Here is a 69763-nt window from a genome sequence, read left to right on the forward strand (position 1 = left end):
TGTAGTCTGGTAATGTGGGCTTCTCCAAGTGTTTAGGAATTTATTTAATGAGAATAGGCCATACTGGACACCGAGCCACCACCTCCAGGCCTAGGACGAATACTGATGGAGAGCATTGGCAGCCAGGGCTGAGTCCCAGCTGGACTCAGAGTATGCGGCAGACAGTTCCTTCCAAGAGCAGGTGTCTGGCTGTGCCTTATGCTTACTGCCAGCAGCCTTTAGTGGTTCTCTGCAGACAGCAGAACCTATGTTAGCTGCAATCACTCTGGCCTCCAGCCAGAGTGCGTGCCCTTGGCATACATCATGGATACAACCTGGGCAGATTGGGCCATTTCAGGACCAGAAGTCATCTCTCTCCAGCCATCCTAGTGGTCCTTGTCTTATCTGAGGTGGAGAACTAGGGAAAGATGGGTCTCTGGGAAAAGAATGATGATACTTGCTCTTACTGGAAGAGGAGCCCCATTTGGAGAAATATTCCTCTTTTTTGTGGGGGGGGACCATTCCTGGCACCACCAAGTAGGGATGGCTAGAAGAGAGGGCTCCATATCTATATTACCATCATGGAAGGGGCTTTGGAGTCCTCCCTCCATTTGCATGTCTCTCAATGTGACCCCTCCACGTGTGCACCCATATCTGTGTGTGACCGAATAATCGTGTATGTGTGTGTGTGTGTGTGTGTGTGTGTGAGAGAGAGAGAGAGAGAGAGAGAGCGCGCACGCGTGCGAGAGAGAGCTCCAAGGGCTAAGGTTCTGTCCGGGATGCTCTGGGTGACTACTTGTATGCAGAGGGCAGGCAACTGGGCAAAAGTGCTGGAGCTCCAGCACTCTTGATCACTGAAGCCAAAGAGGCAACCTTTACTCCCTTCCCTCCTCTTCTCTTTCCCCCTCCTGCACAGGACTGGGATCCCTGAAGAGAAATTAAAAGGTTATTTAAAGCCCCCGCCTCCTCTTTTCTTGTCCCTTTAAATCTAGCCTAAACGGTTTTGCTTTGGCAGAAGGGATCTTTTCTGGAGCATTGGGGTGGGGGTGGGGGATCCTGGTGGAAGAGAGGGTCTAAGCAGCCTAATCCTCTTACACCCCTCCACCTCCTCCCTTCTGAGACCCCTCCCCCCAAGCATCCAGCCTCTAACTCTCTTTTAAAATGGACCCCATCCCTCAAATCTACTAGTGGCCCCTTCTGTTCCACCAAAGCCAAAATTTCCAGCCCACCACCCAGCGGAAGAGGATTCTAAAATCTGCTATCGGCATGGCCAGCAGCCCCTCTCCTCCTCACGCCTTAGCCCCTGAGAAAACAGCCCAGCTCCCAGAAGCTATCATGCAGAGCTTCACTTGTAGATCAGTGGGGAGCCAGAACCAGAGTCCAGCTGCTCTAGTCCCAAGATTTTGTGCTTTTTCTGTCCAGCTACTTGAATTATAACTACTCTTGGGCTGAAAATCACACAAGATCTCTTTACCATGACACAAAGGAAATCCCACAGGTACACATGGACTGGTGGTTGCACCAGCACCCGTCACAAAGGCGCACTCTACTCACAGCTACTGAAGCAAAAGGCAGGTTGCAGAGTCCCAGCCACGCAGAGACACCCCACCCCCTACACCTGTCACTCACTTGGTCAAGAGCTTCTCCAGCTACCTCCACACAGCCACATACCCAGAGCCTCCATACAGCAAATACAACCTCACATCCTTGGTACTGGCTGGTTGTGTGGATACTAACCTGTGCCTCGGATACACCCATTGGAAGGCCAGGTTTCTCCAGGTTCCAAAGGCAGCTCCAGAACCTCCTCCATTGCATCTGAAAGGAGCAGGGCGCTGCCAAGAACCTCAAAACCCTAGCCAGAATTTTTTCCTTTATAAACCAGTTCCCCCCCCCCCTCTCTGTCCCTCCTATCTGCGACAGTTGCTTGTGCTGTGTATGAAGAAGCTGTGAGTCCCATTCGGGCGCAGCCTCTCGGGCACTCCTGCTGCCAGACAGGTGAGCAGCTCCTAGGAGTGTCACCCTGTCTGGGCTGAGCTTGGGCGGCGAGTTCTGAGTGTGGGTTGTGGGGCAGTGTGGTGGCGCCAGAGGTGACTGTTGCAGTGGTGCAGGACGTGTGTGTGTGTGTGTGTGTGTGTGTGTGTACGCTTGCTTTTCCAGCTCGCACCAACCTTGAAGTGACAGCGGGGGTGAGAGTCACTCGGAGCACCCCCATGTCATCACGCTCCAGGGGAGACCTAGGAGGGGGAGTTTTCGCGGGGTCTTTTAATGCCCAAGGAACCGGCCTGTGGCGTCTGTGGGCCTGAAGGAGCCCGAGATCCAGGGACTAGCAGCCGGTGATGACCGACGGAGATTGGGGCAAGTGATGGACGCGGGTGGAGCTTCTAGACCCACCACAGGTCGGACCCTGGCCGCTTAGGCCGAGGGCGAGGCAGCAGCACCGGCGGGGCGGGGCGGGGCAGAGGCGGGAGGGGCGAGTGATTGGCAGCCGCGAGAGCCATTAGGGAGCGCGCAGGCCCGCGCTGGGCGCCCGGGAAACGCGGTTTAAAACTCCAGCCCCCGCCGAGGCGCGCGTAGATGGCAGCGGCGGCGGTGGCGGCGGCGCGGGCCGGGGAAACCAGGTGCGCGCCGGTGGGCCCGAGCCGGGAGGGACTCGGGGACCGTCGGGGTGGAGAAGACGCGGGTGGTCTGCTCCGGGGACCGCCTGCCTCCGGACAGTCCTGCAGTCCCCCGACCCACTTGGGAGGATAGGAAAGTTTGCAGGGGTGAGGGTTAGGGGCTTGGGGACAGACAGACAGACAGACAGACAGACAGACAGACAGACAGACAGACAGACATCCCCAAGCGGAAGGGAAGCCAGAAAGACAGAGTCGGAGGGAAACAGCGGGGGAAGCCGAGCAAGCAACTCTGGGACCGAACACCGAGTTCGAGGAGTCACCTAGGGAGACAGACAGACAGACAGACAGACAGACAGAACCCGAAATGTCCGGGCCGAGCGGAGAGCGAGCAAGTGGTGGGCAGAGAAGCGCCGAGGCAGAGACGGAAGCCTTGGCTCGCGGAGACGCAGGCACCCGCAGAGAACGCTTCGGATCCGTCACGGTTTTGCCTCATTTGGAAGATATTACTTCGCCCTTGAAAAAAAAAATAAATATAAAAAAGGTTTGGATATTAAGCGGAGACAAATCCTTTTCAGTTTGGAAGGGGGCGGCGGCGGAGGGGGAGGCGGCCGGGGGTAATGCGGAGCAGATGCGGCCCCGGGCGTCGCGCAGCCCGCAGCCCGGGGCTGGGGAGGGGGCGCGGCCCTCGGGGCAGGTCCCTGCGCCGGGGGCCGCGGGCTCTCCTGTCCCCTGGGATCTTGGGCCATGGCCTGGGATCCAGCCCTGGTCGTGCCCTCGCGGATCCTGTTTAGACTCCGCCGCCACCGAGGCTGTCTGCTCTTCCCAGGTAGCGAGCGACTGCGCGAATTCTGCGGCCGAGGGGGGCTCTTAAGCCTCTTGCCCTTGCAGACGCGACCTCAGGTTAGGGTCTTCAGGATGGGTTTTGGGGGCGCCACGGGCTGACTTCCCTGGAATTCGTTTTGTGTCCCGCGGCCTTTGCTGGTGTGGGTCGGAGGAGCTCCAGCGGAGCCTGCCGGCTGTGGGAGAGCCCGCTCCCCCTGGCGCTCTTGTGGCGCTCGGGGGGCCCTGAGAGCGGAAGGCTGGGGGGCTGCCAGCGTCTCCAGTCTCTGAGCCCCTCACACCAGTGGCCGTAACCAATGCTGGACGGCAGCAAGCTAGGGGCCCTACAAGGCCGTTCGGGGTCCTGATTGAACTTTTTTCAGAGCACAAGTTTCCAAACTGCGCGCAGGGGCCGCAAAGGCCCTGACGGTGCGTTGAGAGAGCTGGAGACGAACCTCATGTTCCCCAAATTCTCATCAAATTTGCCACACACACCCCCACCGTTTTTCTCAAATTCTGACACAACTCCCAGCAGGGGCCTGTGGGCTTGTTGGTCTGGATCTTGTGACTTGTGGGAGAAGGGAATCCTGGATTGTGGAAGGGTTATATCCAGAGTCCTCAGCCTTTTTCGAAATCTGGAGACACCCCCAAACTGGGAGCCCGCGCGGCCTGCAGCACAGCCTCAGCGCGGGATCTGCTCGCAGTGGTGGAAGGTCTTTTCGTTGTGAGACTAGTCCGCGGAGGCCCGGGGCTCGCCGGCCGAGTGCTGGTTTTCCAGGAGCAGCTCGGGCTTGCGGACGTCGGGGACAGCACAGGGCTTTACTTACGGCCACAGGCCTTGGGGCCAACGAGATCCTGCGCTCGCTCCCGGTTCTCCGACACCGTGAGTGTGGGGTAAACGTCTTTTCCTTCTCTGTGCTCGGCGTCCTGTGCGCTGCAGACGGGTTGGTTCTGTTGACTTGGGAAGTTCTGGAGCCTCTTAGTTTTAGTTGGGTGCGCCCAGCGCCGTTTCCAGTTTTGCGAGGGTTCGCGTTTCACTTTGACACATCCAGTTCTCAGAGGGAGAAAGACACTCTGGCCTAAGGATCGGGAATTTTGTCAATACCCCTCTTCACGAACCAGCTGTGCGTATGTATGTGTGTAGGCGGTCAGGGCAAAAAAAAAAAAAAAAAAAAAAAAATCGAATTTGCTGCCTAGTGAGAGCAAATTATCCAGATAATTGGTTCAAATTCCTCTTCTTTGTGCCTGGGGTAGACACAATCTTTGGACAAGAAGCAAAACGTCGCTACTTAGGAGAGGGGTGAACACATTGCCCCCACGTTCGGACCCGGACTGTGGGGGTAGGACTCCTGCAAGGATGCGGGAACTTGGGTGCTGCTCAGCGGGCACTGTAGACCACGCGTCGGAAGCAGAATGAAGGGCAAAGGTGCGAAGGAACAGAAACCCGCCCCAGGCGAAGGCTCCTGGCCTTGGGATGGGATCTTTCGGGTGGCAAGCCCAAGGGTCAGCTTCACGGGTGACTGGGTGAGTGTTTATAGACCCTTGCTCCTTCTTCCATGTCACTTTTAAAGCATGATCACATTGGATAGCAAAATTGGAGCCTTTTGTACGATCAAAACCAACAAAACTTGCCTTGCGCATCTGGTCTGCACGCTCATGCACACGTTGAGGATTTTGAGTTGGAAGCAGTTTCCATCTGCTGGTGGGGATGTGTGTTGGGTCTGGAGCGGGGAGTTGACCTTGGCTTTCTAGTCAACATCCAGAGGCCAGGTTTCTGCTGTGCAGTTGATAGAGTGAGACTACTGGAGCTCCCTCGGCGGGTTTTGCGTTTTGCGGAAAAGGGGAGAACCAGACCCAAGGATGCAGCCCTCCCTCCTCCTGAGTTTGCAGACTGTGGACCACACCAATAGCCACAAGAATCGCACCCCAAGCTTAGCGTCACCTGGGCCATGGATAACTAGCTCAGACACACTGAAGTGAGAAGTCACACAGGTAGATCTGCCCAACACACACTCAGAATCCCTCTGTTAGACATTGTCACATGCTCACTAGTTAAAATCACCTGGACACTCACACTTATCACACGAAGATACCTCTTAAGGCCACCCTGCGAAATGAGCTACTCCTGCCTTAAGCCCTCTTCCCTCATTTTGGACTCAGAGGGCAACCTGTCTCCCTTTTTGCCCACCCTTTGCCCTCTCATTTCCCTGCATCTTCTGATGGGCTTTGCTCCTCACTTCCCTACAGTCTCTGGTCCCCACAGAGGCCCTACCAACCTCCCTCAAGTTCCCATTCCACCCCCTCGTTCGGCCCCTTCCCCACGGTCCTGCTCGGCCGCTCTGCGGTGCCCATGTAAATGACAGCAATAAATATCTAATCAAGGCCTCGGGCGACGCCACTGCCGCCCGCCAAAGCCCATTACTGAGCGGAGCAGGTCGGCAGGCGAGGTGGGGAGGGGTGCTGTGGGGGTAAGCTCCGGGCTGGGCTCCTTTCTGGCCTGCACATCCATCCTGCACTGACTACTCCACATCACTGACCTTGAGCGAGTCTCAGTTTCCCTTTTTGCGAGGGTGGCCCGGAGCTAAGCTCACCCATGCCCTGTTTGGACCTCCAGCCGTCCTGCCCGCGCTCTTTCGGTTTGGTTATGGGTAGGGTCTTCCCACAACTCGTTTGATTCAGCCCCAGTGCGGCCTGATGGGTGAATGTCCCGTTCACAACCCAATGATTTCAGTTCTGTTGGCTCTGGTAAAAACTATTCTTTGGACTTTCGTTTCCTGAATTTTCTATCTGCGAACTTGGCCTTTCGAAACCAGACGAGATCCCTTGGTCTTTCCCAAATGGGATCACTCCTTTCTGCGGGCCAATTAGATGTACCCCCATCACTGGAGCCAGGTCTGCTGCCCCTTCTAAGCGTCCCTGCTTCAGCTGCCCGGCGGCGTTTGCATCCGACCCAGGCCTCACAAGTCTGTCTGCTAGCGGTGCACGAACAGCGCTCCGAGCCCGCCACCACAGTCCTTTCACCCCATCCCCTTTCAGTTGTCTGCAGTCCCTGACTTGGGCCTGGAACACCTTCTCCACCCAGAACTGCACACCTGCCCACGCGCCTGGGTCTGCAAGAGCCAGAGCACTCCAGTGCATCCTAGCGGGATGCGGGGCTGAACGGGCGCCTCCCCGCAGGCCAGGTCCGGAACACGGGGCGGGGGGTAGGATCCTGCCCTCGGCTCTCCCCCACCAACCACGCCCACATCTCCTCGCTTGTCCTCTCCGGAAGCTGGAAGCGTAGAGTCAAGGAATGACCCCCGACAGCTCTCCTCCTCGTCAATGCGGCCAGCTCTCTGGCCAACCGCTTCACCCCGAGTCCCTCAAAAACCAATGCAGAATTATATTCAAGAAAACAGCTGGCCTCTCCCATCTTTGCTTTCTCCTCCCACCGCCGCATCTCGCTTTTTTAAGCTTCAGCCGCCTGATTTCTCTGCACTTCCAACATTACAAACCTGCGGACTGTAGGCGAAAGGGCCTCCCTCCGTCTCGGACCATTAGCCTACGGGGGGCTAATTACCCCAATTAGCAACTGATTTATAATTAATGACTCGGACCGAGGAGTAATTGGATGTTAATGGATAACCGTGTTTAGGGAACTCTCAGGACTGGGCTTCTCCAGAGGGCAGCAGGCCCCGGGTTCTCTTGAGACCAATCCCTGCCCCTGGAGCTGTTCCTGCACGTTCCTCTATGCCTAAGCCACGGCAGGAGAGGCTATTCTTCCTGCAGTTTGCTGGGTGCCTCTTATGGAGTCAAGTAGGTTTCTACTTCCTCCCCGTAAAGCCATATGCCTCAAGCCACCTGCCTGCACCCTTGGCTCTGACTCCTTTGGACCACTTTGGAGGCTCTCAGTTGTGGGTGATGGAGGTTGACTGAGATTATTCTAGCTCAATTGCTATGGCCAGGGCAGATGTGGTTTGACGATTGGAGGAGACATTGGAGTTCTCTGCTGCGGTAAGGCAGGGCATGCATGGTGGGGAGGAGTTAGGCCATGTAGACTTTGCTCTTCTCACATCAGAGCTGCTTTTCTTCCACCCAGCACAACTGATCATAGGGGAGCTCCCTCTAATTTGAGCCCTTTGAACTGAAACTACCCCAAAGTCCATTGCATGTCAGGCAGTACAGTCTTTATTTGTGAAATCAATGTGTGGTATCGGTGCTGGGCACTGGTATTTATTGAGTAGCTGAGGATCCATAGAAGAGCTTCAGACTGATGCGCTCTGATGGACACACTGAGTTTACACTTTGGAGTCAAACTGCCTGGATTTCATCTTGGCTAAGCTGCTTAGCTGTGTGGTTTTGGGCAAATGACATTATCTCTTTGTGTTTCAACTTCCTTATCATTCAAATGGGAATTATGACATTGCAGTAAAGATTAAGTGAGATACCTGTTAGGCATCTATGAGGATGGCTGGTGAACATTGTTATTATATCTTTGGCCTCTGCCCAGGCAGATGGGTAACTGTAACTTGGTGAAATAATGTTACGACAGGAATTTCAGGGAATCACGTGACCCAACCTCCTGGATCAGGAAAGCTTTCTGGGTAACGGGGATACTACAGCATAGAGTGAGGGATCATGAGTTCTGCAGTGGTGCTGATGGAGGGACACTATTTCCAGAGAAGAAGGCAGTGGCATGGTGGCTTCTCTGGTGTGGCAGTGTGATAGTGCTGTGGATTAGAAGGGAACAGCTAGAGAGGAAGGGAGATGGTGAATTTGAATATGTCTTTCAAGAAAATTTGGGTTAGGCATGGTAGAGCTGCAGAGAGAGCTCTGTGTCAGCCTGTGCTAAAGTGAGAACTTGCCTTGAAAAAAAAGAAAACAAGAAGAAAAAGTGAAAATTTGTCTTTGAAGGTACCAGAGATAACAGAGATGTGTTCATTTGCTTCAAATGGGGCACTAGAAAAAGGTTTAAACATATACTAAGGGTAATAGGGCAAAGGTTGGCAACACAGGGGAGAGTATCTGAAGGAGGTGGTTATGACCCAGACTCCCCAATTCTTTTTTTTCTTTTTTGGCTTTCCATGTAGGGTCTTGCTCTAGCCCAGGCTAACCTGGAATTTACTATGTAGTCTCAGGGTGGCCTCGAACTCACAGAGGTCCTCCTACCTCTGTCTCCCAAGTGCTGGGATTAAAGGCATGTACCATCACACCCAGCTTTTCCCCCCTCTTTTTAGACTGTCTCCTTGGCTATTCCGTGTGTTCTTACTGACCACATGGAATCATGAGTTGTTGGTGCCCCACAATTCCAGGGAGAAGGCATAACTGGAAAGAATCTAGCACCTGGCAAGGGGAGGAAGAGGCTGGTTCCAGGACTTTCTCCACCTTTGAATCAGACTGTAAATTCAGGGAGTTTGAAAGGTTCAGCAGTAACCTGGGAACAAATCTGGGGCTCACAGAACCCCTGTGAAACAAACAGTATCTGAGGAGTACCTGGAATGTCTGTATGCCAAGCCTGCATTCAGGCAGAGTGGGTCAGGACAGGGGGCTCCACATCCTGTGCATCACATGCTCATTGCTGATTCCTAGCACTGAGAACTAGGACAGTTGTGGGAATAGGAGCACTTATTAGGGTCAAGCTCAGCCTTTCCAGTTCCTTGTTATGCCAAGGTGACTTTCAAGCCTCAATTTCTCATCTGTTAAGTGGAGGTAGTAAAAGTGCCTGCCAAGACAATTGTCTGGAATGAGCAAGGCAGAGCTTCTCTGAAAATCCTGGGCTGAGTGGCTTAGCAGGAAGACCTTTTTTAGGCCATCTTGTGTAGCTATCCCCCAGTGCACATTCACTTGGTCACACACATGAAGGAATTCTTCTTTGGCCTCCCTCAGAGATGGCTGTCCAGCTCTCAGCAACATGATTTTCTTTCAGTCCTACTTCAGCCTCTCAAGTTCTGGTTTTATAGGCATGGCTACCATGCCTGGCTAGTTATACAGTCTCATGACAAAGCTCTCTCTCTCTTCTCCTAGGGTAGTGCAGTGAGTCAATGTCATAACAACACAGATTACAGCAGGTAGGACTGGAGCCAAGGTCACTTTACAGCCTGGAGTTGGAGCAGGAGCCCTGGCCTGGTGTTCCTGGATGCATGTATTTATGTTTTTTACCCATGTGAGTAAAAATTATTTGGGATTCAAGTTCCTAGATAGAAAGGACAGTGATAGCAGCCTCTCCTCTGAAAGGGTTGCTAAGAACTTCCAGGGTTAATAGGATAGCAGCATTTCTCAGGGAAGGAAGTCCCCTACAAGAGCCTCAACCTTTCCCACTGTCATTGATGCTCAGGGTTAGTCCTCACTAGGGCCTAACTCTTGGCTACCTGCTGGAAACAGTGCCACACAGATCCTCAGTCCCTGGTTCCCATTTCGCTTCTACCTCTTGCTAGCTGTGGAACATTGGGCAGCAAACTTTATCTTGCAGAGGCTCTGTATTCTCTTTGATGTAATGGGGATAGTCATATCTTCTGAGCAGGGTTGAATTGAAGCTTCTTCAGGGAGATACCTAGGATAGGTAGAACAGGATGTGGATCAGGATCAAGTCCAAGGCATTAGGTAACCATCATTGCTAGTGAGGCAGTGTGCTTCATGGTGTCTACAACCAGCGGAGGGAGAGATGCTCAGAGAATGATGGTTTCCTCACTTCTTGCTTCCTTCCCTTTATGCAGAGTTGCCCTGCCTGGTTCCCACTGTGTGTGGAGATGAGAAGAAACTGAGGGAGAACTAAAAGTTCACAAGAGTGGGAAAGACAAAGAGTGATAGGGTGGCCTGTTGGGGAGGCTGAGCCAGGTGTGACCAAAAAGAAAAAGACCACTTTCCTTTTAATCAGAGATGCTTTGTATGTGATTTTCTGGCAGTGCCACTGTTAATTTATAAAAAATGCCCCCTAATAAAATTCTGCTTGATTCTTCGATTGGCTGGGCATTAGGCCGCAGCCAGCAGCAACGCGGGGACATAACGGATGCATTTGCAGATTTGGAAAATTAAAGCCATCTATATGGTGCCTGTGGCGGGAGATCCGCCGATCTGCTTGCTTAATGAAATATAAAGATTCTTTTAACCAATGTAAGCACAATTCGACAGCTTGTGAAACGCGGCCGCGCCATGATGGATGGCTCTCCTGGCTCTCCAGGAATTGCAGGGCGGCACCTTTTAAATATATAATTGATTCTGTTTGGAGTGTGCAGTGGGCTGAGCACATGCAGGGCCCTGTCTGAGGCCAGGAGTGCAGGGTCCAGCTTAAGAGATTCCCACAGGCCCCGCAGAGCTTCCACCTGGATGCCTTTCGGAGGTGAGAGGCGTGCCAGCACTCAGGACTGGATGTGAATAGGGTTCCAGCTGCTGAGCCTGGCTGAAGACTCTAGGTCCAGGCTGCTTTGCTGGGAAAGGGCTCACCTAGCAGGATCCTTGTGTACAGAACTGTGTTCCTGGGGATAGAGGAGGTGGTAGGGCTGAGACTCTGGGTCTCCATTCCTCCCATGGACCAGACTAGGCTGTGGTGGTTTGCTTCCCTCACCTCCACTTGATCTAAAACTCTTTCCATCCATTATATATGATTTATCAAGCACTAAGTATCCACCAGGCTCTGTGTTAGTTGTTGCAGAAACAAAAATGGGTAAGGTGCTAAAGATGTCCCTCCACTGTCACAGTGCTTGTTTAGCATGCACAAAGCCTTGAGGTTGGTCCTCAGCACTGCATAAACCAGGGGCAGTGTCACATGCCTGTAATCCTGGCACTTGGGAGACGGAGGCAAGAGGGTCAGAAGTTTAAGGTCATCAGCCATGTAGTGAGTTTTAGGCCCTCCTGGGCCTCAAATAAAAGGGAAGACAAATCTACTTAATTTTCCTGTTCAGGGATGGAAGATCTGTAATACTCTGGCCCAGCAGCAGGAGATGGGGTCCACATGACTTCCTAGGGTATCATTTAGTGCCCATTCCTCTACACACACACATGCATGCACAGTTGCACACATGCACGCACATGCACACACACACACACACACACACACACTCACATACACACATGGCAATTCTGAGCATGTGTGCTGGGTAAAGAATGATATATATTTTTATTTTTTAAAAATTTTATCTTTATTTGAGACAGGGAGAGAGAAAGAGAGAGGGAGGGAGTGGGAGAGAATGGACACTCTAGGACTTCAGCCACTGCAAATGGACTCCAGATGCATGTGCCACCTTGTACATCTGGCTTATGTGGGACCTGGAGAATAGAACCTGGGCCCTTAGGCTTTGCAGGCACCTTAACAGCTAAGCCATCTCTCCAGCCCAGGAATGATATTTTTTTAAAAGCAGAGCTGGAAATTTGATTAGATATATTTTGATGTAGATTTTAAGTATGAAGGTTAAGAGAAAGGAATGAGGATTTTCTACACACACACACACACACACACACACACACACACATCTGTGGGACTTAATAAATAGTTATTATTATGAATTCATCAGATCCTCATCTCCTGAGTCTTGCTTTTGTAACAGACCCTGTATTCTGGGCTGTGGTGTCCAGAAATGCACAAGTTACAGTTTCTGCTTTCAAGGAGCTTTGTCTAATGGCGAAGCTAGAATTGACTTCACAGTACTCTGATCTAGGTGCTTGAATTCAGAAAATCCAAGTAGGTTGGGATTGTGCAGCTCATAGAAAGTGAAAAAAGGGTTTGGAGAGATGGGTTCAGTGGTTAAGGTGCTTGCCTGCAAAACCTAATAACTCTAATCCCAGCACTTGGGAGGCAGAGGTAGGAGGATCATCATGAGTTTGAGACCACCCTGAGACTATATAGTGAATTCCAGGTCAGCCTAGGCCAGAGTGAGACCCTACCTCAAAAAACCAAAAACAAACAAACAAACAAACAAAAAACCCAAACAACAACAACAAGAAGAAAACCCCTAATAACCCAAGTTCGATTCCCGAATGCCCATGTAGAGCCAGATGCACAAGGTGGTACATGCATCCGGAGTTTGTTTGCAGTGGGTAGAGGCCCTGGTGGGCCTATCCTTTCTCTCTGCCTCTCTCTCTCTAGCTCTCTGACCTTGCAAATAAATAAACAAATAAAAAGTGGGGAAAAAAAATCCAGAGCCAGGCGTGGTGGTGCACGTCTTTAATCCCAGCACTTGGGAGGCAGAGGTAGGAGGATCACTGTGAGTTCAAGGCCATCCTGAGACTAGAGAGTGAATTCCCAGTCAGCCTGAGCTAGAGTGAGACCCTATCTCAAAAAACCAAAAAAAGAAAAAAAAAAAGAAAAAAGAAATCCAGGGTTTGGGAGATGACTCAGTTGTTAAAGGCACTTCATTACAAGTCTGTTTGATTCCCCAGCACCCACATCAATCCTGATACAAAGTGGTGTGCATGTCTGTGATCCCAGTGTACCTATAACAATGAGAGATGGAGCCAGGAGAACCCCAAACCTTTTGGGCTAGCTAGATCATGAACATGCAGCAGCAACAATGAGGGTGGGGGCTAGAGAGATGACTTAGTGGTTAAGGCACTTTCCTGCAAAGCCTGAGGACCCAGATTTGATTCCCAGTACCCATGTAAGCCAGATGCACATGGTAGTGCATGTATCTGGAGTTCATTTGCAGTAAATAGAGGCCCTGGTGTGCCCATTCTTTCTCTCTCTTCTCTGTGTAATAAATTAAAAAAAAAAAAAAAAAGAGGGCAACACTTTATCACCTAGAAGGTGGAAGGAGAAGCCAAACATCTTGAGGTTGTCTTCTGACCTTCACACACATGCCATATGCACACCCTTACACATACTCACATACTTACACATAAAAAGTCCATGTCTTAAAGCCGGGTGTGGTGTTGCATGCCTTTAATCCTAGCACTTGGGAGGCAGAGGTAGGATCGCTGTCAGTTCGAGGCCACCCTGAGACTACATAGTGAATTCCAGTTCAGCCTGGACTAGAGTGAGATTCTACCTCAAAATCCACAAAAAGAGGATATGGATGCATGCATACATTGATCCCATCTCTCCAGCCCATGTTATTATTGTTGTTTTTGCTGGCCATGGTGGCACACACCTTTATATGAAAGAGAGAGAGAGAGAATTAGTGAGCTAGGGCCTCCAGCCACTGCAGTTGAACTCCAGATGCATGCACCCCCGTTATGCACATGTGTGCGTCTGAGAGTTGAACATGGGTCCTTAGACTTCACAGGCAAGTGCCTTAACCACTAAGTCATCTCTCCAGCCCTAACAATATGTTTTAAAGCAATAAAGCCACGAGTTTGGTAGGGGAGAGGCATTATAGCCACAGGGATGGGGTAAGGGATGAATAAAATTTCAAATTCTGTTCTATCTCATGTAGAGTTTGTGACACTTTTTGGAACCTAGCTCCATTTCTGCACCAGTTGGAACATATAGATAACCCTCTGCCTCCCTTCACGGACCCCTCCAAAAAGAAAGATTATGAATATGTAAATGTGAAAATTACCTGTAATCCCATTTACTACTTCCCACAGATAACCTCTGCCAACATTTTCATGGCATACCCGTGCTGACTTCTTATGCATATTTATTCATACATTATAAAGATGGGATCATGTTGCACATCATGTTTTGCTACCTATTTTTTCCACTCAATAATATATTGTAAGCATCAGCACAAACAGATACATATCATTGTTTTAAATGATGCACTGTCTTTCATTGTGGGCCATGACTGTCCCCTCATTTACTGAACTAATCCTCTCTCGATGGCCATCATCAGCAGTGATGTGATAAATATTCCTACACATTTGTCTCTGAATACTTGAGAGATAAATTTCTAGAATTGAATTGTTGAGTGAAAGATGATATGCTCTCTGAGGGCCTTTGATACAGGAAATAAAGAGCATTTTTATCAGCAAGGTAGGAAGACCATTTCCTACTTCCCTGCATAATAACTTTGTGTAATAATTGTTCTCCATATTTGCGAATCTAATTGGCAAAAAGTATCTTATCCTTTCTATTTTTCTTCCTGAGGTTATAAGTAAAGCCGAGGGTTTTCTCATATGTCAGTTATCGTTCATGGTTTTTTTTTTTTCTTTATGAGATGTCTCTTCATTTATTTAACCTGTATTTTCTTAAGGTCTTTTTACTTCTATATTAACACTTTATACATCAAGAATATTCTTTTTTTGGGCTGAAGAGATGGCTTGGTGGTTAAGCACTTGCCTGTGAAGCCTAAGGACCCTGGTTCGAGGCTCAGTTCTCCAGGTCCCACGTTAGCCAGATGCATAAGGGGGCGCATGCATCTGGAGTTTGTTTGCAGTGGCTGGAAGCCCTGGCATGTCCATTCTCTCTCTCTCTATCTGCCTCTTTCCTTCGCTGTTACTCTCAAATAAATAAATAAAAATGAACAAAAATTAAAAAAAAAATATTCTTCTTAATTCTTTTTGTTTTTCAAGGTAAGGTCTCACTCTAGCCCAGGCTGACCTGGAATTTACTACAAAATTTCAGGGTGGCCTCAAACTCACAGCGATTCTCCTACCTCTGCCTCCCCAGTGCTGAGATTAAAGGCGTGCACCACCACGGCTTCTTTTAAATTTTTGTTATACTTCTTTTTTTTTAACCCAATTTTGCTATGTCATCAACATGGTAAATTTTTTCCAGGTTTGTTATTTGCCTTTGAATTTGAAGGTGTATCTTGTCATCCTCAAGTTTAAATACTTTATATCAGCATGCCTGTCCATTTCTCTTAGATTTCTGCCTCGGGGCATTGTTTGTGGTGCAACTAGACTTCTGTAAGTGGATGTAATTGGCATGTGTCAGTGCTGAATGCTGGCTCAGAGATCTGCAAATGTAGCCACCAGCTCCTGATGTCTATATCCAGCTACCAATGCCCTCTTACCTGGAAGATGAAGTTGGCGTACCCCTCCCCCACCAACCTTTCCCCTGGAGGTAGGGTTTCACTTTAGCTCAGGCTGACCTGGAACTCATTCAGTAGTCCCAGGCTGGCCTCAAACTCACAGTGATCCTTCTACCTTTGCCTCCTGAGTGCTGGGATTAAAGGCATGTGCCACCGTGCCTGGTTCCACCAACTTTTCTTCTCTCCTTCTTCAGACAATCTCCTTCCTCAGTGCTCCTGATTCTGAAAAAGACCAGCTTCACTCAGTTGCTGGAGTTATTCTATTTGTCCTCTTTTTCCTGTATCTTTTAACTAACCTATCAACAATTAAGTCAGTGCTACTTCCAAACTGTGTCTAGAAGCTGACCTTGTTACCAACTGCCACCCCAGTGAAGGCAGTGTGGGGCACTACCCTGGACTTGGAGTAGCCTACTGGCCTTGCATTCTTCTCTTTCCCCTTTAGCCTGTTCTGCACACAGTAGCATAAGTGAGCTTTTAAAAGAAAATTAGGAAAAAAGGACTTCCATCAAGAGTGGCACACATAGGGCAGTTCAGTTGCTCTGTGTGCGGAATTGACATCAAGAGATTTCAGGGGAGCCGGGCATGGTGGCGCATGCCTTTAATCCCAGCACTCGGGAGGCAGAGGTAAGAGGATCACTGTGAGTTCGAGGCCACCCTGAGACTACATAGTGAATTCCAGGTCAGCCTGAGCTAGAGTGAGACCCTACCTTGAAAAACCAAAAAGAAAAAGGAGAGATTTTGGGGGGCTGGGGAGATGGCTTAGCAGTTAAGGCACTTGCCTGCAAAGCCAAAGGACCAGGTTTGATCCCTCAGTACCCACAGTAGCCAGATGTACAAGGTGCAACATGTGTCTAGCGTTTGTCTGCAGTGGCTAGAGGTCATGGGGCACCCATTATCTCTCTCTCTCTCTCTCTCTCTCTCTCTCTCTCTCTCTCTCTCGCAAATAAATAAATAAATAAATAAATAAATAAATAAATAAATAAAAAAAATATTTAAAATAAGATTTCAGAAGCATAATTTTTTGGTACATGGGGAGCTAGTGATTGTTGGTCCTGGTGCCTTACTTTGTAAATTTAAAAAAGGAGGAACATTGCTGGGGGTGGTAACAAATGCCTTTAATCCCAGCACTTGAGAGGCAGAGGTAAGAGGATCACCGTGAGTTCAAGGCCACCCTGAGACTACATAGTGAATTCCAGGTCAGCCTGGCCTAGAGTGAGATCATACCTTGAATAAACAAACAAGCAAAAAATCAGGGCTGCAGAGATGACTTAGTGGTTAAGGTGCTTGCTTGTGAAGCCTAAGGACTCATGTTTGACCCTCCAGGTTCCATGTAAGACACACAATGATGCAAGCATGCAATACCTCACATGCACACAAGGGGTACATGCACCTGGAGTTCAATTGCAGAGGCTGGAGGCCTTGGTGCACCAATTCTCTCCCCCTCACATAAAATTACAGCCAGTTCTTTTGGGCTTGCCTCCAAAAATAATAGCAACAACAAAAACCCCAAACAACAACAACAACGACGAAACAACTCCCACAAATCATAGCATATGACTTCCCTGCTCAGGGCCCTCCAGGGGTTCCCATGATACTCAAGGTAAAACTCCAAACTCCTGGGCTGGTGGTGCGGCGCAGCTGGCAGAGTGTTGCCTAGCATGCACGAAGCTCCGGGTTCATCCCCAGCACTGCATAATCCAGGAGTGGTGGTGCATACCTATAATCCCAGCACTTGGGAGGTGGAGGCAGGAAGATCCAAAGTTTAAGGTCATCCTTGGCTACATAGTAAGGTTAAGCCTGGCCTGGGATACATGAGCCCCTATCTTGAAAGCAAGCAAGTAAAATACACAAATGAAAACCAGAACTTATGCCGGGCCGCGAGGCCTCCAGCAGCAGCATCTCCCCAGCCTCACTCTCTCCACTTGCCTTCTCCTCCCAGGGCTCCCACCACCTGGTGTTCTTGCTGTTTCATGACCTCAGTCTTGTTCACACTTCAGGGGCTTTGTCCTCGCTGTTCCTTCAGCTTGGAAGGCCTCTCCACAAGCTTCACATGACTTACTTCAAGTTTCTGTCATGAGAGCGTTTTTCTGATCACTTGTTCTGAAATAATCTCCTCTTTCTCTCATGTCATGCTTCTCTCCTGCCTTATCCTTCTACAGAGCATTTATTCCTTGTTTCATATTTTCCAGAGTATTTATTCCTGTCTGACAATATTACATATCTTTTCTTTTCTAAAAATATTTTATTTTTATTTATTTATTTGTCAGAGAAAGAGAGAGAGAGAGAGAGAGCGAGTGAGCGAGAGTGAGTGCACCAGGGCCTCTAGCCACTGCAAACAAACTCGAGATGCATGTGCCACCTTGTGCATCTGGCTTACGTGGGTCCTGGGGAATCGAACCTGGGTCCTTTGGATTTGCAGACAAACGCCTTCACCACTAAGCCATCCCTTCCGCCACTTTTTATTTTATTTTAACACACACACACATACACACGCACACACACACACACACACACACACACACACACACACACTCTATGTCACTGTACTAGGGATTGATCCAAAGGTTTTGTTCATGGTAGATTAGTTCTCTACTACTGAACTATATTCTAGCCTTTTTTGTACTTTTAACTTTATTTTTAATGTTTTAATTGACAACTTCCATAATTATATACAATAAACCACAATAATTCCCTGCCCACCTCCACATTTCCCCTCACAAATCCACCTTCCATCATATCTCTTCCCCCCTCAATTAGTCTCTATTTTATTTTGATGTCATAATTTTTCCTCCTATTAAAAAGCTCTGTACTTTTTATGTTGAGACAAGGTGTCACTAAATTGCCCAGCCTGGCCTTGTGCTTGCTATCCTTCTGCCTCAGACTCCAGGGTAGCTACGCTGACAGGCCTGTGACAGGCCCAGCACATTTACCTAGGCTTTAATTTTTATTTCTTTGAGAGAGAGAAAAAAAAAAAGAGGGAGAGAGAGAGAGAGAAAAGAGTCAGAGAGAGAGAGAGAGAGAGAGAATGGGTGTACCAGAGCCTTCAGCCATTGCAAACAAACTCCAGATGCATGTGTCACCTTGTGCATCTGGTTTTCGTGGGTTCTGGGGAATCAAACCTGAGTCCTTTGGCTTTTCAGGCAAGTGGTTTAACTGCCACACCATTCCTCAAGCCCCCTACTTTTACTTTTATTTTTGTGTTTTTTCGAGGTATGGTCTCACTCTAGCTGACTCTGAGCTAGAACTCACATTATAGTCTCAAATTGGCCTTGAACTCACAGTGATCCTCCTACCACTGCCTCCCAAGTGCTGGGATTAAAGGCGTGTGCCACAATGCCTGGCTATTTTTTATTTTCTTTCCTCCTCTGTAATATAAATTACATGGAGTGAGGTACTTTAGCACTTGGTAGGTGAGTGCTTAATATAGTTATCGAATGTGATTGGAACATATGAATGTGTATGGTGCTATGACTATGTGTAAATGCATCTGTATCATGAATAGATATTTATGAGAATATCTATGTGGAGCTGTGGGGATAATGGCATTGAATTTTGCTTGAGTAAATAGGTTGGCATCTGTAAATGCCTTGCCAACAGTGTCTGTGAAGGAAATGCATTTGTGCTTGTGTGTGACTATGTGTGTTTGTGTACATGCTATGGATGTTGGGTTAGTATACCTGTATCTATTTCAGTGACAGTGGGAAGCTGAAACACCTGACCCTTTATCAGACGGAGCTGCCATTCCCTTAGCTTTCCCCTGATACTTCCCATACCCAGGAAACATTGGTGTACCTTTGAGTGATTGCAGACATGGAGTCATATTCCAAAAGTGACATTTCAGGTCGATGTATTCTAACTGCTCAGCTGAGGACTGCAAGGGTCCAGATGAGACCTGGGGCTGATGAGGCCTGAGGAGCTTTTTGCTGATCAAAGACATCTCAGTAGGAAAGATGTGTTCTTTGGTGACATGATTTTCTTGGCACAACTGGCCACAAAACAAAAAATAAAACAAAACAAACCAGACCTTAGCAACATGTGGAAGAGAATGGCTTGGACTGGCTGTGTGGCCAAAGCATATCACTATTCTCTCTCTAAGCCTCAGTAGACTCAACTGCAAATAGGGTTTGAGGTTCCTGACCTGCTTGCTTTTTAAATTTTTTTATAAGAATAAAGGAGGCAATAACAGTGAATGTATAAAAACAAAAGTATCCTTATGTCTTTGAAACATGTTAGGGTGGTTTTTTTGCATGCATGTGAGCATGCGTGTGTGTTTCTGTGGGTGAGAGGGCTCCAGTATGTGTGTGCAGTGTATGTGCAGGCATGTGTGGGGCCTGAAGGTCAACATTGGGTGTCTTCCCTAATTGCTTTGCACTTGAATCTCTCACTGAACACAGAGATGACATATTCAGCTAGTCTAGAGCAAGCCAGGCTGCCTTGGGGATTTTCTTGTCTCTGCCAAGTGCTGGGATTATAGATGTGTGCCACCATACCCAGTGGGTACTAGGACTTCAGTCTCAGGTACTCATGTTTGGTGGCAAGTGCTTTTTGGACTGATTCATCTCCCCACTCCTACATGTTATTTGAACTTTAGCTCACTATCTCATCAGAGTGAATGTCTTGGTGGGGAATCTACCCTGGACCTGGTTCCAGGGAGCCTCAATGAGTGCTGGTTGAATAAATACATGTGTGAGTAAGTCAATAAATGTACATGAGTAAGTGGTTAAGGAATTTAATGAAGAAAGTTGTATAAAACAGATAATGCCTTTAATTCCAGCACTTAGGAGGCAGAGGTAGGAGGATCGCTTTGAGTTCGAGGCCACCCTGGGACTCCATAGTGAATTCCAGGTCAGCCTGAGCTAGAGTGAGACCCTACCTCAAAAAACAAAACAAAACAACAACAACAAAAAAAGTGTTAATCTTAGCATGGTGGCACAGCCCTTGGAAGGTGGAGTCAGGAAGATCAGGAATTCAAGATCATCCTTAGCTACAGAGCAAATTTGAAGCCAGCCTGGGCTACATGCAAGCCTAGCCCCCCACTAAAAAAAAAGAAAGGAAATAAATTAAGTCTTTGTGATTACCCAGTCTGTTATCTGGCTTTTTTGGGGGGGAAGGGGGTGTTGAGGTAGGGTCTCAGTCTAGATAAGCTGACCAAGAATTCACTCTGTAGTCTCAGAGTGGCCTCGAACTCTCAGCGATCCTCCTACCTCTGCCTCCCTAGTGCTGGGATTAAAGGTGTGCGCCACCACGCCCGTCTTTAAGATTAACACTTTTGAACACATAATACAACAGGGCCTATTGAAAAGGCTTTTTTTTCTCTCTCTCTCTCTCTCTCTCTCTCTCTTTTTTTTTTTTTTTTGTGGTTTTTCGAGGTAGGGTCTCACTGTGGTCCAGGCTGACCTGGAATTAACTCTGCCATCTCAGGGTGGCCTTGAGCTCATGGCGATCCTCCTACCTCTGCCTCCTGAGTGCTGGGATTAAAGGCGTGTGCCACCACGTCCAGCTGAAAAGGCTTCTCTTAAGCCTGGCATGGTGGTACATGCCTTTAATCTCAGCACTTGGTAGGCAGAGGTAGGAGGATCGCTGCAAATTCAATGAGTTCAAGGCCACTCTGAGATTACATAATCCAAGTCAGCCTGAGCTAGAGTGAAACCCTACCTTGAAAAACCAAAAAAAAGAGAAAAAAAAAAAAAAAAAAAGGAAGCTTCTCTTAATCCTTGTAGCAACTCTAGGAGATCAGTAGATCAGTACTACTTTTGGTATCATTTTCTTCTCTTTTCCTTTGCTTTTTAAACTTATTTAATTTATTTTTTTTAAAAGAGAAAGAGAGAGAGAAAGAGGCAGATAAAGAGAGAAAGAGAATGGGCATGCCAGGGCCTCTAGTCACTGCAAATGAACTCTAGATGCATGTGCCACCTTGCGTATCTGGTTTACATGGGTACTGGGGAACCGAACCTGGGTGCTTAGGCTTTGCAGGCAAGCACCTTAACCGCTAAGCCATCTCTCCAGCCCCCATTTTTAATTTTCTTTGTTTATGTGTGATATGTTTGTATGTGTGGTGTGGTGTGTGTAGTGTAGTGTGTGCATGTGCACAGAAGCACATGTCTCATGTGTACAGAGAGAGGCCAAAGGAGAATGCTGGGCTTTGGTTCCTTGAGACAGTCTCTCACTGAGCCCCAAGTTGCCATTTTGGGTTGGAATGACTGAGCACCAGCGATTTTTAATTTTTAAGTTATTATTATTATTATTATTATTAATTTTTTTTGTTTTTTTGAGGTTAGGGTCTCACTCTAGCCCAGGCTGACCTGGATTTCACTATATAGGCCTTGAATTCATGACAATCCTCCTACCTCTGCCTCCTAAGTGCTGGGATTAAAGGTGTGCACCACCACGCCCAGCTTTTTTTTTTTTTAAGTTTTTAAAAATCTGTTTTATTTATTTGAGAGAAAGAGACATATATATATATATATATATATATATATATATATATATAGAGAGAGAGAGAGAGAGAGAGAGAGAGAGAGAGAAAGAGAATGGGTGCACCAGGGCCTTCAACCACTGCAAATGGACTCCAGACAAATGCACTACTTTGTGCATCTGGTTTATGTGGTTCCTGGGGAATTGAACCTGGGTTATTTGGCTTTGCAGGCAAGTGCCTTAACTGCTCAGCCATCTCTCCCGTCCCCCAGCCATTCTCTGATCTCTGATCCCCTCAGGTCTGAGGTTAGAGGCCTCCACTCTCCACAGGCCTGGGATTACAGGCTTGTGTGACCATTCCCATCTTTTTACTTGAGTGCTGGTGATCAAACTCAAGGTCAAGCAGGCCCTCATACTTGTGAGGAAAGAGATCTTACCTGCTGAGCTAACCCTGCTTGTGTCATATTCTAGATGAAAAACTTAAGTGCCAGAAAAGTTAGGTGAGTCACCCAGAACCACAAAGTTTCCAAGGAGCCAAGTTGAGACTCCAGCCCAGGCCATCTGATTCTGCAACACAGGGAACCCTACTCTAGACCTGCAAAGTGAGCCACTGCATGGGCAAGTGCAGGAACATTTTGTGAGCAAGACAGGCCACTTTCTGGGGGAATACAAGCTCCTGGGGATAAGGAGGTATCCAGGCTCTTGACTGAGTCAAAGTCTCGCCTAGTCTGTCCAATAGACCTAACTCACAATCTTTCTTCCCCTTCCTTGTCTGCAGGCGCATGCCGCCATGCAACACTACGGGGTGAACGGCTACTCGCTGCATGCCATGAACTCGCTCAGCGCCATGTACAACCTGCACCAGCAGGCAGCCCAGCAGGCCCAGCACGCGCCCGACTACAGGCCATCAGTACATGCGCTTACGTTGGCTGAGCGCCTGGCTGGTAAGAGCCTTGGAGACTGGGCCATGGGGGAAGAACCCCGGGAGCTGGAAGACAAGGCTCCAGATGGCAAAGAGGGGAGGGGAAGCTGGGCAGTTGGTTATAGATGTTTTAGAAACCCTGGGTCATTAGTAGCACAGAGAAATGACAATTCAAAACCCGTGTGTTGTGCTTGCTTTGGCAGCACTTAGACAAGACCTTTCCAGGTTCATCCAGAACGCCCCTTGCTTGCCAGCATCATGCCTCAGCCTTCCCATAACAAGCCTGCTCACAGATGAAGAGGCAGCAGGGTATGCAACTAGCCCAGAGGACTTTAGCTGGAAATGATCTGGAAGCGGGCTGGAGTACCCTGGGAGGAGACTGGGGGCAAAGGAAGACATAACTGATAATGGCTCTCGTGGTCTAAATGTTAGCTGAGTGCCGTGTCACTATGTGGGTTGTTAGTCTCTGTCTCTCTCACTCTCTGTCTTTCCATTCAACTCTCATGAAAAGAGGCAATTATCTCCATGTTATTTATGGATAAGGAAACTGATGTTCAGAAAGATTAAGTAAGTATAGGTGAGGTGGGGATGGAACATGATATTGTGGCTAAAAACTGTGGAGTTAACAGACTTGTCGTCAGCACAAAGTCTGCCACTTACATCTCTTCTCTGAGCACGAGTTTCTCTTAGGACAAAAACCATGCCCATCCTACAGGATGGCTGGCTGTTTTCCAAAGTGGTCAGAGGAGCCAGGTGTGCTGGCACACAATGATCGTTTGCTAGTGCCACCAGCTGGGGACCAAGTCTTTTCTAAATTATTTAATTAATTTATGAGAAAGAGAGAGGCAAGAAGAGTGTGTGTGTGTGTGTGTGTGTGTGTGTGTGTGAGAGAGAGAGAGAGAGAGAGAGAGAGAGAGAGAAAGAGAGAGAGAGAGAGAGAGATTGAAAATTGGCACACCAGGGTGTCTAGCTACTGCAAACAAACTCCAGATACATGTGCCACCTTGTGCATCTGGCTTTATGTGGGTACTGGGGAATCAAACCTGAGCCCTAAGGCTTTGCAGGTAAGTGCCTTAACCACTAAGCAATCTCTCTGACCCCTGGAGACCAAGTCTTTAACAAAGGTTCCCTTGGGGCCATTTTGTGTCCAAATAATAGCAGTGGATGTGAGGATTCAGTGACATAAGCTATAGGTTTGATTCATAGGGAAGTGATTTCAGCCACCTCATGCTGTCCCAGGCCCACCCTATCTTGTTGAATGTGAGCCCAGGCCTGTACCAGCTCATACTCCAGGACTTCAGGGAACTCCTTGAGAGACCATTGTACGCAGACCATGAGAGGGCACAGCAACAGGAATGCAACCACATCCAATGCGGGTAGATCAATGTAGTCGGAAGGGCTTTCTGCAGGTCACGAGGCAGGAACCATGATCTTAAAAGGCACTTCAAGGAAGAAGGGCTGGAAGGATCCAAGGCACAGGAATTCTGAGGCCTCTGTTTGCATTTGGGCACCAGCCTGGCAGGGAGGATATATTGCCAAACCTACTCCTTTACAGCCTCTTGGTCCTCTGAGCATGACGTAGGGGATAAACAGTCGTGGTCATCTTTCCTAAATTAGTGTAGGGTATAGTGTCCAGTGTGGGGGGTGGGTACAGTTCTGCTCCAGCTCCAGCTACTTCTTTGGCTTGTGGTTGCCCAATGTGGTGGTGACATCAGCTCCTGACCATGTTCTAAGACCCAAGCAGCAGCGCACAGAAAGGAGTTAGGACAGGAGCTCATGTCTACCAATAGAGGCAAAGGAACTGGGATATTTTGCTCAGTCCCAGTTCTCCAACTCTTAAGAAGCCCGGCTTGAGTTTTACCTTCCATGGGAAATTCTGCACATGACAGAAAGCCTGGTGTTCCCAGGAATGGTCCCACACCTTGCAGTCCCTAGAGTCAGTAGTAGGATGCTAAGAGATTAAGTATGCGAGAAGTTGGGATTAGAGCATGACATTATGGCTAAACTATGGAGCCTCAAACTTGAACCGGAGCTCCTTCCTTTGCCCTAGATTGGCTTTCATGACCTCAGGGCTATGTCTGGGCTAGGATCAGGACCAGTGTGTGAGGAGTTCAAGGACTCCATTCTTTTTTCAAATATTTATTTATCTGCCCGTGTGTGTGTGTGTGTGTGTGTGTGTGGGTGTGTGTGTGTATCTGTGTATGGGTACACCAGGATCTTTTGCCACTGCAAAGGAAAGACAGATAGCTTCACCAATTTAAAAAAATATATTTTATTTTTATTTATTTATTTGAGAGAGAGAGAAGAGAGGGAGAGAGAATGGGTGCACAGGGCTGCCAGCCACTGTAAACAAACTCCAAATGCATGTGCCACCTTGTGCATTTGGCTTATGTGGGTCCTGGGGAATCAAACCTGGGTCCTTTGGCTTTGCAGACAAGCACCTTAACTGCTAGGCCATTTCTCCAGCCTGCGCCAATTTTATTTATTTATTTATTTATTTTGAGGCTGACCTCGAATTTGCTATGGAGTCTCAGGTAGCCTTGAACTTATGTTGACCTTCCCACTTCTGCCTCCTGGGTGTTAGGATTAAAGGCATGCGCTACCATGCCTGGCTCTTTTTTTTTTTTTTCAAGGTAGGGTCTCACTCTAGTCCAGGCTGACCTGGAACTCACTATGTAATCTTAGGGTGGCCTTGAACTCATAGCGATCCACCTACCTCTGCCTCCCAAGTGCTGGGATTAAAGGAGTGTGCCACCATGCCTGGCTTCAATTTTTAAAATATATTTATTTATGACAGAGAAAGAGAGAGAGAGAGAAAGAAGGAAGGAAGGAAGGAAGGAAGAAAGGAAGGAAGGAAGGAAGGAAGGGCATACTTTGGCCTTTAGCCACTGCAAAACAGCTCTAGACACATGTGCCACCTTGTGCATCTGGCTTTACATGGGTACTGGGGAATCGAACCTGGGTCCTTAGGCTTTTCAGGTAAACACCTTAACCACTGAGCAGTCTTTCTGGTCCTGTATCAATTTTTTTTTTTTTTTTGGTTTTTTGAGGTAGGGTCTCACTCTGGTCCAGGGTGACCTGGAATTAACTCTGTAGTTTCAGAGTGGCCTTGAACTCATGGCGATCCTCCTACCTCTGCCTCCCGAGTGCTGGGATTAAAGGCGTGTGCCACCATGCCCGGCAATTTTTTAAAACTTTTTCTTTTTTTGTTTTTTTGAGGTAGGGTCCCACTCTAGCTCAGGCTAACCTGGAATTCACTATGTAGTCTCAAGGTGGCCTTGAACTCACGGCGATCCTCCTACCTCTGCCTCCTGAGTGCTGGGATTAAAGGCATGTGCCACCATGCGAGGCTCTTTAAACTCATTATTGACAGCTTCCATAATCATAGACAATAAACCATGATAATTCCCTCTCTCACCCCTATTCTCCTCTCAAATCCACTCTTCTGCAAATCCCTCCCCCTTTCAATTAGTCTCTCTTTTATTTTGATGTCATCATCTTTACCTCCTACTATGAAGGTCTTGTGTAGGTAGTGTCAGGCACTGCAAGGTCATTAATATCAAGGCCATTCTATGTCTGGAAGATTGAATTGTAAGCCATCCTACCCTTCCTTTGGTTCTTACATTCTTTTTTTTTTTTTCAAGGTAGGGTCTCACTGTAGTCCAGGCTGACCTGGAATTCACTATGTAGTCTTAGGCTGGTCTTGAACTCAAAGTGATCCTTTTACCTCTCCTTCCCAAGTGCTGGGATAAAGGGCGTGCACCACCAAGTCCAGCCACCTCTTACATTCTTTCCACCACCTCTTCCACAATTGACCCTGAGCCTTGGAAGATGTAATAGAAATGTCTCAGTGCTGAGCACTCCACTTCTCAGCACTATGGTGCCTTTACAATTTTTTTCTTTAAAGAGGGAGAGAGAGAAAGAAAGAGGGAAAGAGAGAGAATGGGTGAGCCAGGGTCTCTAGAGACTGCAAACAAGCTCTAGACACATGTACTACCTTGTGCAGCTGGCTTACATGGGACCTGGAGAATTGAACCTGGGTCCTTAGGCTTCACAGGCAAGCATCTTAACTGCTAAGCCCTCTCTTCCAGCCCACTATGGTGCCATTTGAGTCATCCCAGTGGTCACTACCATCTGAAAAGAGAAGCTTCTCTAACCAAAAGTGAGAGTATCATTAAAATATGGGTATAAACATTAAAAAAAAAGCTGCATCAATTTTTGAGTCTGGCTTTACATAGTTGTTGAGAAATCAAACCCAGACCATTAGACTTTGTTAGCATGTACCTTTACCCACTGAGTCACATTCCCACCCATCCCCCCAAAAGGATTTCCTACTTTAAACTGAAGAAGCATTCCAAAGTCTGGGGTTTCCTGTATACCCAATTGCTTCCATTCCACTTAGGTATTGTGGACGACTTCCCTGGTATGCAAGGGGAGGACTCTGTAGCTCTGTGTAGAGACTGAGACAACTCAAATTCCCCGTAGCATTGATAGCATCCATACATGAGGTAGAAGGCAGTGGAGGGAGGTGACAGCCCAGCCTCCAGGCACCAGTTAGGAAAAAAGGCTGGGGGCTGGGTATCAATTCTAAAGAGATACCAACCTGGCTGGTTTTCACATGACCAGACATGTAGGCAGAACTGTAGAATCAGTGATTCACTGTTTCTGTTCCTGCTCCAACCTTGCAGCATGGAGGCCTGTCCTCTTTGTCTTTCTGTCTTTGGGGAAGCATCCAGAGGGTCAATAAGCTGTAATGAGCCTTTTCTTCACATTGAGGGCCCTACCTGACTTTCTGTTAAAAAAACACAAGGCCAGGGAACCTCATGTTCTACCATAAGAGATACATAGGCCAACTGGGAGGATGAGATATAATGCAAAAGACAGAGAAACAGTCTTCCCAGTCAAACTTCCCTTCATTATCCTGTAGCCTGGCTTCTTATGGTCAAAGGCCAGTGTCCTGATACTAAGGAAGCCTTGACGGCTACAATCTAAGGACCACAGGGTAGCAGAATCTTTGAGACAGTTTTTTTAGGTTATTGGCATCATGTCATCTCAGAATATTATACTTATAATATCTTGTGACTTTTAACTTATTTATTATATATTTGAGAGAGAGAGACAGAATGAGGCCACCAGGGCCTCCAGCCACTCCAAACAAACTCCAGATGTACACACCACTTTGCGCATCTGGCTTCATGTTGGTACTGGGGAATTGAGCCCAGGTCCTTAGGCTTTGCAAGCAAGCACCTGAACTGCTAAGTCATCTCGCCACCCCCTTTTTCTCTAAAAAAAAAAATATTTATTTTTATTTATTTGATCGAGAAAGAGAGAGAGAGGGAGAATGGGCACACCAGTGAAAGCATCATTAAAATACGGGCATAAACGTTAAAAAAAAAAAAGCTGCATCAATTTTTGAGTCTGGTTTTACATAGTTGTTAAGAAATCAAACCCAGGCCATCAGGCTTTGTTAGCATGTACCTTTAACCACTGAGTCACATTCCCACCCATCCCCCCAAAAGTGAACGCCAGACACGTGTGCCCCCTTGTGCATCTGGCTACCGTTGGTATTGAACCTGGGTCCTTTGGCTTTGCAGGCAAAAGCCTTAACCACTAAGCCATCCCTACAGCCGCACCCCCCCCCCCGTTTTTTCTTTTTGAGACAGTCTTACTGTATAGCTCAAGCTGGTCTTGAACTTGCAATCCTCTATCTCAACCTCCTTAGTGATAGGCATATGTAACATCATATCTCATCTAATGTTGAAACTTTCAAGGATATTAAGGCATTCCCAATCTACTACCTATCCCTAATGCCAACCACATCAGTTTCCCCTCCCATTAATCACATGTGTGACAACCAATCTTGGAGCTGAGTTAGACCTCTGTGGGTTCTGTGGGTCAGATGTGATGACAAGGTGGAGAGATTTTGAATACCAGCCAGTATGGAGGGTATGGGTGAGTTCCAAGTGCAAAGGTCTGGGGGCTAGGTCTGGAAGCTGCTTGGGTTTCCAAAGTGGGTCAGAACAAGATAAGATTCAAAACTTATTTCCCATAATTAAATGGGCCCCCTCTCTTTGCCCTCCAACGGCTGTACATTTCAAGACATCATCTTAGAGGCCCGATATGGCTCCCAGCACCGCAAACAGCGTCGCAGCCGCACAGCATTCACAGCCCAGCAGCTTGAGGCCCTGGAAAAGACCTTCCAGAAGACTCACTACCCAGATGTAGTGATGCGGGAGAGGCTGGCCATGTGCACCAATCTGCCTGAGGCCCGAGTGCAGGTAGGGTCCTGCTCTCCTGACCACACTTTGAAGATGAGTATCAGCTCGCCTGTCTGGCTCCCGGTTGTTAAGAACCAGTGTTTGCTTGGGTCGTACAGGGGTCATCAGGGGTACCTGATTAGAAAGGGTGGACGGGGATGGGGATTGCATGAACACCTACTCCCTCCCCTAGACTACCCTGTGCCTTCAAAACCCCACTTCCAGCCGGGCAAGTGGCGCACGCCTTTAGTCCCAGCACTCGGGAGGCAGAGGTAGGAGAATTGCCATGAGTTCAAGGCCACCCTGAGAGTACATAGTGAATTCCAGGTCAGCCTGGGCTAGACTGAAACCCTACCTTGGAAAACAAAACAAAACAAAAACACTTCTTTCCTCCTCACCTCTCACTGCTCCTCTCCCTGGACCCAGGTGTGGTTCAAGAACCGCAGGGCCAAGTTTCGGAAGAAGCAGCGCAGCCTACAGAAAGAACAGCTTCAGAAGCAGAAGGAGGCTGAGTGCTCCCACGGAGAAGGCAAGATTGAGGCTCCAACCTCAGATACCCAGCTGGAAGCAGACCAGCCTTCCAGTCTGCCCAGTGGCGACCCTCCTGCTGAGCTTCAGCTGAGCCTGTCAGAGCAGTCAGCCAGTGAGTCAGCCCCTGAGGATCAGCCAGACCGTGAGGAGGACTCCCGGGCTGCGGCTGAGGATTCCAAAGCGGAGAAGAGCCCCGGGTCTGAGAGCAAGGGGCAGGGCTGCAAGAGGGGCAGCCCCAAGGCAGGTGAGCCTCGGCTGGTGCTAGGCAGGGTGGGTTGCAGCTCATGAAGAGTAGACAAGTCCAGATGACAGGGCCTTGCATACATGACGCGGGTCAGAGCGGGCTAGTCGGCCACCGGCGCTCAGACATGATCAGAGAGGAGGAACTAGCCATCGCAGGCCTGTGCCTGGTGGTCACCTGTACTTGCTGAGTCATGGGAGGGAGGGACTCTAGAGGGTCATAAAGGAAGGACTAGACGACAGGGAGACTGAATGGGGAGGAAGTGAGAAGCTGGCTAGATCATCTTGACCATTTATCAAGTATTTGAAGTATTTCAAAGTTTTAGCAAATGCTGCAAATATACCAGTAGATGCTAGATGAACACCATGCTGGGACCTGAGATTCACACAAGCAGCAGACTGCTCTCTGGTTCCTGCTTTTCTTTATAGGCCTTAACCCATTGTTATTATTATTAAAAATTTTATTTATTTATTTATTTGAGAGAGAGATACAGAAATAGGCAGGTGGGGAGAGAGAGAGAATGGGCATGCCAGGGTCTCCAGCCACTACAAACGAGCCCCCATGCATGCACCCCTGGTCATCTGGCTTACGTGGGTCCTGGGGAGTCGAACCTGGGTCCTTTGGCTTTGCAGGCAAGCGTCTTAACGGCTAAGCCATCTCTCCAGCTCTATTATTATTAATGTTAATTATTAGCATTATTTTAGCTCAAGGGTCTGGTTTCTACTAGTCCTTGTAGAAGGAGAACCTACTAAGAGGGCCTTGACTTGCAGTGGTATCTGGTCTTCTGACATTGTGACATGATGTTGTCATCTATGACTGTGTTGACCACATCCATAGTTATCTGCAGCCTTTGGCTGGACATGCATTCTTTTAGAGCTGGGTATGTCTTTTCTTCCTCACAAAGCTGCCTGGTCTGGAGCCCCCATTCCTAGCCATGTTTATGAAGGAATAAAGTTCTGACATAAGGCAGATTTCAGATGCAAACCCCAAAGCTAGGCAGGGAAGGAATAGGGGCTGAGATGAGAGCTGGAGGGAATGGAAGGAAACCCTGGATATTCCTTGAAAAGATAAAGGGGAGCAGGGATGGTGGTGCACCCCTTTAATCCCAGTACTAGGGAGGCAGAGGTAGGAGGATTGCTGTGAGTTGGAGGCCATCCTGAGACTACATAGTGAGTTCCAGGTCAGCCTGAGCTAGAGTGAGACCCTACCTCGAAAAAAAAGGGGGGGCTCCCTAAGGACTCAGACATGGGTGCCCAGGCAGGGTGCCTGAAGCTTCCTCAGGTCTCTCCAGCCTAGGTTCATGTCCTGACATAGGATGAAAATGGGTTTAGCCAAAGCCTGTGGTCTCCAGGACCAAGGGGATGGGAAGCCGAGGGAACCCCTCATCACAAGCCAGTTCTCTGATCCTGCGTACTCGGTTCTTGTTCTCTGCTTGCAGATTCCCCGGGGAGCCTGACCATAGCTCCTGCAGCCCCGGGGGGCGGCCTTCTGGGCCCCTCCCACTCCTACTCCTCGTCCCCACTCAGCCTTTTCCGGCTGCAGGAGCAGTTCCGCCAGCACATGGCGGCCACCAACAACCTGGTGCACTACTCGTCCTTTGAAGTGGGGGGGCCGGCCCCTGCTGCAGCTGCGGTGCCCTACCTGGGTGTCAACATGGCCCCGCTGAGTTCGCTGCACTGCCAGTCCTACTACCAGTCCCTGTCAGCAGCTGCCGCTGCCCACCAGGGTGTGTGGGGGTCCCCACTGCTGCCTGCACCCCCCGCAGGCCTGGCACCTGCTTCAGCTGCCCTGAACAGTAAAACCACGAGCATCGAAAACCTTCGGCTCCGGGCCAAGCAACACGCAGCCTCCCTGGGACTCGATACGCTCCCCAACTGACTGACTGGCCTCTAAGCCAACTATGGTCTTGGGTGCCCCTCTTCCAGCTCCAGGGTGGTCCCCAAAAGGCTCTCAAGGAGTTAACCTTGGAAGCCCAGGGACGCTGGGGTCTGAAGTCCTCTCCCTGTCCCCCTCCTCAGAAGCCCCAGTCCCAGGAGAAACCCACACTCCCTCTGCATGGCCCCTGCTTGGACCCCATGGAGGCTGGATGGGGAAGAGGTGAGCAGCTGGCTAGAACCCCTCCTCGGCATGGCCTCCTCCCTCCCCTCTCTCCCCCTAGTAAGTTGATGTGTGGAATGTGAGATATAAATATAAATATATAAAGCTATATTTTCAGGCGTTGCCTGTCCCAGGCCCCTGCCCTGCTCCCATCACATCTCCACTGCCACTCTTGCCTCCAGTGTTCACTCCAGATTTTCTCTCTCTCCCCTTCCTTTCTCCCCCCTCTGTCCTGATCCCTGCCCCCCATCTTCTTCACCCTGATATCACTGCTACCCCTTCCCTTCGTGCCCCCCTCCTTCCTTTGGTGCTGGCTATATTCGTATAATGTATTCCAAAGCTGTGTTTTTAGTAAATTTGCTTCTTCCTGTTTCTCTTTTCCTTCCCTGCCTGCCTGTTTCCTCCCCCACCTGTACCCTTTCTAGACAGCTATTCCACTTCATGCCCCAAATCCTGCAAGGTCCTACATGGGGACCCTGGAGCAACAGGCAGGAGGTGGTCCTGGCTCCACAGCCTCTCCAAAACTTAGCAACTGGAGGGGTTCACAAGTCACTTTCTGTCCTCTTTCCTTAGCTTGGAAGGTGTAGTGGGGGCAAGTCAGTCTGGTGCAGGCAGGAGAATGACCAGCCTTCAGGCCTTCAAGTCCTCCAAGGCTAGAGATGCACCAGTGTTCACCCAGGACTGACTAGGGCTCTCAAGCTGTTGATCACACTGTGTGCAAACCACACAGCCACACGTGGGCTTAGGCTTCCTTCTGTTGGGTTTCTGTCCCAAAGTCAGCTGTGGAAGTCGGAGCTTCTGCCCACTGTGCACTGGCACAGAAATGTGTCCTTCTGTTATGGCCAGGCGACCTTGCTCCTCAGTCTGTCTTTCTTGGCAGGGTAACCTTGGGCAAACCCAGAGTCCCTTTGAGATTTCCCTGTCTGGATGAAATATAAGATGCTGTCCCTCTTCAACATCCCACATTCTTTGTTCACAACCTGTACTTAAACTTAACAATAATAAGGACATCACAGAACTTTTCAGAAACATAATGTGTGAATTAGAATGTCACTGTTGCTCTTCTGGGGAACAATGAATCTTGTACACGAGAGTCTCTCTGTGGACACTGCCTCAGTTTCCCAGTAAGTGTAATGGCCACTTTCTAGGTCAAACAATCTGAATTTGATTCTATTTTTCTTGAGATCCAGTGCTATCCTTGCAGGGTGGAGTGTGTGTGGGGGGGGAGGTGGGTTACTCCATTTCCATGCTCATAGTCAGGGGGAGCAGGATGGCTTGGGCAGATTCCTGGTTATGATCCCGAACCATTTGACTCACCAGTGAATCCTTAACCCTGTGCTTAGAGAGACTAAAGCCAGGACCAAATTCCTAAGGCTTGTCTCCCTTCCCAGTGGGTAGCTTGGCAGGACTGCCCAGCAGAGAGGGCAGTGCTCCTTGCCCTTGGTAGGTCAGTGTGGATTGCAGTGGATGGAGAAGGCTTTGGATAGGAAAAAGTGAGGAGGGTGTTGACCCGGGCCAGAAAAACTATGTAAGTAAAGCAGGAGAGGTGAGACTAAGTAGAGCCTGGGGCAGGAGGTGAGGGCTCTGTGAGAGGTGGGGCATTAGGCCTGGAATCCAGCTTAGCAGTTCCTGCTTTCGTGCAGCACTCACCAAGGCAGGCACTTGAGTGTTTCAGAACAAGGGCTGTCTTGCTGGGATCTGGAATCTGGAAAGTGAGTCACAAGCCATTGAAACACCAGAAAGGGAACACTTAGGCAGGGGGTTCAGAGGTTGGCAAAGACTTTGGGAGTCAGAATGGTCTTGGGGTTGGGGAGGGGTTCTGAGGACCATGGCTCACTGATTGTGGTTAGTTTCAGGAACTTATGTTTCTGAAACAACAAAAAAACTCATCTGGAACTAGACACAAGGTTGAAACTTTTTGACAGTCCCTGGGTGCAACTAACTGTCCCTGGGTCTTGGAATCCAACACAATAAGCTTCCCCCGACTTGCTAAGGGGCAAGGCCACCTGAGATCATGTTCTGTTTGGCATGGCAGAACTGCGGTTCATCCTAGGCTTCTCATATTTGGCTGACCCAAATCCACAGGGCCAGAGAAGGCAGGGAAGGGCCCTGCCCTTGGGGATATCAGGGTGGTTCTAAGATATTGAAAGCAGCTGGAGAATAAAAGAATGGTATCCCTGGAGGTGGTAACCATTCCCTCTTGGGGTAAGGGATATTTTGGAGGTATTAGAGGACATGGGCCTGGGTGGCCCCATCTGCCAGGCACCGATGGTGGGATCTTTCCTGGGCCTGCTGGAACACCCTGAGGACTGAGAGCCTAAGGCTCAAACCCTGACTGACCTTTCCCGGAAACCTTGTGCCTCTCTGCTCCCTCTTGTCTGAGGTCTCCCCCTAATTCCTTACTTCCCCAGAGCATGGTCCAGGGGCCTGGGTCCCCACTAGACTATGAAGTTGGCAGGCTATACAACCTGCTTTCCAAACCAGCTGTTTTGTGACCATTTGTGCTTAGAGGTTATGCCAGCCTGTGGCAAAAACCACTGTGTATTGTATTTATTTATTCTGTTATTTGAAGAAACAAGACTCAAGCCACCCCTTTCCCCCTTCCCTGCCCACTGTGTAGTGCAGCATGATGCTGTGTCCTCTGTATCTGTCAGCCTATCTTTTCCTGTGATGTTGTGACCTGTTCTTTGTCCTAACTGGCTAATAAAAGAGAACCTGGCAGCATAGCCCTTGACCCATGTTCATTCCCAAAGATGCCTGCAGTTGGCTGAGCAAGCAGTATCTCAGAGTCTCACCATGGTTGATGCAATGTGAGACAGACCTGTCTTGTGACAGCTGTCTTCTACTGCACTGGCCTTGCAACAGCCTCCATCTCTTCCCAACCTGCAGCTGATGTGCCACTTGGGAGGGTCAAGGGGAGCAGAGGGTAGGAGAGAGTTCTGTCTTCTCTGGGCTGTTTAGGGAGTCACCCAAGCATAGGTGGCAGGTTGCCTATACCTGAGGATATTCAGATACCTGGGAGATGGTTCTCCAGAATGGAGAGAGCATGTGGGGAACAACAAGTAAGCTAAGGCCCAAGCCAAAGGACACGGAGGCACAGCTGAACCTAAAGCCAGAGCTTGTACAGGCATGGTGACGTTTGCTTAGAATCCCAGCACTCGGGAGGCTGAGGCATGAAGAGCAGGAATTTGAGGCCATTCTCAGTTACACAGTGAGTTTGGTGCCAGCCACATGAGCTACATGAGACTGTATCTCAAAACACCAGGGCAAGAGAGCCAGTGCTGTTCTCCAGTGGCACAGGCAGGCACCAGAGGAAGTGTCCTTTTAGTTCTCAGGGCCCAGAAACCAGGGGAGATGACATTGTAGCAGAGGTAAGGTACATGTGTGTATGTGTGGCTGGAAATCCATGTGTAGGTATGAGAACCTGTGCCATGAGCTCCTAAGTGCCTGCTGGCATTTGGGTGTGTTGGTGCTCCTGCATAAGTCAGAGAGAGTGATGGCCTGGGAATGCATGGCTGATGACTGCAGGAAAGGCCACAGTTCAGGGGCTGGGGAGATAGCCCAGTCAGTAAAGTGCATGCCATGCAAGAATTAGGACCTGAGTTTGATGTCCAGGACACGTGGAAATGCTAGGTGTGGAGGTGTGCACCTCAATTCTCATGCTGGGAAGGTGGAGACAGGTAGATCCCTGGGGCTTGCTGGCCAGCCAGTCTAACTGGAATGCTCTAGGCCATCGAGAAACCCTGTTTCAAAAGAACAAACAAAAAACAAAACAAAAACGAGGATGTCGTTTGGCTCCCATATGCGTGGACGCATGTGCGCACACACACACAGGCACATAGATGCGTGCACACATACATGCATCAAAAAAGAGCATGACTCAGCAGTTCTCCATGTAAGCTGGGCATGGGGGCTCATACCTATAATAATTCTAGCACTCAGAAGGCTGTGGTAGGAGGACCACCTTGAGTTCAAGGCCAGCCTGAGGCTACAGAGTAAGTTTCAGGTCAGTCATGCTAGAGTAAGATCTTGCCTCAAATAACTAAAATAAATAAATGCCAAATCAAAACAAAAATGTTCTTATTATAAAATCTTGGTTCTCCCTGCTGCCACTGAAGAAAAAGAGAACCATAGATCTTCACTACCTGGCCCTTCCCATTCTGGCCGACTTTCCTTCCCTGAGTTCCACATTATGCACTGGACCCCTCACTGGAAGAGTTGTGCTGGGCCTTAGGGTATTAAGAGTCTCTCAGGGACTGGAGAGATGGCTTAGCGGTTAAGTGCTTGCCTGTGAAGCCTAAGGACCCAGGTTCGAGGCTCGATTCCCCAGGACCCACGTTAGCCAGATGCACAAGGGGGCGCACGCATCTGGAGTTTGTTTGCAGTGGCTGGAGGCCCTGGTATGCCCATTCTCTCTCTCTCTCTCTGCCTCTCTCTGTTGCTTTCAAATAAATAAATAAAAATAACCAAAAAAATTTTTTAAAAAAAGAGTCTCTCAGTATGAGGCCTTCCTGGTAGGAGAACCCTAACACACCAGAAGAATATGCAGGGGGGCTGTCTTCTGCACTTCCCAGACAGACCCCGACTGTCCCACTTTCAAAGTCTTTGTGACCTCAGGAGCTGCTGCATTCCTCTCAGTAGTGGGGCTGAGGATTAGGGCAGGGAGCACCCCCTTCACCTCTCTCCAGGCCTCCGGGGAGGAGCTGACAGATCAAATGTCAGTACCAAATCCCACTGCTCCATCCTGGGGCCTTAGCTACCCAGTGTCTCCTACATACCTCAGTTTTGAGGGACACACCTTCCCGGGTACAGAGGATACCTGTGTAGTTCTAATAACTCACCATTGACTGAGCCCCTGCTATATGTCCAGAACCATGCTGGATGCTGGGTGTGTGAAAATAAGAAAAACACGCCCTAATAAGTCTAATAATTGACTTAAGGTTCAAAAATAGGAAACTGCGGAACAGAGAAAAGGGTTCTTAGTTCAGTCTGGAGAGTCAGAAAGGCTGTTTAAGAGGGAAAGTTGGGACCTGAGTCCCATTAAGCCCAGTGTTCCTTAGCAGGGCAAGAGGGAAGAATCCTGGGAGAGGCACAGCCCATCCAAGCTACAGGACTGAGCTCCTGAGTCCTAGAAGAGCAAGGGGCTTGTCTAGGTGGGCCTCTGGAACAGTGGGGTAACATCTATGGATGAGGGCAGAAAGGGAAACTGAAAAATCTGCATGTGAGGGCTCACACCTATAATTTCAGCACTTGGGAGGCTGAGGCAGGAGGATCCTGAGTTGGAGGCTAGCCTGGGCTACGTAGTGAGTTCCAGGCAGCCTGTGCAATCCTGTGAGACCTGTCTTAAAACAAAAACAAGAGAATAAAGAAAAAAACCCCAGCAAACTCATTGCTCAGAGTCAAGCTCTGGGGCTAGTACACCTAGGCATTGGAAGCTATAGAGGAGTTGAATGATTGGATTTGTACTATATTTAAATATTTTATTTATTTATTTACAAACACAGAGAGAGAGAGAGACAAAGAGAGTGCAAGAGTGTATGTATGAGCACACCAGGCCTCTAGCCACTGCAAACAAACTCCAGATGCATGTGTCACTTTGTGTGTCTGTGTTATGTGGGCAATGGGAAATCAAACCCAGGTCATTAGGCTTTACAGGCAAGTGCCTTAACTGCTAAGCCATCTCTCCAGCCCATGGACTTGTGTTTTAGAAACCACATTCACCCCTCCCCTCACATTCTGTTTGTTGCATAGTAGTTCATGAGAAGACTAGAGAAGAGGGGGTTGTCAAGTCTTGATGAGACTACAGTAGCATTTAGTCTATATTGGGGGGAGGGTTGGGAGAGAGAGGGATCAACTGATGAGAGATTTAGGAGGAGAAGTCACCATGGTAACTTTGGGATGGTTGTGCCCAAGAGCACTCCCAGGTGTTTAGCCAAGGTACAGGGTGGACAGATGGGGTACCTACTCTGTCAGTGCTGGGGTGTTGGGGGATCACTGGAGCTTAGTTCTGTTGGCTGTGTTTAAAGAACCTTCCATTTAGTCAAGACTCTGCTGTTGGCATGAACTTGATTCAACAAAGAGGTAGCGTTTTCTCTTTGCTTGACATCTTATCTACAAGCCATTTATTTCATCCTCATGCAGCTCTCTGAGGTAGGTACCATCATCAACCCCATTTGATAGGTGGAGAAACGGAGGAGCAGAATGGCTAAACCACATGTCCCAGACCACAAGTGAGTAACGGGTCAGCTCAGGTAGGGAGCCAGCTGACCTGGGAATCTGTGCTCTTAACTTGGTTATCAATAGGGAGATCGCTATGGAAGTCATATGACTTAATGAGATAACAGAAGCTTGAGATCAGGCAACAAGGGTGACAGTCAGGACAAGCCAATCTCAATTTGCTGTTTACTGTGGTCCCCTCCCTAGTCATCAGTTTCTTCTTCATTGACCATGTCCAGACCACTTCTCAGATGAGGTAAAGAGGAGAAGGTACTGGGAGAAGTCAAGAAGCTAGCGGTGATGTGCCTGGCACACAATATGCATGGGAGAGACTAGAAAAGACAGGATGATTTCCCAGAGGTTGCCCTGGGATCCTCCCCTTTTCTTAGGCCTTGGCCCATGTTGCTTTAGCTCAGGGTTTTGGTTTCTTAGGAGCCCTAGTGGAAGGGACACCTGAGAGTCCCTGGAGATGGACCCCTTTAGGGATAGGTACCCCCTCCACATCTCTTTCCCACAGAACTGCCCTGGACTAGAGTCCCCAACCCCTAATCTTTCATTCTCCTTTTGCTTCTGGGAAAGCCGATTAGGAGGCGGCCTCCTGCCCGCCCCCCTGACAAGTTTGTCTGAACTTCCAACAAAGGCCCTCAGAGGGCTGAAGAGGGAGGGCTGGGGCACCGGGAACCTGACACCACTGGCCCAGGATCACCCCAGCAGCCTAGGAGGCAGCCCTGTGGCTCTGCCCACCCTGTGGTGAACAGGAATGTGCCTCAAAAGGGACATGGCCTCACAAAGCCTGGGGCCGGGGTGGGTGGGTGCGGGGCTCTCACCTGGGAGTGCCTCCTCACTGGGAAGGCAACAGCTTAGCATGTAGGTGGGCGGGCAGGGAGTGCATGCGGTCTCCTATACCGACATGCGCACACCCTCCCCACATACACTCAAGCATTCTCTCACATCCTCACTTCTGCACTGAACACAGATCCCTGAATGTATGTCTTCCCTGATGCTCATGCTCACTGACAACCCTCCCCCAAAATGTCAGGCACAGTGCCTCTGCTGCCTCGATGCTCCCCACACACCTGGTCCACCCTCTGAGATGCATTATTGCTGGCTTACACCCAGCCAGCCCACGGAATGCTCAGAGCGCATTCTAAGTCTTCATCTAGTCAGGCCTCTTGAGAGACAGGCCAGCTTGGGTCTGACAGATCCTTGGCGAATGTTGCTTTGCACTTGTGGAGATACACCCCAGTGACCCCGTAAGGTCCTATGTGGCCCTGATGCTACTATATACCCACACCACTCCCATACATGCATCCTAATGGGCTGCCCTGAGCCCAGCCCTGGGTATAGCCCCTTCCAGCCCATAGAGTCACGCAGGACCATGTAATGTTTGGATAATGGCTCTCTTGAAAAAAACATTTTTTTTTTTTTCATGTGTGTGCATGCTTAGGCTAGAGGAGAATGTCAAATGTCTTTCTTCTATCACTGTTCTACTTTGTTTCCTTGAGAGAGAATCCTTCACTGAACCTGGTGCTGCTGTTTTTGGTCAGACTGGTTGACCAGCAAGCCCCAGCTATTCTCTGGTCTCTAATCCCAACAGGACTGGGGTTACAGACTTGTGTGGCCATGCCCAGCTTTTTTTTTTTTTTTTTTCCTGAGGTAGGGTCTCATTCTCACCCAGGCTGACCTGGAATTCACTCTGTAGTCTCAGGTTGGCCTTGGAGTCACAGCGATCCTCCTACCTCAGCCTCCCAAGTGCTGGAATTAAAGGTGTGCACCACCATGCCCAGCTAATTTTTGTTGTTTGTTTTCTTAGTTTATGCCCAGTTTTTTACATGGATGCTGAGTATCAAACTTGGAATGAATCAGGCCCTAATGCTTGTGTAGCAAGTACTTACCCACTAAGTGCCATCTCCTCAGTGCCCCTCTCTCCCTCTCTCTCTCAACAGGGGCTCTCTGTTTCTTCATTTTGCATGGGGCCCCGTGGATTATGTAGCTGGCCTCACTCTCTCATCACAGTCTCCCTCAGCTTACTCACTAGGCCATTCTATGGTTTTGAGAGCCTTTTGAGACTCCTCCCTGCTACCCAAAATGCCTCCATTTCCCTTTTTAACTGGGGCTTCCTTCTTCATTCCACCCTTCACTAGTCAACTGAAGGTGATCAGAAGGGAACCCCTCAGAGCATACTATATGTCTACACACCTCCTCCTAGAGTTGCTTTGGGACTCAGTATCCCCATCTGTAAAATGAGCATCATCATAACATCTGCTAAACAGCACATGTTTGGCATGTAGTAACTACTCAATGAATGTTGCTGTTGCTGTTATCATACTCTAGGAAGTGCTGACAAGCAAAAACAGACTCACCCCTGCATTTATTCTAGGGTAAAAAGGAATACTGAACAAATTGTATATATATATGTGTGTGTGTGTGTGTGTGTGTGTGTGTGTGTGTGTGTGTGTGTATAAAGTGACAGGGCTTACAGAAGACTGGAGAGGCAATCTGAGACTTAAGATCAGGAATCAATCTAGGGCAAGTCACAGCTCTATCAGAGGTCAGAGTTAGAGCTCAGGAAGGGTTCTGAATAGGACTTAATTTGGGTCAGGAATGAGCTCTACCTATTGAAGTCCATTTCATTTCTAGCAGATTCACTTTGGACCATTTAATATTTTGTTAGAGAGAGAGAGAGGGAGGGAGGGAGGGAGAGAGAGCACACTAGGGCCTCTAGTCACTGCAAAGGAACTTCAGAGCAGGCACCACCTTGTGCATCTGGTTTACATGGGGAGTGGGGAATCGAACCTGGGTCTTTAGGCTTCTCAGGCAAGTGCCTTAACCAGTAAGCAATCTTTCCAGCCCACTTTGGACCATTTAATAAGCTGTCAGGCTTCTCTGAACCTGTTTCCTTGTGTGTAAAATGGGGACATCCCTACCAACCCCCTGGCTTGTGGGAATCCAGAGTGCTAATCATGAAAATAAAGAATTAAGCTGCCTGCTGCCACTAATAACTCCAAGCTTGGGCCCCAGGAATCCTCTTCCTTTTAGGCCAGGGAGGTAGCCCTCTACCCTGCCTCCTGCTGCGGGAAACTGCCACCTCAGCTGGGATCCTTTCCAAGAGAAGTCTGGAGATTTCACAGAGTCCTTTGAACAGCAAAGGCCAGGGGAGCTGGATTTCCTCCTGGGGGCTGAACGCTCAGTGGTTCCTTTATCTTGGCAAGCAGGCTGAAGAACTGTTCTTGGAAAGAGCTTGTGTGGGGCGTGTGTGGGTGTATGTGAGTGTGAGCGTGTACACACAAAGCTACTCATTGTTGCTGTCCCTATCCGAGCAGGCTGATAGACCTGTAGACCTGGGTCCTTCATAGGTCACCCTGTCCATCCACACAGCATGTTCCTGGCAGCCAGGAGGTGAGGAGTGTTCCTTTTTCACCCAAGATTCTCTGAAGGAGGGGAGACCTTCCAGAATCAGGATGTTTCAGAAAGAATTCAGGTCAGCTGAGGTAGATGTTCGATGACAGGAAGAGATGAAGGGCAGAGGCCATTCTGGCAGCTCCCCAGCACACACAGACTCTGGAGTAGGCCCATGAACAAGACTGAAAGACTCATCCAGCTTTGCCCGGGTCCACCCTAGTAAAAGACCGCAGCAGGGAAGCCTGTCCTGGCTCTTCGACTATGGGCTACTGGGAAAGCCTCTCTCTGAGCTTTGTGCCTATTGTAAGCCAGGCTTGGTCTTGAACAGCTTCTGACCCTGGTCCGAGTCTTCTGGGCTGGGTTGGATGCAAACTGAACACATTCAGGCAGGACTTTGCGTGACTGGAACTCTACAAGCATTTTTGCTCTCCCTGCCTCTTATCTCTTGCCCTACGCCAGCCAACCAGGAGATGGACAAGGTGGGTCAGGGGTTGCGTACTGGAAGATCAGGCCTATTGGTAGCCTGGGGATCAGATCCTCAGAACAGACATCGTCAGCACTCTCTAGGTCAGTCCCATTCGAGGCAGGAGTTACCTACATGCAGTGCCTACCCACAAGCATGAAGGGGAGGGGTGCCCACTGCCTTCCATGTCTGACGATTGGGAAATTCTTCCTTATATTGAGCTGAAACACATACCCACCTCCTTATCAGGTTTGGTCTGGTCCAGAGGTCACAGGTCTATGTACACTATACTACCAGACTGGACTAAGCTGTGTCTCACATAGTTATTGCATCCTTTCCCATCTGCTTTTGCTCCTACTGATCCCTCCTCCCAGAAAAGCCTATTCATTCTTCAGAACCTGTGCAGAAGCCACCTGCTGTCGGAAGCTTTGCCTGCTAATCTGTCCTCTGGTGGAGTGTTCCCTCACTTTTTGTCCCCTGTGGACTACCATATGCAGTTCACATCCACTACCAGGAGCAAGGCTTGGTCTGGTATAGAGTCTGGCACAGTGATAGGATTCCATCAGTACCCACCTTGTTCATTTAAATTGGAATAACCACATGAGGGACCAGCTCTGTCCAGGCCCTTGCCACTTGTCCTACCTGGCCTGCCTTCTTCTGGATCTGCAAGACAGTTTTGGTCAAACCCTGAGTTTTCATGGGCCTCTGTTTTGTAGGTAGAGGCTGCATAGAGTGGTCAATGCCTATCTGGACAGCCTTGATTTCTGAGTGACTTGTTGGTTTCTATGCCATGTGATAATCACTTCCAGTTTCCTTAACTCTTAACTCAGCACATTTCGTTAAGCCACTGCTGGGCTTCTGCCTTGTGTGTGCCTCTAAACTCCATTTACACCCACAGCTAGGAGTACCCAGCATGGGAAGAGATGCTGGAAGGGTCTCCCAGAATGGCATCCAAGGATGACTGAGTCTTCCTGTTTTAAAGGTGTCTCCCTTTTCTGGCCTTCCTTTACTGATAGTGTTTTGAAGAGATGAGCCTGCAGCAGAGGTCACGCCATAGCATCCTGTCTCTTAGTGAGGACATGGCTCTGTCCTAGCATAGGCGTTAGCTTTCTCTTTTTAGGCCTGAGCATCAGTGTATAGTTTAGGGACCATACCACCAGTCTGTGAGGTAGATGGGAGGGGCTTACCAAATGAACATTTACTGAACACCATCTCTGTGTCTGATGTACCCTAGGCCCTGGAGAGTGAGTGCTGAACAGGATAGGGCTGTTACTCATAATATGTGTATATGCGAGAGGGGAGACAGACAACAAATAGATGAGCAGTGAAAGGCATACATTTGGGATATGATTAAAAGTTAGAAGAGGGAGCTGGAGAGATGGCTTAGCATTTAAGGTGCTTACCCACAAAGCCTAAAGATGCAGGTTCAACTCCCCAGAACGCACGTAAGCCAGATACAAGAGGAGAAGAACACAAGGTCATGCATGTACACAAAGTGGCGCACAGGTCTGAGTTCAGTCTCATTGGCTAGAGGTCCTCCCTGGGATGCCAATTCTCTCTCTATCTCATAAAAAAAAAGTTAGAAGAAGCTGGGTGCGGTGGCACACCAGCACTCGGGAGGCAGAGGTAGGAGGATCACCGTGAGTTCAAGGCCACCCTGAGACTACATAGTGAATTCCAGGTCACCCTAGGCTTGAGTGAGACCCCACTTTGAAAAACTAAGAAAAAAAAAGGAGAGAGGCTGGAGTGATGGCTTAGCGGTTAATGTGTTTGCCTATGAAGGCTAAAGTCCCAGGTTCAATTCCCCAGATGCACATGCATCTGGAGTTTTTTGTTTGCAATGGCTGGAGGCCCTGGTGTGCCATTCTCTCTATCTGCCTCCTTTTCTCTCTCTAAATAAATAAGTAAATAAATAAATTAATTAATTAAATAATATAATATAATATAATGTCTTTTGTTAAAAAAAATTGCCAGGTGTGGTGGCCCATGCTTTTAGTCTCAGCACTTGGGAGGCAGAGATAGGAGGATTGCCAAGAGTTTGTGGTCACCCTGAGACTACAGAGTGAATTCCAGGTCAGCCTGAGCTAGACTGAGACCCTACCTCAAAAAAAAAAAAAAAAAAAAAAAAAGAAATTAGAAAGGCCCATCCTGGTCCTTGCCCTTCTTTCCCCCTAGGGGAGTTGAAGTTAGTGGGAGAAGGATGCAAGGGCCTAAGGAGAGACTACTTCCTGTAAGATCCTTAACTAGAGACAGAGAGAGGAGGGCATGAGCAAAAGCGCATGGATGCAGGGACTGACTGTATGACCTATCCAGTCTTGGAATGGCCCACTGGGAAGTGGGTGGCAGGTATCTGCTCAATGTGAGGAACAATTTCCCAACAGTCAGACCTGGGTAGTGAGCTCCCTGCCTCAAGATTTGTGGGAGACAGAGAAAGGAGAACTGTGACTTTGGGTTCAGTGTGGGCTGCATGCAGAGACCTTGTCTCAAAGGGAAAATACAAAGATATAAAGAAACTAAAACAGCACATGAGGTCAGGTCTCAGCCTAGAAGACAGATGGAATGACTAGACCAAGAGTGAGGCCAGAGAGGGACACAGATCAAAAGCCAGGTAGATAGCTGGTGAGGAAAGAGGCTGGCCCAGCCCTGTAGGGAGGACTGAGGCTCCAGGGGCAGATAGCATGGGGAGGCCATGCAGGATCTATTAAGCTGATGACTCCAGGCCCTAATCCTATGCCAGGCCCAGGCGGGTAGTCTGGGGGAGGGGAGCACCCCCTGCTGAGGTGTAATTTCACGCTGAAGGGCCTGATGGGACATCCCAGGGACTGATCCTTTCTGGATCAGAAAACCCACTTCCCTTTGTCGCATGCAGGGTGATTAGCTCTTTAACTCTTTGTAGGCTGGCTCAGGGCCAGTTCTGCCCCACCTCACCCCCAGCACCTTTGGATCTAGCCCAGAGCTCTGCTTTGCCTCCCGCCTAGTCAACTCCGAGACCTGGTCCTGTGTGTGTGTGTGTGTACGCGCGCGCACACACACACTTTGATTGAATAAATCCAGGGGATGGATTCTAAAACAGCTCCTGTCCATGTCAGTGTTTCCTGGTACTCACCTTTTCCTGGTTCCTGCCAGTACCCCCCAGCCCCCGTCAAAAGCAGTGAGCTGCCACCCATCTCCACATTCCTCTTATAGTTCAGCCCCAGTCTCAATTCACTGAGGAAGCCCAAAGTCTAGTCTCATCCACTGTCTTGCTCAAAGGTTGGGGATGCCAATTCCAGCCTTCCCGTGTGCCTTGCAATGGAGCTTACTACCTCCCTGACAATGAAGCCAGAATCTTATGTTCCCCCAGAAGCTCTCACTGACCCCTTCTGAATACTCACAGGCCATGCCTCAGTGGCATCCCGTAGACTTTCCCGGCCATTCTGTCCAGTGGTGGCATTCCAGAACTGAGTACGTGTGTTGTCTTTTGTTCATATCCTACTCTCTGTATCTCTGTTCAAAGGCCCTCAGGAAGTGGCCTTACCTTTGGCTCCAAGTACCCTTGCATCCTCCTCAGGCTAACTTCAGCGCATTCAAGGGTTGCTCCCCTAGGGTGAGGGAGAAAGGTAGGGAGCAGGCTGGGCCTCCTCTAAGCTCCCTGGGTCTCTAAAACCCCAGCCCCATTAAAAGAAAGCCCCTAAATGTTATTTACACTTCGGAGTCTTAAAAACCATTAACAAAAGCCACTTAATTCAATTATCTTCCCGGCTGGCTCGGTTCTCAGCACTGAGCACAGGCCTCCCCTTGCTACCCCCTCCCCACTCCCCCCACTGTCATTGTGTCGGGCTAATGAGGTAAACTGAAGCGAGCCCTGTCCCCCCTGACAGGTTTATGAGAATTTAATAAAGCGTGGCCGGGACCAAATGAGTTGCCTCAGCCTTGGAGAGCTCATTGTCTTCAGCGTCAGCGTTTTTTGACTCGAAGCACCCCTCCCCCGCCCCAGCTCCTGTCTTGCTTGGCCCCGACTCCCCTCCCGGCCTCAGTGTCTCCCTAGGTGAACCTGGAGTCCCCTAAGCCTGGCAGAGGCCAGTGCAGCCCGGCCCGCTGGCTCCAGCATCCATATCAACCCCTGGGAAGGACAGTAACTAAATCCACTGGAGTGGCCTTGCAAGGTGCCCCCTCAGGGACCTCCCACCCCCTCACATGCCTCAGACCCCAGGAATACAGAGAACTTAGCAGTAGGCTTCCACGCTGTGTCCCACGCTCAAGTGTCACAGCCCCTACCAACCTGGGGGCAATTTGGATATGTCTCACTTTTTCCTTGTCTCTTTGGCATAGCCAGCCAAAGGGAGCTTCCAGAATGAGAGGGCTTCTCGTCCCACCAGAGCACAGGGTGGGGACACGGGGCCTCGTTATGACTGATCTCACTGTTTACCAGGAGTGTCATACCCCACATTGCCATCAAAGCTAGCAGGGGCGAAGCTGAGCAAGTAGCAGGGACTTGCCCAATGTTCCAGAGCGGTTGGAAATGTATACGGAAGAAGCCCCCAAGTTGACTCTCCAGCTAGACACATCCTTGGAGCTGCCTGTCTTCTCTCATGATCTGGACAGCCAAGAACCAGCTTTCTCTGCTTATCCCATCAAGTCTAAAAACCAGAAGGTTCTGTACCATTCAGAGACCTAGAATTCATTCTGTCCCCTACAGAAGCTGCTATAGGTGTTACTTTTTAATTTTTTAAAATTTATTTATAAGGAGAGAGAGAGAGAGAGAGAATGGGGTGGGCCATTCCAAATACATGCTCCACTGCATCTGGTTTTACATGGGTACTGGGGACTCAAACCTCGGTCCTTTGGCTTTGCAGGTAAGCACCCTACCCACTAAGCAATCTCTCCAGCCCAGGTGTTACTTCTTTGTGGCAAAAAGCTTGACCTGATCCTATGTCAATGGAGTATTGAGAGAGCAAGACTTAGTGATAAAGACTGATTGGAACCATGATAAAAGTTCAGTCATTTACAAGGGTCAGAGTTCAGGCTAGGACTACATTAGGATTCTATGACCAGTCAGGTTTGGGGTATTATCAATGTATGAACCAGGATCAGGGCTGTCTGTTCCCAAGACTAGAGCTCAGTGTATGATCAGAACAAAAGCTAATGTGTGCCTATGATTAAGGCTCAGTCTGTGTCCTGATCTGGGTTCAATATATAGTAAACATTAGGGTTTAGTTTCAGGACCAGGGGTAGAGAAGTCAGATATAAAAGTCAGGTTCAAGGGTATGGACAAGGCAGGATCAGGGCTCAGAGTGTAACCAGTTTCAAGTTCAATCTATGATCAATGTCAGGATTCAATATGGACTGGGGTGAGGGATCAGTCTAAGACCAGGGCCAGAGTTCAATCTATGACCATACTCAGGATTTATCTGTGATCTTGATCAAGGCTAAGTCTATTTCCAGGTCAAGACCTCCTTAGTAATGTCAGATTTCAGGAGTGAATAATTTACTTAGTAAATGTGAATGATTACCCCCCACCCCCCCTGACTCGCTGCCCTCCTCATTCCCAGGGTGATCACCTTCGAAGGAGGTAACAGAAAACTTGCATTCTGACTGGCTGAGCTACTGCTATCTCCTGTCATGTGCCCAGGGTGCCCTCTGGTGGAAGTCTCTAGCAGTGTTTATTTCCTCAAGCGTGCTCCATCTGGTTGATCCCCTACTTCATGGAGCCTGGCCCTTAGGCCTGTGTTTGGAAGCTCATCTGGCCATCTGTATGTCCTCCTATCTCTTCAACCTCAACAGAGAAGGAGACAACCAAGGAATCAGCCAGTTGATTCCTCACAGACAAGGAGCTTTTTTCCCTTTTCTATTAAGCGAGGCATTTTGATAAATCCCTGTTACCAGTGACCTGAGAGTGGGGGTGGGGATCTCAGCCAGGCTGAGATTCATGCTTTTAAAAAATATTTTAAGCTGGGCCTGGTGGTGCACGCCTTTAATCCCAGCACTTGCCAGGCAGAGGTAGAAGAATTGCTGTGAGTTTGAGGCTACCCTGAAACTACATAGTGAATTCCAGGTCAGCCTGGACTAGAATGAGACCCTACCTCGAAAAACAAACAAACAGACTATATAGATATATGGCTTATTTGTTTACTTTAGAGAGAGAAAGAAAGAAAGAATGGGTATTCCAGGGCTTCTAGCCACTGCAAACGCATGTGCTACTTTGTGCATCTGGCTTACAAGGGTACTGGGTCCTTTGGCTTTGCAGGCAAGCATCTTAACCATTAAGCCATCTCTTCAGTCCAATATTCATGCATTTGATAGACATTATGGGGCACATAGTGTCAGATATAGTGGTAAACGAGATCGAGGTCCCCACTTTTTAAAAAAGTTTATTTATTTGTGAGCAGAGATAAAGAGACGAGAGATGGACAGAGAGAGAATGAGTGCACCAGGGCCTCTAGCCACTGCAAATGATGCCTGTACCACTTTGTACGTCTGGATTTATGTGGGTACTGGGGAATGCCATCTCTCCAACCCAGTTTCTCTCTCTCTCTCTCCTTTTCTGTTTTGTTGAGGTAGGGTCTCACTCTAGCCTAGGATGATCTGGAATTCACTATCTATAATGTTAGCTGGTCTCAAACTCAGAGTAACCCTCCTACCTCTGCCTTCTGAGTGCTGGGATAAAGGGTGTGCACCACCACACCCGCAGGGACATCCCAAGTTTGGAGCTCACACTCTGCACCCCACTGCTGCCTAGCCCACTGCCTCATGGAAGGCCTCAGGCATTAGCACACTGGGGAGAGGTCAGAGCTGGGCATCTTGGGTCCTTTCTTCTCCGAGGTTAGACTAGCCTAGGTTTAGGGTTCTCTCTTTTCACTTCTTCTCACCACCCCCCCCCCGCCCCGCAGCCGGAGGCTCCTAAGTCTATGCCCCAGGGTCCTCTTCTCCTTCTAGGACCCAGGGCTGTTGGCTCCAGCACCTTAAAGCAGCTCTCCTGGGCTGACAGTCCCTCAGGTGTCCTCCAAAACCTGATCTTCCATGCTACACTCAAGGTGCCCAAGACAAAAATTATAGCACTTTCTTTCAGGTTCTTGTCTTTTCCTCCCACAGGAAATCCAACAGGGTGACCTGCTTCATTACCTTAGAAACAGGCAAGGTTGCTCCACAGTGACCACTCCAATTCCATCCAATTCCATCCCAGTGCAGCTCTCTGCAGTAACCCTTTCTGTAGTAACCAGCCCTCTTGTTTTCCCTACTTGCCCCTCCACACTGTATTTTCCACACAGCAGGCAGAGCAAGCTCTACAATCATAAATCAGATCATGTCATCTCCCTGCTTAGAACCCTCCAGTGGCTCTCATCTCACTGAGAATACAATTCCAGCTCCTCACCCAGCTTCCTCAGCTGGCGGCGGCTGAGGCGCACTCCCCTCCCCAGCTCTCCAGCGTTACCCCTCCCGTCTTAGCAGCCCTTCTCTCTTGTTCTGACACACAGAGGCCAAGTTCATGCTCACCTTGGGTCTTTTTTTTTTCTTCTTCTTCCACTGACCATTCTTGAGCTTGAAATGTTCTTGTTTAGACTTCAGCATGACTGACTTGTACTCAGCTCAAATATCACCTCCTCGTGAAGACCTCCCTAAGCACATAGATCCTTCCTTCACAGCTTCCTATTGTGATTTCATCCCCAGTGCAGTTTACTAACTAATGTCTTTTAGTCTTGTCTGCTTACTTCTTTATTCTCTGTCTCCCCAAGTAGAAGGTGTGCTTCAGGAGAGTGTATTCACTATATCACCAGTGCTGAGCACATAGTAGGGCTCAGGAATTATCTAGTATGTTTATTGATAAAAACTGATTCTAGGGATGCCTTGGTAGTAAAAATTGCTTCCCTCATAAGCATGAAGGCCTGAGTCCAATCTCCAGTACCCACATCAAATGCTGGGTGTGGGGCTAGAGAGATGGCTTAGCAATGGTTAAGGCACTTGCCTAAAAGTCTAACAACCCAAGTGGTACATGTATCTGGAGTTTTATGGAGTGGCTAGATGCCCTGGTGCACCCATTCTGTCTTTCTCTCTGTGTATTTCTCTGCTTGCAATTAATTAATTAATTAAATCTGGTGTGGTGGCATACACCTTTAATACACCAGCACTTGGGAGGCAGAGATAGGAGGATCACCTTGAATTCAAGGCCACCCTGAGATTACATAGAGAATTAATTAAGTAAAATATTATTTTCAATGCTGGTGTGGTAGCATTCCTATAATCCCAGCACTGAAGAGGTGGAGATGGGCAGATCCCTGAAGTTTGCTGGTCAAAGTTAGTCTAGCCAATAAGGGAGCTTCAGGCTAATGAGAGACCATGTCTCAAAGGAAGTGAACAGTACTCCTGAGATGTTACCTGAGATTGTCTTATTGTCCTGTGGCCTTCACACACACACATGAGCGTGCATGCTCAACCCAAAATACAATAAAGAAAATTTCGAAAAGGTTGCCTTCATCCTTTCTAGTGATAATACAGGAAAAGCACCCCAGTTCCTGGCCTCTTAGATAGGTTCCTTGATTCAGGATAGCAATAGTTCCTTCTTGGAAGTACACTATTATGGCAAGCCCTAGGGAGTACCATCTTTTCAGGTCTTTCCTTGCAACTCTTTTTTGCAATTAGAAAAATTTAAATTTACTTATTTTGAGAGAGAGAGAACTGGCATACCAGGGCCTCCAGCTACTGCAATTGAACTCCAGACACGTGTGCCACTTTGTGTGCATGTGCAACTTTGTGCCATTGCATCACCTTTTGCAACTGGCTTATTTGGAGCCTGGAGAGTTGAGCATGGGTCCTTTGGCTTTGCAGGCAAACACCTTAGCCAGTAAACCATCTCTCCAGCCCTCACTCTTGACCCTTAGGGACAGGCCTTGCTGGGACTCCAGGGCCAGGGTGGGAGTGGAAAGCTGAGTCCTCTGTAGTGACTCCTGTGGATGTCATCAGGCCCTGCTCATATTCCTCAGGGTCAGGGATGTTCCTGCCCCTGTTTCTGTCTGAATTGTGTCCTTACCTCAACAGAAACACCCTCAGAAACAGACAAGGTGGCTTCACAGTGACCACTCCAATCTCAGCTCCCAGCACAGCTCTCTGCAGTTACCTCATTTTTTTCCCAAGGTAGAGTCTTGCTGTAGCCCAGGCTGACCTGGAATTCACTATGTAGACTCAGGGTGGCCTTGAACTCTTGGTGATCCTCCTACCTCTGCCTCCCCAGTGCTGGGATTAAAGGTGTGCGCCACCATGCCCGGCTGAAGTTACCTCTTAACTTATTCCTGTTTTCCCTGCTTGCCTTTCACACTCTACTTTTCACACAACAGCGGCAGAGTGAGGTGTGGGGACAGAGTGTGTCATCCAAAGTGTGTGTGGAGAGTGAGGCTGGCCCAGGTCCTCACAAGGCCTGTCCCTTAGCTCTCACTGGGGAAGGTCTGTGAAGGGAGGAGGGACCCTAGTATAGGAAGCCTGGAAATGTGGGGTGCTTTGTTGGACTTGATTGGGAAGTGGTTTCTTGGTCTACTGGGTAGAAACTCTCTTGGGTGCCTAAGGAGAAGGATGGGACACAGAATGATCATCTTCAGCTGAGGATGACTGGAAGGGATGCCAATGAGCACATACCCTCATCCTATAGTCTCCCCATTCCACTCACGCAGCTGATTCTTGATTGTTGATTCATTGGCCCACTGACCCGAATCTTTATCTGAAGCCTTAAGTGTACTCTTCCTATATAGCAGTTAACTTGAGAGCAAGATCAGAAGTCTTGTGGAGTAGGGGATCTGGGGATGGGGGCAACAGGGAAAAGATGGATCCCTGAGAATGCAATTCCAGATATCTGTTGCAGATGGGAGAGAGGTTAGGGCTGGGCTTAGTGTTGCAAGCCTAAATGTGAGCTGTCTCCCCTTAAGGAGGTGTTGGGAGCAGGGTGGTCCAGACTGCATCCTAGGCAGTGGCAGTGCGGGATCCTCTCTTTGGCTACTCTTAAGACAGCAGGTGGTGTCTGGGAAATCAGATCCATGATCCAGAAGAGAAGACAAGTCTGCGGAGATGGACACACACACACTCAGTAGGGGTGAGGAGACCTTTGCGAAGAGGCCATTGGCTCCAGGGGCTGGGTATTTCAAAGGGTAGGAACTATGCTGACCCATAAGATCTAATGGGGTTGATCTACTCATAACATTTGATGACAGATTTGCTTCCCTTAGGTCCCTGGGAGGGGGAGACTGCAGAAGAGGAGGAAGGAAGATAGAGCCCCAGAGCTCACCGGAAGTGCCCGGGCATGGAAGAAGAGGGATGCTGCTGAAGCCCAGGTGCCTAGGCATGGAGTGTCTCTGCAGGGAGAGGAAGGACAGGCTCAGAGTTACAGGCTCTTCTCCCAGTACTCTGTTCCTTAGTTCTTCCCACAAGGCAGGCCCCACTCCTGTGAAGCTCTGACTCGCCTGAACAGACCACAGGCTAGGCCCAAGCTCCGCAAGCCCAGCCATCCCGGGGCAGCATTCTCCTCTCACCATTCTTGCTGCCCATGCCCTCAACTGCCCCCCTCACGCTCCTGCACATGTGCGACGCCAGCAGTCATCCAGACACTGTCAGTCGTCTCTCACGGGAGCAGGCGCGTGCACCCACAGCCACCCCTACCTTCACCCAGCCCCTCATCTGACACAGCTGTTCCCACAGACATCCTGGCACAGCCTCAGTGTCTGGCGCAGTCACACTCCTCCCCTAGGGCTGCCCATTAGGTCTCCAAGGAGAGCTGGTGTGAGATGCTGAAGTGGTTAGCCACAGACTGGCAAGACCCAGGGCCCAGGTGTGAGAAGCCCCCAGTCAGCCCCTCCCTCCATCTGCACACCACAGATAACTGACTCGGAAGGTGCTTTATTGAGGAACGAGGCACAGTGGGAACGCGCGGTGTGGCACAGTCACAGTCACAGTGGCTGCTGGTGTTGGCAGTGAAAAATCACGTTGGGGCGTTCAGCGTTAGAAAGCCTCCTCACCGCCGAGGCCCAGCCTTAGCTCCCCTGTCCCTATTCACACTGGCAGGGTGGTGCACACGCAGCCTGGGGACCATCCTGGCTGAAGTCAGAACTTTTGCTTCCTAATTAAACCCAAAGGACCTGTTGGGGTAGAGACAAGGAGGAAGAGGAGGGACAAGAAAGAGGGGAGGGAGCTAACAGCCTTTTACAGCCAACAAGGAGCAAACAGCAGCCCGCGCAGGCTGCCCTTCCTGTCTCCCCCAGGTTCAAATGTCGGGGTGGGCTGGACACAGTTTCATCAAGGTGGGAGAGGGTCCGTGAGGCAAAGCCCAGAGACAGCAGCTCATTTAGGTCTCACCTAAGAGCCAAGGCTCGGCTCCCTTCTTTGGGATGAGAACCACAATACACTACACTCTCCCCTCCAGATGAGGCCACCTGTGTCCATGACTCAATCTTTTTTCATTTTCTGGTTTTGGCTTAAATGGCACTAGCCGGAGGTAACCTGGACGGGGGAGGCGGTCGGCGGGGGTGGGGGCAGGCTCGCTAGGAGGCAGCCCTCTCCCTGGGCAGGTTGAGTTGGGTCCCTACGGTTGTGGGCACGTAGCTGGCTGCAGAGGCGGGGGCGGCGGCCGTATCCAGGGAGAAGAGGCCGGGCCCGGGGCTAGAGCGGCCGGAGGATGCCGGCGAGACGGCCGGGCTGAGCTGCACCGCCGTGGTGTCCTGCGCCGTGCGCTCGCTGCTCTCCATCTCCAGCGCCACGCGCCCCGCGCGCCCGCCGCCCCGGCCCGCAGTGGCCGCGGAGCGCGCCCGGGCCGCCGAGCCCCGTCGGCTGCACACGCAGCAGGCGGCGAAGAAGCCCAGCGCCAGCGCCAGCAGCACCGGCCCCACGATCAGCGGCACGTTGTGCCCCGGCAGGAAGGAGGCGAAGGCGCCCACCAGAGTCACGTTCACGCCGGCCAGCAGCACACACAGGCCGCAGGCGCAGCACAGCGCGGGCGACGGTAGACCGGGCAGCCGGCCAGGGGCAGGTCCAGCGGGCGCCGCAGAGGCCAGGGGCCCCTTGCTCTTCTTGGCCGGCGGCATCAGCACGCCTCAAACTCCCTTAACAGTCCACATATCAGGAGCGGATCCTGCAGGTACACAGCAAAAACACGGTTCAGCGGGGCGGGCATATCAGCTTCCCACCTGGGCTCAGCTCTCCAGATACAGTCAGTGCCCGCAAGTGAGGTGTCATCTCGAGTAGAACATCCCTGCTTCGCCCTCCCAACTCCTTCCCCACCTCTGGAAAACAAGATTCCTCTGTTGCTTCTCTCTTGCAGTCCCTGGAGTCCCTCCACCTCCTCTCCACTAGGAAGACCTCCTGCGCTGAGAGTAAATGGTTGAAAAGTGCTCAGCAGGCTACACATTAAAAGATCCGCCTCTTCCTCAGTAGTCCTAGTGACAACAGGTGTCACTTTTTGGGGCTTAGATCCATCATCACCCCAAGACCCTTCCGCCAAGTGAAAGAGGGATCCTCTATCTGGTTTAGGTGCTCCTTGCTCAGATAAAGAAACTGAAGCTCAGAGAAGTCGAGCAGTTTAATCAAGACCCAGGACCAAGGACCTAAATGAGCTGCTGTCTGCCACACTGGGCTCTGCTAAGCACAGGCAGTGACGTTAACTGTCATCAGAGAGGTTCTGGTGTGAGTGTCCCCGTGAGAGTGATGAGCTACTGATGTTTCAGATATGGGGGGGGGGGGCGGGGAGAGAGAGAGAGAGAGAGAGAGAGCGAGCCTCATATGAGCTGGGATCCTGGGCCCTTTCTAGACTGAGCATTCTGTTGGTTCCAGGCCTAACTCCATCTCACCATCCAGGATTCTGCAACTGGGCCTGGTTTAAAAAACCCTGACCCATGGATGCTCACGTGACTTTCTAAGAAGCTCTAGGTGTATCTAGTTCTGGGAACTATCACTGGTTGCTAGAATGCTGGAAGTCCATGCAAAAGCAAGAGTAATATAATCAAAGTCTCAAAATTTATGACTTCTATTTGAGAATTCTGCCCTAAATGTAGATCATAGGTACCAAGGCCCTGAAAAGATGAAATCATAGTTTGTGAGCTGTGTTGGAATTGTGAAACAATGCTAGAAAACAAAGTTCTAGGTAGAGCCGGGTGTGGTGGTGCACACCTTTAATCCCAGCTCTTGGGAGGCCGAGGTAGGAGGATCACCATGAGTTCGAGGCTACCCTGAGACTACATAGTGAGTTTCAGGTCAGTCTGGGCTAGATGAAGACCCGACCTCACAAGACTAAAACACCCCCCAAAAGTCCTAGGTAGAGGAGGAGTAATCACATGTACCACAGGTGGCAGCTGAGCATTTAGAGTGAGGAACAGGGATGGTAACCCAGACAAATAAATGGTCTAATGCTCCATGCTCACCTGTAATGTAGGGCTAATAATAAAATCAGTCACAAAGGGTATCATGATAATTGAATACCTTAATCTTTAAAAAGTACTTTCAACAGTGAGTAGGAAATATTAACCATGTCCTTGCATTAGCTGACAAAGGGAGCTATGAAATCTCAGATCAGGTCTGGGTGTGGAGAGCCACCCTGGCTTGTCCAGATCTGGAGATTCCAAGGCTCTCTCTTCTGGTGTCATGCCAGTAGGTGGCAGTTCTTCTGGGACTCACTCTAGTCAGAACCATCTTGTTGCCATACCAAGTTGGCAGAATCCCAAACTCCTGGCAAAGAAAGCAGATGTTGACTTATAAGGGCATCTACAGCCACAGCTGTCTCTAGAATCTCCCTGCTGCATGAACCAACCAGCTGCTGATAGTTCTTCCAGGCAGCCATGAAGCAGCCATGCAGCTATTATAGTTTGCAAGGCACTTTCTTATCCACAGTATCAATGAGGCCCTGCTGCTACTAGACACTTTAAAAAATATTTATTTATGCGAAAGAGAGACAAAGAGAATAAGGCAGACTGAGATAGTGAGTATGGGCACACCAGGGCTTCTTGCCACCGCAAAAGACCTCCAGATGCATGCACTAATTAAATACACCTGGCTTTACATGGGTACTGGGGAATCAAATGCCCTCAGGCTTTGCAAGCAAGTGCCTTAACCGCTAAGCCATCTCTCCAGTACCACTTTTTTTTTTTTTTTTGAGACTGAGTGGCCCTAAACTCACTCTGTAGCAATGGAGCATGATCCTTCTGCCTCCACCTCCAATGTGTTGGGATTACAGGTGTGTACCACCACACCCAATTCATGTAGTACTGTGGACCCATGCTGGGGTCTCATGCATGTTTGTTTGTTTGTTTTTTGAGGTAGGGTCTCACTCTAGCCCAGGCTGACCTGGAATTCCCTGTGTAGTCTCAGGGTGGCCTTGAACTCATGGTGATCCTCCTACCTCTACCTCCTGAGTGCTGGGATTAAATGTGTATGCGACCATGCCAGGCCTTTTTGAGGTTTTTTAATAGTTGCATTTTACAAGTAAAGGAATTGAGGCTCTGACAAGGAAGTGGGGTTTCCATACACTTGGGGTCTCCACCCTCCTATAAGTAAACCCTCACTCATGTTCTATAAGAAAGCTCAATAAACTCATTGGTTTGCCAAGGTGAAGTCTGGTGGAATCAGGGATGCTCTGCCTGGGGTAGCAAATACTCCTCAGCTTCTCCCCAGAAAAGCAAACTTGCAACACTTGGCTCTGGTGGCTGGGCTAAAAAGAAGGAAAGATAACCCAAGACCAGAGTCAGAGAGCAGATACGTAAGTGCACACTGCACACAACCTTGCTATATTTCAAAGAGAAGTGTTTAATCCTCAGGAGGGCTTTGGGATTTCCAGATCTTCTCTCAAATCCCTGCCTGATCCCCACCCCAGACCCACTTGATCAATAGCTGACATTATCTGGCAAAGGTGGGGTTGTCTTTCTTCCCACAGTGAAAGATCAGAGAGGATCTGGTCCTTTATCTCATTTTACTCCATGTTTGAAAACTGAAATTGGACAAGGGAGGGCCTTGGGAGGTTGGAGGGCCCAAGGATCTCTTCCCCTGACCTCACACTTGGGCTTCTTTACCCACATTAATCTATTCTTCTACTTACATATATACAATACCATCCTATTAAGTCCTTCCCCTGCCCCCGGCCTTTCCTTTCTATTCCCTTTATATCTCCTTTCTAGCTAACTGGCCTCTGATACTGAGTTTTCTTCCTACTCACACAGAAGTCCAATCATCTGTAGCTAGGATCCACATATGAGACAGAACATGCGATGCTTGGCTTTCTGGGCCTGGGTTACCCCACTTAGTATAATCCTTTCCAGATCCATCCATTTTCCTGAAAATTTCATAACTTCATTTTTCTTTACCACTCATCAGTTGAGGGACATCTAGGCTGGTTCCATTTCCCAGCTATTGTGAATTGAGCAGCAATAAACATGTTTGAGCAAGTATCTCTCAGGTAATAAGATGAGTCCTTAGGATATATGTCTAGGAGTGCTATAGCTGGGTCATATGGTAGATCGATTTTTAGCTGTCTTAGGAACCTCCACACTGATTTCCACAGTGGCTAGACCAGATTAAGCAGCTATTCTTATATAAGGGAAATGTGGACTTTTCAATCTAGTTGAACATGTTCAAACCCTTACTGTCCCCATTACAGCTGAGTAAAAAAAGGAAATGTTGTTTTGCCCCTTTGAGCCTCAGTGTCTTCACTATGACTTGGCTCAGAACTACAAAAGCTCGCAGGGATGTGGTGCAGATCAAATGTATTAACTACCATAGGGAAGGTGCTTAGCATAGAGTCCCTCCTCAGTGTTTGTGCTCCACCCCACAATCAGAACCCCAGTCAGAAAAATAAACAGGGAGCTAGAGAGATGGTTTTAGCAGTTAAAGTGCAAAGCTAAGGACACAGGTTCAATTCCCCAGTACCCACATAAGCCAGTCACACAGGGTGGTGCATGCATCAGGAGTTCGTTTGCAGTAGCTGGAGGCCCTGGTACATCCATTCTCTCTCACACACACTTTCTTTCTCTCTCTCTCATAAAAATAAAATAAAATAAGGCCCATTGTGGTGGCATATGTCTTTAATTCCAGCACTCGGGAGGCAGAGGTAGGAGGACCACTGAGAGTTTGAGTCCACCATGGCACTACGTAGTGAGTTCCAAGTCAGCCTGGACTAGAGTAAGACCCTACCTCGAAAAACCTAAATAAATAAATAAATAAATAAATAAATAAATAAATAAATAAGCAGGTACAGCACATTATAGATTAGTCTGCCACCTTCATGACATATTGTAGTGTTTTGATAGCAATTTCTAAATAGGCCTCCTTTTCCACCTTCACAAACCTTCACTTTTCAGATGGTAGTGACCTTGGGATGATTCAGAAGGGATTATGGTGCTGGAAAGAAGTGACAGGAGTGCTCAGCACTGCAATATCTCTATGACACCTTCCAAGGCTCAGGGTCTATTGCAGAAGAGGTGGCGGAAAGAATGTAAGAGCCAAAGGAAGGGTAGGACTCCTTACAATGTACTCCTCTAGAGACAAAATGGCCTGGATATCCATGACCTCACAGTGCCTGACACTACCTACACAAGACCACCATAATAGAAAGAAAAGATCATGACATCAAAATAAAAGAGAGATTGATTGAGAGGGGGAGGGGATATGATGGAGAATGGAGTTTCAAAGGGGAAAGTGGGGAAAGAGAGGACATTACCATGGGATATTGTTTACAATCATGGAAGTTGTTAAAAAAAAAAAAAAGAATAGCTGCTTACTGGAAGGTATGGGGATAGTTGTTTATTAAAAGACCACAGTCACTGTTGTAACTATCTAGGTAACCATCAACAAGCTTGGGGATGGTCCTACATAGGCAGGGCCAAAAGCTTCTGGGGAAGGGGGTTCTGTAGAGAGCCCCAGTGCATAGTCGTGGGACATTTGTGTTGCACAAGAGCAGCTTCCTGTCCAGGGGCAACTTCCAAATCTCTTGGCCCCAGGTTCCTGCTTCAAGGTCCAGGGGTCTCTGGGTGAAAAGCTGGGGTTTCAGTAAAGACATCAGCAGCCACTGGGCCTAGCCCTGCCCACTGTCTGAGACCCAGTCTCTCATTTTCTCAGTCAGAGCCCTTTGCCACTCTTCTGTTCCCCTCAGTCCCTGAAGTCTGGGCCAGCTTCTCCCCTGGGGCCGCAGCCCCTGCTCTCTCTCCCCAGCTCCAGCTCCACCGTAGGGACTCCCACACCACTGTTCCTCATCGCCTGCCGGGGCTGATTCACTTCTCTGCAAGCTCTCAGCTTCTGCCAACCGAATCCTGCTTCCCTGGGGTCCAGAGACTCCACCGCAGCCAATGGCCAGGCCCTTACACATGCACACGCACATGCACGCATGTGAACATACACACACCATGCACACTCAGGGGACAGACATACCCAGAAATAAGCACAGCTTCGTTGTACACAGAGCTGCAGACACAGGCAGAAACAGAAACAGAAACAGGTCAAAACACTCCCTATCTGTGGAGATGAGCTTTGGCCCAGCAAATGTATCTCTAGAGACTTCCCATGTGGCACTGGCATGAGGGTGGAGGGCAGGCACCTAAAAGCAGTGGCCCCAAGGAAGGGTGAAGGGATAACTCTTTCAGTAGGTCTGATAACGTCATCGTCATCCCATTTCCAGTGGGTTCTGTGATTCTAGCCAGCATTTCACTGTTGCTACGTTTGAGGTGAAGTCTCATCCAGAAGATCTCCACAGCACAGCAGGCTCTGGCTTCCAGCGCATGACAGAGAACTCCATAGCCTTCTCTGCATGAGTACCCCCCCCCGCACCCCGCACCATGTCCTTTGCATCAACCATGTAGGCAAGGGTGGCTCCACAGTCCTGAGCCTTCTGTTCCCTTCCAGCCCTTCCTGATGCTCTGGCTTGTCCCCAGCCAGTGCCACATGTGTGGGGAGACTGAGCTCTTCAGCCCATTCTAGGCTTCTGTGTTCATTCCAGTTACTCAGCTACCTGGAGCAGCTGGGGTGGGAGGCAGCCAGAGGGGACTTGACATTGTGGACTGGAGCTTCCCTTCCTTCCAAGGAAGGAAGCCATACCTGTCTGAGGACCTGCAGCATCTTACCACCTCCAGTCCTGGTCCTCTTTGCTCCTTGATTTTTTTATTTTTATTTTTATTTTTATTTATTTGAGAGCAACAGACAAACAGAGAGAGAAAGAGGCAGAGAGCGAGAGAAAGAATGGGCGCGCCAGGGCTTCCAGCCACTGCAAACAAACTCCAGACACATGCGCCACCTTGTGCATCTGGCCTATGTGAATACTGGGGAATCAAGCCTCTAACTGGGGTCCTTAGGCTTCACAGGCAAGCACTTAACCACTAAGTCATCTCTCCAGCCCTGCTCCGTGACTTTTCATCTCCAGTGCCCAATTCCTTTATCACATTTCAGCTACCCTGGGCCACGCCCCCCTACCCCATGCCAGGGCTTTATCATTCTTGGTGTCACTCCGAGCCAGCCCATCTCTTAGAAGCCCAACACCCTGCTTTCTTTCCTTTTTAATTAATTTATTTATTAGAGAAAGAGAGAGAGAGAGAGGAAGAGGGAGGGAGGGAGAATGGGCATGCTGGGGCTTCCAGCCACTGCAAACAAACTCCAGATGCATGGACCCGCTTGTGCATCTGGCTTACGTGGGTCCTGGGGAACCGAACCTGGGTCCTTAAGCTTTGCAGGCAAGTGCCTTAACTGCTATCTGCAGCCCCCTGCTTTCTGCTATACTCCTACTGCCATCACTAAACAAACTCTTTGACAACACCTACTATGTGTCCAGCTAAGGAATGATTAGGTCACTAAGAGGGACGAGTGCTTTCCCCCTGGGGCTGGGTTACTTCTCCATGTGGCCAGTGAGCGCACACTCTTGAGGAACTGGGTTAGTCACTGTGACATCAGGCTGCAAGAGCACGTCTGCCTCTTGTGTTTTATGTGTTTTGTTTATGCCCACTTGCCCTTCCCCTTTCTGCTGTGAATTTGGAGAAAAGGCTGTGCAAATGCCAATGAGAGCCCTGCTCTTAGGCCCAACCTGCAGAGTGGTGAGTTAAACAAACTCCTTTCCTTTATAAGTTAGCCACTCTCAGATACCCTGTTACGGCAACAAAGAATGGGTGAAGACTTAAGCCCTTTATATACATTAACTCATTGAATTTATGACAACCCTAAGAAGTAGACACGATTGCCATCCCAACCTGACAGGGAGACAGTGGCACAGAGAGGTTAAATTACGTGTCCAAGGTCACAGACATGGTGGTAATACATGAAGAAGCCCAGATGGAAATCTAGTCTGTCCCTAAGTCTGTACTCGCGTCTGACCCTGTGTGTACTTAAGCTGGTGCTGGCTGCATGCTGCCTCTTGCTATGACTATTTTCTGATGACAGGAAATTCCCAGAGTCCTACCTCTTCTCCATGGTCCTCTTGTCTTCACTTGTCTGTGACCACCTGAGATACCACAGCAACTTTAATTAGTCTTGTGTGACTTAACGCACCCCTTCATTCCCAGCAAAGGACAAGCAGTTCTTGCCTTCCCAAATCTACATCCAAACTCCTAAGCCTGGGAGGCAGGAAGAAACCACACCATGCAGTGCTAGGCCTCTGTGCCATGTGGCTTCGCTAGTCCCTGTCCTAGTCTGAGCTCACCAACATTCCTCATTAGACCACACCTCCTGAGGGTGCCCAAGCCTGTCCATACGGAAACAAAACCCTCTTTTAACTCCACAGTGGTCTCCAACTAGCACTCTCCTCCCCTTTTAAAATTACATATGTGTGTTCATGCGTGCATGCTTGCGTGCATGGGAGCACATGTGTGCCCATGCTTGTGGAGGCCCAAGGTTGACATGGGGTGTTGTCTTCTATGGCTCTCCTGCTTATTTATTGAGACAGAGTCTCTCACTTATGCCCGAGCTTGGCAATTCGCCTAGTGTAGCTAACCAGCTAGCCTGCCTCCACCTCCCAAGTGCCGGGACTGCCACGTGTACTTGGCATTTATGTGGGTGCTGGAGGTCCGAACTCAGGTCCAAATTCACGTTTGCATGTTTGTGCAGCGAGCACTTTCTCCTGGACCCATCTTTCCAGCCCCGTTCTCTCCCCTTCCTGAGAGCCCTGCCCGCACGCGGGGGCTCCATCACGCTCTGGCCTCTGCACTCACCTAGGCCACCAGTGACTCCTTGCCACTGAGTTCAGTGAAGGCTGTTCAGTTCTTGGCCTCTGCTTTGGCCTGCTGAACCAAGCCTCTTGGGATAGCACCTCTGGGATACAGGTTTCCTCAATGTCATCCTTTCCCTCCTAGCCCACAGCCTCAGTGAGAACACCCAGGCCTGGCCCCGAACCCTCCCTCTTCTGTAGGTCGGCTTCCTTCTACACTCATTTTCATACACCTCGTTTTCCACACTGTTAAAACCCTCCGGGACCCCCACTGCTGCTGCCCCAGACCACACTCCTCCAGGCAACCGTCTGGGCTCTACTCTGGTGGGCCTGTATTACTAGCTGTGGAGAGCCCACGGGAGGAACGCTGGGCTCAGCAGGCATGGTGGGAGAGTGGCGCCTTGTGCCTGAGTAGTGACAGTGCTTTGTCCTAAACTGGCTGCCCCAGCTCTACCTTCCCAGGTGCTTCCCTTTCACCTCTTAACTTCCCAAGCCAGGCTCCCAGACTGCCGTCCCTCCCTGGCGCTGGGCCGCCCCGCTGCATACCACATCTGGCTTGAGGACCACGATTACGTTCAGCTTGGTGGCTGCTATGTCTCCAGTGGGGTGCCTTGTGCCTGATCGTCCAGTGAATACGGAGAAATAAATGGGAAGGGAATCTCTGGTCAGACAGGCCATGGGAGACTCTTCTGCTTTTCTAGCTGCACTTGCCTCTTGATTTGAAACAGCTTCCTCCTTGCTTTGGCTTGTGGAGAGGGTGTGGAGGGCAGAGAGAGGTTCTAAGACAGAGTCTACTAAGTTAAGAGCAACAGGGACAAGAGTAGGGCAGAGGGAGGCCCAAGGCAGCCAGTCCTACTCCCTCATCGCCTTTGTCACATGTTTCCTGAAGGCAACAGGTCCCGTCCCCTAGTCTGAGCATCCTCCTTTCCTCATTACCAGTCACCAGGCCAGGTGGGCATCTCTGTCCCTGCAGGCGGCCCCTCCTCGGCTCTTGCCCTCCCTCCAGCCTCCCCTAAGTCCTGCAGCCTTCACTTGCCTGAGCCCGAGCGCGCCGACACTCCTCTGCTGTGACCCGCTTGACCCCCGAGGGCAGGGCCGCGGGATCTTCCTGGCGCTGGGCGGGAGGGCTCCGGCGCGGTGGCCCCCGCCGAGTCTCGGGAAGAGCCGCTCCGCTCGGCAGGGTGGGCGCGGGGCCGGGCTGAGCCGCGCCGCCCACTCGCTGGGCTCCGCGATGCTCGTGGGGTGCCCCCGCGGCGGCAGCGGGGGTGGGCGGTGCGGGCCGACAATCGCGTCCTCCCACTGCCCCAGCCCCTTCTCAGCGTCCCCACCGGGCGCCTCCCACCACCTCCTCTGCTTGTCCTTCTCGCGTTCGCTCCTTTGGGTTTATTGTCTGCCAGCGCCCCAACAAATAACTCCCGCCCACCCACCCGCTCTCGGCTGCAGCTCCCGCAGTCTTGGAGGGACCAGGCGCTTTGGGTGAGGGGCAGGGAGGGTTACCCAGGGATGGGGCTTCTTTTCAGCACCCTTTCCCCAGTCAACCACTAGTCCAGCAACCCAGAAAGGGCTGTGTCCCCGTGACCCTATAGGCTTGGGGCGAGGAACCCAAAGGGTGTGCTGGGCAGAGGCCCCAGCTTGGGGGAGCTGTGTTGCAGGGAGGCCTGGTCAAGCACCCAAAAGTTCAGCTGGGAGGGCATCTCCACTCATTTGTCCCTTCATTAATCTGCAAACCCACCAGCAAGCTTCCTTTTGAGTGTGGTCCAATAAGGACCTGGCCACCATCCTCCATTTGTAGGAAACCCAGGCCCAAGGCCCTCAGCTTCTTTCTCTGGTCTTTGGGAGCCAGGACCAGCATGTGAGTCTCATTTCCACCACCTCAGCTGGAGCAGTTCTCCACATTGGCCCTGCAGGAGTGTGACTTCAAGGTGCTGCCTGGACCCAGCACTGTCCCCTTTGCTTTGCTCTGTTCTCAGCCACCAGCCCAGCACAGGTTGGCTCAGCCATAGTCCAGGTATTGAGGTTCTCTGAAAGCACTGATTACCCTTCCCGAGCAGGGTGCTGGAAGGGCTGGATTCCTGTCCATCCCCATCCCTATGCTGAAGCATTGGAGGGTTCTGTTGCTGCGCAGAGGCAGAGGCACTTCCTCCCCCCAAAGCAGACCTGGGAGAGAAGGCATGAGAGACTGAGAGAGAGGGTCCCCTTCAAGGGACCACTGCAGGAGGTGGGGGTTGTTTGGAAACAGTCCTGGATACATTGCATCTGGACACCTTTCTACACTGGAGGGAAGGAGGTTTCAGGAAGCCCACAGCAGCAAAAAGAGAGGAGACTTAGGCCCAGGCCTCCAGAACTCCTACCTGCTTCAGGGAAGGGTCCTTTGAGCCCTCACTGGCTTCTTTTCCAATGGACATGACTTGTGTCCGATGTGCTTATTCCTTAATGTATTCCACCATGTTTCTGAGCATTCCTCTGTGTCTGACACCCCCCTTCCGCAGGCATCAAGGACACCAACACTTGTCTTAGAGGAGATACGGCCAGGGAGAAGGAGGACAGGGAGGGGCATTTACCCTGCCCTAAGCTTGAGCTTCACATCCGTGTTCCCATCCTCTCTACCTTTGGGCATCTCTTTGGAACATGGAGGTGAAGACTGAAAGAGGATAGGAAGAGGAGGTCGGCATCCATTAAAGAAGAGCTGGAGTGGTGATGATGTTGAAAAGAAGCAAGGAGCAAGCAGAAAGGAGGAAGAGAGGAAGGAAATTCAAGGAGTGATCTTGAGTTCCTTTGGACTGAAGGAACCAGTCTCTGCAACTGACCGATATATTTGTGAAGTTCATACCTCAGGGAGGTTGGTCCACTGTGGTTAGGGAGTTGAGTGCTGTGGCTGGGGGAGAGAAGACCTGGACGCAAAGGCTGGCTCTGATTTTCCTCGGGATACCTCACAAGTCCTTTCTTTCAACAGGTTCAGCTTGCTGCTCTGTGCAAGATGGGCTCTCTTGCTTGGTTTGGTTTACTAGCATCCACTGGGTGTCTTCTGGGTGCCCAATCTTATGCCCCCCCACTGTGAAGCAGAAGAAATAGACCAAAGCCACTCAAGATTGATGGGGATTTTTGTCCTTGGGGATACTGAGCAAAGCTGAGTCACTTGCATGGGTTCTGTAAGAGACGATTCCCAGTGGGTCTTCTCTCCTAAATAGGGCATGGGGCAAGTGTCTCTGTACAGGTCAAACAATGTGCTGGGCCTGGAGGTGCATGTGTGGGGCAATCTTATGCCTGGGCATATGGACCTGGGCCTCTTTACCCCAAGCCCCACTGTAGATGGGTCATGACATGGCTCTCCAGGAAAGCATAATGAATTGTTTTCTCACTTAATTTAACCACTATACCAGCCATGGTGGCGTGTGCCTTTAATCTCAGAACTCAGGAGGCACAGGTAGGAGAATTGCAGTGAGTCTGAGGCCACCATGAGACTAGCGAATACCAGGTCAGCCTGGGCTACAGTGAGATCCTACCTTGAAAAACAAAAACAAAACGAAACAAAACAAAACAAAAGTTAACCACTAACACTTCTCAAGTACTTGCTATAGAGCCTGCCTAGTTCAAGGGGCTAGAAAAGGGTATACTTAGTAGACTTAGGTAGGCTTAACAACTGTTGTGAGGGTTGGGTATATAGTTGAGTGGTAGAGTACTGGCCTAACGTGCATAGGGTCCTGGGTTCAATCCTCAGAATAGAAAAACAATGTTAGTCAGGCATGGTTGCACAAGGCCAGCCTGGGTTACTTGAGACTTTGTCCCCCTAAACAAACAAACAAAAACCCAGTTGTTTTGGTGACGAGGACTTGGAGCTCGTAGGTATCAGGAGAAAGGAGTCACAGGCTGCTGAAATTGGATGAAAACAGCATGTGGGTATGGGATTCTGCAGGGAACCCTCTAGAACACAGGCTGAGGCTTAGAGGCAGACAGGTGTTCAGCTTCTTCAAGGAGCTGAGAGAACAGTGAGAAGAGGGAAAACTGGAGGCTTGTCTGGAGCCAGGGGATCCAAAGCCCTGAGTTGGAGATTCAATACCACCAGTGTCAGGCGGGCTTGTGTGGGAGGCTGCCTTGCCAATGGCTCGCCTGGGCTCTTGTGATAGTGCTTGACCACTTTGTGTAAGTCTGTCCCTCTGCGAGTCTCTCTCCTCCAGGAACCAGGAACACTCCAGGATGTGCCTCTTACTGCTGCTCAAAGGCTACTCTAAGGAATGGCCTAGAAATTTGATATTTGGAGAGGAATCTGATCCTAGCCTTCTACTCCACATGGTGATCTCTTTAGACCCAGGGCCAGGCTATGGGAGCTGAGGAGCTCAGCTGCGGGCCCCACCTGTGACTCCTGTGGTCAGCTTCTGTGGCCATAATGAAGTAAAGAACCAAGGCATCCTTGGTCATAGTCAGGGCCCTGGGCCAAATTCTAGCAAATGCAGTCAGGAGATCAGCAAGGAGCAAAGCTGAGCTGTCGTCTAGAAAGACAAGCTGGAGAAAGAGACTGAAGCAAAGGAGTCCTGTGGGGCTCACAGTGACACCAGGCAGTCTGGGGTTTGTTTTGAAGAGCCTTGTGGAGGCAAAGGCAGGTCTCCAGGACTCAGTTCAGTGTTGGATCTTCTAGCCTTGACTCAGGAGAGCTCTGAGATAGAGGTGGTGGATAGAGGGGAGGGGTGGTGCCTCAGCCCTCCTCGCCCCCACGGCCTCCTGGCTTCAGCTTCTCCAGGGTCCTGCTCACAGTGGACAGGCTGCTGCGGGCTCCTGGAAGGAGACATCAGGATGGAGCTTCCTGAATACACATCCCCATGGAACTGTCTGGTCAGAGGAGACCAGAACCCAAAGAGTCTGGGGGTGACAGTGGCCAGGGACCCAAGGGCAGAGGTGTGGTAGTGGGGACATGAGACATCTCAGGGGTCAAGTACAGGGTGAGGATGGCGGGACTCAGGAACTACAGCGCAGCTTGATTACTAGCCGCTCTGAGCACCTCCTGGCTTTATATTCTTCTGGGTGTCATGTAGTCTCCCTGTGCCTTAGTTGCCCCATGTTTTTAAAAAGTCCCTTATAATAACTCCTGCATATGGTGGTTGTGAGAACCAAGCTGTTAGTATATGTAAGACGCTTCGGACGGCATCTGGAGTGGGCCCTTTTGCTGAGTGTTTTACCCTGACAGCAGAGACTGTGGGCTGGGCCACCGTGGAGACACTCCTTTCCTACGGTTTTCAGGTGTGAAAACAGGATCCCGGAGGAAGGGAGAAGATGCCCAGTTTCAGGTATCAGCTCAGGCAGTAGGTCTCCACCATAGAGATCGGGAAGAAAATAACTAGGGCATGGGGTGTAGGGGAGGGGAAGAGAAAGTGTCCCAGGGCCCCTACTGGGTAAGACAAAGAAGCCCTCCAGACAAACACGATTAACTCAGCTCAGAGCTAGAAAGGCTTAAGCACTGGAAGGATAACCCAATTCCACTGCTTCCCAGGGCTGCATGCCTCTGAAGGCTCCTGGCTTCATGAAGCTGCCCAGCCTGAGTCAGGAGACAGAAGATGGACTTTGGAATTTCAGGCGCGTACCTTCCTTATTGCCATTGGTGCTGGATCTTCCTTCCCCATGGTCTGGGCCTGGGTTGGGGTGGATTCTCAGGTTTCCTGCAGGAAGAGAGCATCCCAAACTTCCACTAATGGAGCCATTCCCAAATCAAGCACAGCTTGGGGAAAGAAGTCCTTGTTACTGTCTAATCTTTATCCCTCTTGTCTTTGCTCCACTGCATTTTTTAGGGTTTTTCATGTGATCTGAGCTGATTTGAGAGGGATGTAGAAATGTGTCCCGAAGGGCATGATGGGATTTAAAACAGTTGGGGGTTCTAGGAGAACTAGGGATATGTGAAGCTCCACATGTCCGGGGAAATTGAGTCTGGATGTGGGCTACTGATCTGAGGTGGGAGCTATTCAGAGATCACAGGGCCTTAGGGGAGGTGGAGGGTCTTTATGGAGCTCAGGGATGGCACAGGGTCATCAGGAGATCTTGGAGGCTTTGGGGAGTAGAAAGTCTCTCAAGAGCTATAGATGCCTGAGGTTTAGCCACCTTTGCTCAGGCACTGGGCTGGATTCCACTACAGTGTAGCCATGGCAACACCTGTAAAACACACACACACACAAACACACACACGCACACACACACACACATGCCCGCCCGCGCATCTCCAACTCTCTCTCTCTCTCTCTCTCTCTCTCTCTCTCTCTCTCTCTCTCTCTCTCTCCCTCTCTCTCTGTCTCTCCAACACAGCCAGAAGCAAACAGTCTCACTCATGAGCATGCTCAGGTACACAGTTGGTCACAAAGCTTACATATAAAGGGTCCTGACAGTCCTTGGCAGAGGGTTTGCTGGGGGAAGGGGAGGACTCACCTATCGCAGGCAGAATGTGGTCCAGGTTGAGCCGAGCCTTTAGGAAGGGGTAGGCGAAGATAAGGAGCCCTGGGGTGAGACACAGAGGGTGTTGTGGTGAGGAAGGCCTGATTAGTGTGAGGTGCAGGAGGCTGGGGGTAATCTCTTTCTAGGGGTGATATGGGCATGCATGGGAGGGTACAAGAGTGTAGGATTTGGGACTGTGGGAGCCAGCGACTGTGTGTGTAGATCCCTATCACACTGCCCAGGTGGTTATGTGGGATGATACACTGCCTATCTGAGAAAGAGGCTATAGACTGGGAAGGCCTTGTGTTCTTGGCCCCCCTCCGCCCCCATCCAGGTGAAAAATGTGTTGGTTAACTATCTTCTTTGGCTGGAACTGGGTCCAGCTCACACCAGTACTGTGCGCTCTCCCCTCCCCTCTCATGCGAGCTCTCGGCTGCCTTCCAGGGCTCTTCTACCACTCCTCTCCACCCAGACCAAGGGACCAGGAGCTGCAGGCTGGGTCCCGCTCTGTTCCTTCCCACTTCCTATCAGGCTGTTCAAGGCAGAATCCAAAGCTATGTTCAGAGCCTTTGCCATGGGACTCTAGGTTCTGCTTTTGGTAGGGTGAGAGATGGCATTGGTCTCACTGTGGGATGTCAGTGGGCTTGGCTGGGATAGGCAGATGGACAGAGCAGCTGCTGAGACCAAGAGGGAAAGAATAGGAAGTACCTCATCTGATCTGTACTGTTTTGTTTTAATTTTAATTTTAATTTTTTTTGAGGTAGGGTTTCGCTTTAGCTCAGGCTGACCTGGAATTCACTATATAGTCTCAGGGTGGCCTCGAGCTCACAACAATCCTCCTACCTCTGCCTCCTGAGTGCTGGGATTAAAGGCGCGTGCCACCACACCCGGCTGATCTGTACTGTTTTGTAAACCTCCACCAACCCACCTCAACCAGGTAGATGAATCCTGACAACCAGAAAGGAATGTGACCACCATCTCCCTGAGTCTCCTCATCACCAATAAGGAACCCCACCCCAGCCTATACTTCTCCTCCCTGTGCCCCAACTCTACCTTGTTTCTGATACAACTCTAGCTTCTACTCTCCCCAACCTGTTCCTGCCCACCCAGCCTTGCTCCCCATTTCTCATTCACCTGACCAGGCTCCCGCTGCTTCCCTCCCCCTGTCCTAGCCCAGCACCTGCTCACCTAGCCCAGCAGCGCCAAGAAATATGCCGCCCACAGCAGCCGCGGCCTTGGACACCGAGACACCGATGATGATGCTGCCGGCCACCAGGCCGAGGGCCACACAGGCCAGCTGCAGGCAGTGGAAGTCTCTGCTGCTGGGGGGGATGTCCATGCAGGCCTACCCTGGGCACTGCCTCCAGGGCTCCTGGGTGTCTGTGTTCTCTTGGAAGT

The 69763-nt window shown here is 49.8% G+C and overlaps 3 protein-coding genes and 1 non-coding gene across 6 annotated transcripts; 2 read left to right on the forward strand and 2 right to left on the reverse strand.

The window, feature by feature from the left end:
• The first annotated feature begins 15789 nt into the window (after nt 1-15789).
• Nucleotides 15790-15877, forward strand: LOC123461351. The gene has a single exon (XR_006637637.1). It is a non-coding gene; the product is annotated as a U11 spliceosomal RNA (small nuclear RNA).
• Nucleotides 15878-22493: 6616 nt separating this feature from the next.
• On the forward strand, nt 22494-31541 carry Dmbx1 (diencephalon/mesencephalon homeobox 1). 2 transcript variants are annotated; one of them, XM_004672152.2, is made up of 4 exons: nt 22494-22656; nt 28734-28912; nt 29318-29666; nt 31102-31541. In XM_004672152.2, exons 1-4 carry the CDS (start codon nt 22503-22505, stop codon nt 31539-31541), a joined length of 1122 nt encoding a protein of 373 aa, XP_004672209.1. In that variant the 5' UTR covers nt 22494-22502. The 2 variants fall into 2 exon arrangements, with proteins under 2 accessions (XP_004672209.1, XP_004672210.1); XM_004672153.2 differs by having other exon boundaries at nt 22503-22654; nt 28717-28912.
• Nucleotides 31542-53218: 21677 nt separating this feature from the next.
• Tmem275 (transmembrane protein 275) lies at nt 53219-53876 on the reverse strand. The gene has a single exon (XM_045148873.1). It carries the CDS (start codon nt 53874-53876, stop codon nt 53337-53339), a length of 540 nt encoding a protein of 179 aa, XP_045004808.1. The 3' UTR covers nt 53219-53336.
• Nucleotides 53877-66644: 12768 nt separating this feature from the next.
• Kncn (kinocilin) lies at nt 66645-69704 on the reverse strand. 2 transcript variants are annotated; one of them, XM_004672154.1, is made up of 4 exons: nt 69554-69704; nt 68360-68428; nt 67528-67602; nt 66645-66724 (listed from the first exon to the last, which is right to left on the reverse strand). In XM_004672154.1, the coding sequence occupies exons 1-4, from the start codon at nt 69702-69704 to the stop codon at nt 66645-66647; spliced, it is 375 nt and encodes a 124-aa protein (XP_004672211.1). The 2 variants fall into 2 exon arrangements, with proteins under 2 accessions (XP_004672211.1, XP_045004754.1); XM_045148819.1 differs by having other exon boundaries at nt 67528-67631; nt 68356-68428.
• Nucleotides 69705-69763: the final 59 nt, after the last annotated feature.

The sequence above is a fragment of the Jaculus jaculus genome, chromosome 5, assembly GCF_020740685.1.
Source record: "Jaculus jaculus isolate mJacJac1 chromosome 5, mJacJac1.mat.Y.cur, whole genome shotgun sequence".
Taxonomy (NCBI): Eukaryota; Metazoa; Chordata; class Mammalia; order Rodentia; family Dipodidae; genus Jaculus; species Jaculus jaculus.

Coding starts and splice junctions, on each gene's coding strand:
- Kncn (XM_045148819.1), bottom strand. CDS start 69,704: ATGGACATCCCCCCCAGCAGCAGAGACTTCCACTGCCTGCAGCTGGCC. Junction 68,429..69,553: donor TCTTGGCGCTGCTGGGCTAG/GTGAGCAGGTGC, acceptor GTCTCACCCCAG/GGCTCCTTATCTTCGCCTAC. Junction 67,632..68,355: donor ATTCTGCCTGCGATAGGTGA/GTCCTCCCCTTC, acceptor TGGCTCCATTAG/TGGAAGTTTGGGATGCTCTC.
- Tmem275 (XM_045148873.1), bottom strand. CDS start 53,876: ATGCCGCCGGCCAAGAAGAGCAAGGGGCCCCTGGCCTCTGCGGCGCCC.
- Dmbx1 (XM_004672153.2), top strand. CDS start 22,503: ATGCAACACTACGGGGTGAACGGCTACTCGCTGCATGCCATGAACTCG. Junction 22,655..28,716: donor ACGTTGGCTGAGCGCCTGGC/TGGTAAGAGCCT, acceptor TTTGCCCTCCAA/CGGCTGTACATTTCAAGACA. Junction 28,913..29,317: donor TGCCTGAGGCCCGAGTGCAG/GTAGGGTCCTGC, acceptor CCCTGGACCCAG/GTGTGGTTCAAGAACCGCAG.